The sequence below is a fragment of the Anoplophora glabripennis genome, unplaced genomic scaffold (genome assembly GCF_000390285.2).
Source record: "Anoplophora glabripennis isolate ALB-LARVAE unplaced genomic scaffold, Agla_2.0 scaffold16, whole genome shotgun sequence".
Lineage (NCBI taxonomy): Eukaryota > Metazoa > Arthropoda > Insecta > Coleoptera > Cerambycidae > Anoplophora > Anoplophora glabripennis.
The window spans coordinates 1,074,279-1,146,367 of record NW_019416253.1 but is presented as its reverse complement, the minus strand read 5'-3'; the positions used below and the strand labels follow the sequence as shown (position 1 = coordinate 1,146,367).

The 72,089-nt window shown below is 32.0% G+C and overlaps 2 protein-coding genes across 2 annotated transcripts; both read right to left on the bottom strand.

Annotated features, from left to right (window-relative positions):
• Nucleotides 1–38,534: 38,534 nt before the first annotated feature.
• On the bottom strand, nt 38,535–43,259 carry LOC108914040 (centromere protein S-like). Its single transcript, XM_018719739.1, has 4 exons — nt 43,086–43,259; nt 41,517–41,674; nt 38,815–38,881; nt 38,535–38,752 (listed from the first exon to the last, which is right to left on the bottom strand). The coding sequence occupies exons 1-4, from the start codon at nt 43,098–43,100 to the stop codon at nt 38,657–38,659; spliced, it is 336 nt and encodes a 111-aa protein (XP_018575255.1). The 5' UTR covers nt 43,101–43,259; the 3' UTR covers nt 38,535–38,656.
• Nucleotides 43,260–44,827: 1,568 nt separating this feature from the next.
• On the bottom strand, nt 44,828–47,559 carry LOC108913893 (protein deadpan-like). Its single transcript, XM_018719550.1, has 3 exons — nt 47,500–47,559; nt 46,065–46,273; nt 44,828–46,000 (listed from the first exon to the last, which is right to left on the bottom strand). The coding sequence occupies exons 2-3, from the start codon at nt 46,239–46,241 to the stop codon at nt 44,828–44,830; spliced, it is 1,350 nt and encodes a 449-aa protein (XP_018575066.1). The 5' UTR covers nt 46,242–46,273; nt 47,500–47,559.
• Nucleotides 47,560–72,089: the final 24,530 nt, after the last annotated feature.

Genomic DNA, 72,089 nt, shown 5'->3' with positions numbered 1-72,089 from the left:
TTTTGTTGGTAGTTATTATTACATACTAACCTATACATTTTTTGTGAAGCGTTTTGTGTAGAAAAACAGACTCTGTCCCTTTTTATTTCATATTCATACCATTATGCAAATACTTAGAGATCTTTTAATATCTCATGAGCCGCGAAATGCGCGAAAGGCGTGGCGTATTCCCATAATTCTTCTAATAAGCACGTTGTGAAAACATTGACTCAGACCTAGACCATGTGCATCATTACAAGTAGACATGAACTAAGGCGCTCGGGCATCAATAAAGTCAACTGGCGAACGTTCGTTATATATATATATATATATATTTATTGTTTAAATTAAAATAATAAAGAATAGGGCATTTTATTATATTTGTAATCGGATCAAAGGCTTGTTTACGCTAGAGCTCGAGAGAGACTGTGAATAATAGGTGTAATGTTTTTAGGACGTAGAATAATTTAGGCGACGGTCGGAATTATGTTTCTACGCATATGAAGGTCAAAGCTCATAAGATTTTAAAACATCTCTACATACGTATTTTTATAATGTAGAGACTGCAGTTACAAGAAGGCATTGGTTGTGTCACTTTTTGTTTGGATACAGCCCCTGTACCACATTATAGCCTAAGATTTCCGATTAATATCTCTTTGGCCTAGTTTAAAAAATATTTAAAATTGTATTTAATAACCAGCACACAAAGTTAGATTCATAAAAATTAAATTATGATTGTTAGATTTGGTTGTTGTTTTGTATATTTTTTAAAATGTTTTGTTTTACTGTTTCTATTATTGGTGTAAATGTAAGAATTTATATTACTCTTTAGGCCTTTGAGAAAGATCAAACGCCCTTTTGACCACACTAATTAGAAATCATTACTTATTTTGTAGTGGGGTTATAATTTGTGATTTGGGGGGTCGATAAATCTTATTATTATTATTACTAATAGAATATATGATTTTTAAAAAGAAATAATTTTTATAAATAATTTGTATAATAAATTTTTTTCGAATTTAACCTCAGTGTGCTGCCACTGTTAGTATAATAGGATCTACGTTTTAATTTAAGGATAAAGCAAAAGGAAGGTGAACACCACGTGTTGAAATGTAATCGCCGGAAAACTGGCACGATTGTAGACACGTGTAAATGACGAATTTGATCATTTCCTAATAGAACCATGTGCTGAGCACAGACTAATGCATCCACCCATTGATCACGTTATTATCAGATAATTATAATCTACTTAAAAATAATTTCGCTTACGACAGAGTGTATTTTTACCTGGATTATAATGATAATTTTGTTCATTACATTAGAACTAATTAAATCTCATTTTTTATATTAAGTTTTCGTTATTTGCTTACGTCATTCTTGTACTGACAGAACTCGTGTTTCGTCAAGTTTTATCGCTCGTAAGACCGCATATACACTGAGAGAAATGGGCTTATTAAACTGTTTTATCTAGAATAATGTGTATAGCGCATATTAAAACTTTTATAACCAATATACAACTTTTATTAAAAAAAAGCAATCATCTCCATACTCATTATTCAATCAGATTAACTGGAAGGTGCTTAATACACCTTATGCATCTATGAAATAAAGGTTATAATGAATTACTTATACATTATTAGGTGTTATAGACTTTATATTCCAGTTGTATAGTAGGGAAGATTTGTTGTATAAAGACCAGTATCCGAATTTGTATATAACAATTGTATTAACAGAATTATTCGTTCTTATACTGAATATGTTTCCGTTTTTAACGTGTAAAACGCATCTTATAATGGTTAAGTGATCGTCACCTCTCGGTGCATAATCGGTTATGATCGTTGTTAAGTTATATTCATAGTCTTGTAATAATAATCATATGTCAGACCCGAGAGCGAAGTGCGCCGACTCAATAAGAAACCTGGCTATTCCAGCCGCTGATTTAGGGTTCGCCGCACGAGCTCATCCCTTCTAAGATTTCAGTAGCATGCTATGCATGAAGCAGAACGGTACTCAACTATCTTATACAGTCCACTTTTATTGTCCATACATGTTCAATCATTGTCAAAATAAACACACAAAACCACAACGTCTTTATTATCTTTACTCAAGAAGAGAAAATACAACAATCGTAAAATTTCCGACAGTCCGCTGTGCATCGACTTACACACGTCTAGTTTGATGAAAATGGACAGTATATGCACATGTTTTGTGGGATACATGATCATATCGCGTTGTGTGAAATGGAAAATTATTATGTAAGTATCTAACTGTTTTATGGCTTGTAATTGTTTTGTTTTTTCAAATGTAAATCTTGTCTAAATCTTAAAAATTATTATTTTGTAGGTCCTATTAGAAATCGCTGATGTTAAGTTTTACATAAGATGGAGGAACAGAAGGTTAACGGTGACAAAGAAGAGCATGGGTATAAAGTCAATCAACCAGAGGAAATAAAATTATATGGAAAGAAGCTCAACCTTTCTGGGGATGCTTCATTCTTAAGGTGGAAGAGTTATAGTGCAAATTCTCATGTAATACAAGAAAATACGGGTGCATCGTTGCTAAGAAAATAAACTGGACAGTTTTGGGAGCGATTTGTCATCATTTTTAATGCTTAAAAGTATGTTTTATGTATGTTTACATTAGAACCTTAGCTTGTAATTACAGTTATCCAATAAAATTTCTGAAAACTTAATGACATATGTTTTTAACTCATACAGAGTATACAACAGTTTAATACATTTATTATTATAAAACTTATAACCAGTACTAGATGTTCTAATAACGATATGGAACACTTTAATAACAGTTATTGCTATTATTTCGTAAAGGGTATAAAAAACGTTGTATATTAGTTATACAATAATTTAATAAAGAATAAGGTTTATAGTCACTATACAACTGTGCTAGCAGTACGCGTTTTATATCCAATATTCACCTGTTTAACTGTCACATATAGTATACAATGGTCTTATAAGGGCATATAGAATTCTAATAAAGAATACAGCGCATTTCTTTCAGTTCTATTTGGATAATAACCATCAATTCGAAAGCTTAAAAGTTTAAGAAAACGACGTTGAACTTTTTCAAGCTTGTTAGTATGTATCTGGTAGTAAGGGTACCATATAAGGCTGCAGTATTCTAATTTAAGACGAACTAATGAGTAAAACAGACATTTCAATGCAGTAACGTTATTAAAAGAACTTGAATTTCTGACTATAAAACTCAAAGCTCTATTAGCCGCATTTATAATTGCATTGGTATGATCAGTGAAGTATGTTGTCATATATTACACCTAAATCCTTAACATTATCGCAACGTGCTAGTAACGCATTGTCAAGGGTGTAGTTAAATATTAACGGTTCTTTTTTGGATGTAAATGAGCAGACCTTACACTTCTCTATGTTAATAGGTAATTGATTATTCTCACACCATTTACTTACAAGATTCAGTATTAAACAATCTTCCAAATTAGATACACTGAGAAATCGGCAAAAAATAGATGATTAGATTTTAAAGACAGAGATAAATCATTTATAAATAACTAATAATAGAAGTGGCCCTAAATTTGACCCTTGGGGTACTCCAGATGTCGCTATAATATTAATATCAAATCCGTTGTATGAAACATGTAGTTCACGTTGAGAAAGATAGAATTTAATGAGAAGAATCGGATTATCGTTTAAGCCAAATAAACTTAACTTATTAAGAAGTATGCCATAATTAACTTTGTCAAAGGCTTTCGAGAAATCTGTATACACCACATCACCCAAAATTTAGTGAGAATCACTTGTTTTTCTTAATTTCTTCATGTACGATATTTATATTACACTTTTGTCTGTCAAATCAACAAGATTTTCATATTTCGCTAATTGTTAGTAGTTTTTTCAGTAGTTTATAATTATTTTGTTACAGAATGTAATCGTCTCGGTTATTGTGCACTTGGCAGTAACATTTCCAATCACAATAATAGTTCCACACCGACGACAGTAACAGAAAACTAAACAGGTATTAATACCCTTATAGCGTCCCATCTAATTTTCGCAATGTCATGTGAGAAAAACGTAGACATCGCCAATTGCCAATAAAGACTATATTAATATGCAATCCAGTGTAGGAAGTGGTTGGAATAAGTAACCTTAAATGAGTTTCACTCACACACGATGCTAGGTTGCCGCAGTACACTGCGTAACACTGAAAATGTACGTGGAAAAGAGGCTGCGATATATCTTTAAGATCGTCATTCATTTCTTCAAGTGTTCTAGATCTAGAAGAGAGAAGAAACAAATTTTAGTCTAGTTTTTTGTTGTAACAATGTATACACCTCTATACCTTTGGTGTTTTTATCGCACGAAGAAGGAATGTTCAAGATATTATGAATTTGTTTAAATAACAGTCATAATATTCTGATTTGAAAGATGTACCATTGCTGTTGCGAGAATATTGTGTTGATTGGAAGTTAATCCTTTCTCATTGCGACCAACCAAAAAATTTGAAATTCATTCATAATAATTAATAAAATGTAATGTTTATCAAATATTTCTATTTATTAGCTCATAAAATATGCATTTGAAAATCGAAATCGCTTTTTTCCCTAGGGAGGTAAGTTACCTCACTTACCTCCCATTGTCCATAGCAACTTCCACTTCTACGATAAACTCCACTTACCCCCTTAAAAACAATGTATTAATAGTCTATTTAGTATACTGGGAGCAGATAAAATTTTTGTCCATCAAAACTTTATAAGCGCTTGTCGCGTTTTGCGTTGAGCAGTGTATAATCGAGTCTCCGTCGACGGAGGCCAAACGGCAGCCCCGGCAAAGGAGGCAAGAGGCAGTTCTCCGCAACTGCCGGTCACTCCCTTACATTATCTTATGATAATTGCGGGGCCTATAAACTTCAATTAATGGCCGCAAATATACATAAAGCAGATCAAAGTTTCTCTGGTTGAGTTATAAGGCCGGTATAGCAGTTCGCAATTAAACCCACGGCCCAGACTGATGTACGACGACGCGTCGATCGGCATTTCTTCGCTTGATTCATGTTATTACTGATAGCAGCCAGCACATACCAATTGTACGTCATGTAAAAATGCGATGCTTCGTTCCTTCCAAAACAATTTTGACCTTGCACCGTGCTTTGAACTAAATCTACCTCCTAATTATGCTTTTCCATTCTCTTTGTTGTGACGCTAATTCAAATAAGTTGTGTTGTAGAACTTAGATCACAGGATCTCAAGCAATGTTCTTCGATACCAAAAATCTAGGTATGTCCACAGACAAGACTCCTAAATGCTGATATTGCGGGAGGTTATAGGGTTATATGTCGCAACTAATTTTGAATTACACCACGCGTATACCTAATAAACAGGTAGTAATAATTAATTAATAATTATCCAAAATAAAAACTAGATATTACATATATCTAAATATAATTATTACAAAAGTACATACCTGTTATAATGGAACTGTTAAATAATGCAATCATTCAAAGATATATCCTGTATTCTTGCTGCCCTATTATCAGACTTGACAAATCTTAATCACGTAAAAAAAGTAGTTGCCACAAAGAAATATTTTTGTTTTCACATCTTCCTTTCTGGCAGACAATAATTAAAAATATTAACAGAAAAAAAACATATAAGTTTTAGGTAAAATGTAATATTCTTTTCTTCTTCAAATTGTGAAAAATTGGTTTTGTTTAGAAAATGAGGCTTCACAAAAAATCAAATTTTATATATGTACCAGGGTGGATCCGTTTTGAGGGGGATGTGAGAGGGGGCAAGCAAATTTTTTTCTGGATTACCTGGATTAAAAAATTTAAAAAAATCTAGTTTTTTACTTATATCTTGGAACCTATGCATATTGGAAGAATATTGAAGAGGTGAATTTTGCCCAATATAACAGCAAATTAAAAATGTTTAAATTTATTGCTGTTGCAAAATAGCAATAATTGATGAAAAAAATGCAAAATAAGCAAGTTTCCTGGATAATTGTTTTAAATAGTTTAATTGCTCCGAGGGCATTCTAATTTTGGTAAAAAAAACTTTAGAGTATAATAAAACATCACACGAAATTTCATTAAAATCGGATCTATAGTTTTCGCAAAATAATGTTTTGGATAAAATTTTGAAAAAATATTTTCGAATTCTCAAAATGTTGCACAACCTCAAATAAAGCATCTAGATATTTGAAAATTTTTTCACATAGAAAAGACCGCCCAATCTTTCAAATGGTATTTGAAAAATTGTAATCGGTTAATTAGAACAGTAAATTCTTAAAGTTAACACTCTTTTTTTTATTTTTAAACAATTATATTACATTTATCAATTTCAAAAATTATAATTTTTTTTTTCGTTGAAAAAATGCAATAGCATAGGGTAAAATATACAGTATATTTAATGCATAAATAATAAACTTTGTTTATGATAAATATGTGCAAATTAGACAGTTGGCATTACTATATTTGAATTCCTGAGACATCGGATTAAAAAGAAGTTTCGAAGCGAAAGCCCCCTCCACCACTTTTCGTGTTTTGAGTCACTTTTCGCGCGTGCGAGTGGCAGCTTTTCCCCTGATTTATCTATGTTGCCGATAACTTATAGATATGAAATTTTTTTCTAGCTTAGAACTCAGAAAAACGAAGCCGCTGGATCAAAGATTATTGCTAAATAGTTAATAAATTAATGGTAAATGCCGATAAACTTTGACCGCTTATATTTCGAGAACCAATAAACGGAATTTAACTTTTTTTTTAAAGAAGCGTCTTTACATTTTACATTTTACATTTTGATTGATTCGTGTTATTACACAAAGTGTTTATACACGAAATTATAATTTACTTTAATTTAATTTAATTTATAGTACTTTAAATTGTAATTTAAAAAAAAACTGAATTGCAAGGATAAATGTAATCTAATTATTTAAAAATAAAAAAAAAGTGTTAACTTTAAAAATTTATTGTGGCCGTCCTAATCAACCGATTTCAATTTTTCAGAAACCATTTGAAAGGTTGAGCGGTCTATTCTATGTAAAAAAATCAAGTGTCTAGATGCTTTATTTGAGGCTGTGCAACATTTTGAAAATTCGAATTTTTTTTTCAAAAAATTATTTTGCGAAAACTATTGAACCGTATTTAATGAAATTTTATGTGTTGTTTTATTATACTGTAAATTTGTTTTACCAAAATTAGAATGCCCTCGGAGCAATTCAAATATTTTAAAAACATTATCCAAACAACTTGATTATTTTGCCTTTTTTTCATCAATTATTATTATTTTGCAACATCGGTAATAAATTTAGACATTTTTAACTTACAGTATATTGTGCAAAATTCAATTCTAAAATTTTCTCCTCTTCAATATTCTTCCAAAATACATAGGTTCCAAAATATAAGTAAAATACTCAGATAAAATAGGTGTTTTTTAATATTTTAAACATTTTCGAAATTTTGAAAATGTTCCGGACTTCGCCGAGATCTAGGGATCTATAGTTTTATTATGTGGGTTGTAGTGAAGGTATTCCAACAAAAATTAGCTTGCCCCCTCTTACATCCAAGTGGGATATTTCGACAGATCCGCCTTGGCCTAATAATTATTTTTTTTTATCTTATTATATTGTAGCTTTCTCCTAGATCCTAGTAGCAAACAAAAAAGCATCACTACCTTGTAGATGGTCGTTGCACATTTATATTTGATGATTTATGTTTGTCAATCGCAACAACTTATATAAATATGTGGAAAGATTTATAATATACAACACACAAAATATTAAGGTAATTTAATCTTTCCTAGATTTCTAAACAACTAACATTTTACTCCTGCCTCAGTATCGTTTAAGGTTTTACATAGAAATTGTACTTTCTTAAATATGAAGAGAAGATATTAAATGTGTAGGCGTAACTTAAAATTCTCGTTTGTTTTTGTTTATTTTAAAGACATAAAATATATTTAACTACGTAAAAAGGCACGTTGACACAGTTAACATAATTTATTTTTAATGTTTATTATATGAAATACCAAGTAAGTAAAAAATGTGTTTTAGAAATTTATTTTATATTCCTTGGATTGACCTTAACAATACGTTAATGAAAGAATCCTAAATTATAAAACTGCTTTTAAAACCACAACAGATTTGATAGATCAGTCAAAAATAAAAGGCAAATATGCTTAATACCCAAGAAATACGTGTTATTTTTATCTTATTAAATGAATAAGAATAAAATTGTTTGTTTTGAATTTTGTTTGAATTATACACGTTTAAAAAAAGAATACAAACATGTGAGAGCTAATTATAGAATATATATATTTTTGAAAGAAATAAAAATTTGTTTTAGTTAGAAATTATTCTACATTTATTTAAATTAAAAGTTTGTAATAATAAAAAGTCATTAATTGTTTTAACTTTACTAAAAATATTTAAATCATCTGCATAAAGGAGACATTCTGAAGAAATTAATGGTAGGAGATCATTTATATTCATAGATTAAAAATAGCTAGGGGCCAAGATTGGATGCCTGTGGTACACCTGATCTTGCCGAAATAAAATGCGACTCAAAACCACAATAATTTACGTACTAATTTCTTTGTTGAGGGCTGGAAATAAATGTAATGTTCGATTACTTGTTCGCAAAATTTCTCTATTTTGTTAGGAATAAGCTCATTGTTCATTAAAAATTGTTCAAACTTTGTCTTCAGTCTTTGAATCCATCAACTTGAAAGTTCGTGAAGCTTACTCAGGCCTACAGCCAAAATCACATACTTTCCCTCTCTTTATCTCTAAAACTGTTCATAGGATTACTTTGGATCAAAAAACCAAAAACTATAACATACTGCAATTTCAGCAAAATCGACTGGGACCCTTCCAAGACATCAAAACCTACGCTATCATGTGTGTTCCTTGAAAACGAAATCGACGTGTCTCAGGTTTTTTTGTTTTTTTTTAATTCTGTCATTTGCCAGGTTGGGAGTTTTAACTGGAACACGCTGTATCTAGGTACATGTTTTTAATGCAGTCCAAATACTCTCGACGAGTATATTTTTTATGTTACGTAAACACCTGACATTTTTTTTAAACGAATCTGACGTATCATTTCATTGTGTCCTCGGTTTCCTTGTGGACCCGCCACAAAAAAAAAATTGAAAAAAAAATCAATTAAACTCGGTACCCGTACATATTGTATTTGGCGATTTTTAATTTCCAATATGGACTTTGTTATTCGTTTGTGCGGTTTTCTAGTTGAATTTTCATTTACATTTGTCCAATTTTAATGCGTTTTTGTGGTCGAAGGTGAATATGAGTGTTTCATTAAAAGTGCGGTTACTCCTAAATTACAAAACTTTGATTGACTAGCATAAAAATATTTGATAACGATATGGCGGCTTTTTTCATGAACTCTGGGTTTTCCTTTGATGGGAAAATAAATTTTTCCCCCGATACGTGGCGGCTCCTCGCTCGCTGATTGATTTTATCAATCTGTGTTCTTCACGGATGTGAATTAGGTTTGTTCACTGTTTGATTCCGTAAAAATAATATAATCTTTGCAGAGGGACGGGGAAGATTTAAAATTGTTAAAATCGAAGCGGATGAAGTTCTCATAGACAACCATATTATAATGTAATTTGTTGATTGGTAGCGGTGTATTTATTATTTTGATATTTATTTATTTATTTTTATTATATTATAATTATTATTTAATTTGGTGATTCATTTTGTTTCTGGTGTGTAAATTTTGTGTGTGTATAAGAATTAATTATCCGTTTGGGCGCCTTTTTTATGTAAAATGTCATTTGGGTGTATTTATATCTAATTTTCCATTGAGTGTAGGTTCTGATAAGAAATTTTAATAATAACAATGACAAACATAGACGAACTAGACTTTCTTACCTTATCATTGCTAACATCGCCTCCGGCAGCTTTACTTTGTATAAATAATGTTCACAGTGTAGACAGGATTTTATTAGTGTAGATAGGAATGTTCATTTTCTACACTGTCCCTCAAGAAAAAACACTTTATTTTATCAATAGCATGAGTCCTTACCTCATAGGGGCGGTTCTATGCTCTTTTAATTAACCTTTACTATTTAATTTTGGGTAAGAAACATTGAATAAAAGCAAAATTGGAAATATTTACACAAGATGACATTTATTACTTATTTATCTTTCAATTTCGAACAATATTTTTATGAACACAGAAACTAGAATATTTTTTTATATACTTTTACATGAATAATTGTCTGAGAAATGCCTTATTCTACCTATCATAATTGAGAATATGTTTGGTTAACCAATTATATCATTATTTTAAACGTTTTTCAAAACAAATCAACTTATACTACGAACATTTGAAATTAAACTAATACTTAAATTATAGAATGTTCAAAAATGTCAATTTAAATTTTAATCACTGACATTGTTTATAGTTTGAAACGGGTTTTGTATTTCACAAATAGCTTTTATAGTTCGAATTTGCAACACTTTATGGCATGGAGAAAACTCTTATGCAACTGGACTTACTTGGTTTCGTTCTGCCTGGCAATTTGCGGTCGTCTCTATAACCTCACTTTATTGTTGTCGTTTGTCTGCTATTCTCGGGCGTTGAGGATGGCTGTTGGGTCTGTGTAGAGTGCTTCCTGGTGTTTTTGATGTTGTTTGGGGAGCCACAGGACAACATGCACCCCTCACCAGTCTCTAGAATCCCCTTCCGCCACTCCCTCAGCTTGTTGACTTCTCCCGATGTTTTTTTGTTTTTCCGGTACCAGGTAAATTCACTGATTTGGCCTATTGCCATTGGTTGCTCGTATCCCTGTTATCATTTTCTAACTGCGCAATTTCTCCAGCATATTGCGATTAATTTGATTTTAATTAACTTACGGCGTAATTTATATTTTATAACTGCGTAGTAGATTTTATACATCTTAAAACTAATTTACAAGAAATTTTATAGGATATTCTGCATGACAAATTTTTTATAAGAAACTTCTAGCCTATGTGTTTCTGATGTTATAATATTTGAACTTTCTTTTGTACTAGATTATTTAACAATTTACTCATAACATCTCTAAATTGGCCCTTCTTGTGGCATTTTCTTTTCCTTTAATGCTTCTACTTCGTACCCAAAATTTATTTTCTTGTCATGCTTATCATTAAAACGTATTATTTAAAATTTTGACTGATAATGTTTTAGTTTATATATAAAATAACTATGAAATGAGCTTTTTATTTTACTTTAAAAGTATTTTATGTCTTTATTTTATTCTGCATTATAATTTCATGAAATTTTTCCATGCTATTTCTCGGTGTTGTGTCTTGAGATACAGTGTGTTCATTTCATATCGTTCTTATTTAAGTAAAAAGTATTAAAAATTATCCTCTGTAAAGACTATTTACGATTAAGTTTGCGATGACGTCACAGCGCTGAACGGTTGTAAATTTTTCCAGCATTTTTAAGAAAATTAATTGTTGGTACTTATACAGGGTGTGGTGTCTTTAATGCAGAAAATTGAAATCCTAGACTCTTGACAATAAATGAAGTAAAATAATATATGCTACCATAAGGCGATTATGAGATTTGAGTATCAAAAATATTTACCAAAAAATTACAAGAAGTGACAAAATGTTAATGCCGGTCCTGTTTAACATAGCGCAAAAAACATTGACCTAGTCCGCACTCCGCACGGCACCTGTGGAGTGTCAGCCAGCAGCCAGTGTCAGTACGCTTTTGACTTGCAGGCGAATTGCTGCTAAATTGTGTCAAAAAGATCGCGCTTCTGCTGCTTAGACGTTAAAGGCGCCATATTCTTTAACTATTGTTTTCCGCAAAGACAAATAATTTCAAACATTTAATAACTGAATAATCTAAAGCTTATCAAATAATGGGAATGTTATGTCATGCCACCTGAATATTTTCAAAGACGCCGCAGTCAAACGAATAAACAGGTGCAAAAAACGATCAAACCATAAAGGTTTTAGGTACTGAAATTTACGAAAATACTAACGTTTTTATATATAACTCCACATGTAAATATTCTTATAACATTTACTTGCTTAGACCTACATATAAAATTGTTTACTTTTATTTATAAGTATGTGAAAATAATTCTTAAAATGTGGGATTAGGATAACAGCAAACGCATGTTTTATAAACGCTTTTTTAGTTATTATTTTATTTGAGTAAATTTAAATGGTAACTATGAATAAACAGAACATCAAGGATTTTACTTTTGTGCTTACTTTTGTCCTACACGTTTTACATTTCAAGATTTCAGTACCTAAAAACGCCAGAAATTTGAGTATTTCTCGGCCAGGGATATGGTCACCTTAAGTGTTTATTAAAGATGTTTTTTATTTTTTATTTTTTAAGTTATTGTTTTAACTAAATCGGCAATGGATAACAAGGACAACAATAATACGTTTACTACTATCGAACGATGGCGGTAAGTTTGCAACTTTTTTGTTTGTCGTGATCCAACCTGTCACTTGCTAAAATAATAGTAGTCTTTTCTGTAACATCATGTAGTTTGTTTCTACAAACTTCTTGTCTGGAATTGCACATTACCATTTACAGTAAAATAACTAATTGAATTTTATGTTTATTTTTCCTTTTAATTCAAACGAGAGGATTGTATTAAACTGGCCAAAATGATTTATTGTGGCATTAAAACATTTTGTCTTTTGTGTGTATTTCATACATTTTAATTTGGCAACACTGATTTGCGCAAAGGCTCGACTCTCTGTTAAGTTCGGTTCGGCAAGCGTGTGCTGATGTTAATCGAACGGCATGACATTTTTTGACCAGGACCGTACTAAGAATTATTTTTTCGCTACAAATTGAAGTTCAATTTTCTTGACAAAACGTGGATATATGAATTTCTTATATAAGGCTTTTTTATTGCATATATTCCTAGAAATATGCATTTTATTTTTTCTTCACTAAAGACGCCACACCCTGTATACAGGGTGATCCATAAATGGTGACCAAAAATGAAACCTCGTATTCTTTGGCGAATTTTAAGGGAAGTCTTTCCTATACAGTTTTTATCTAGGATGGTTCGTTACAAAGATACAGGGTGTTAAACTTTAAAAGTCAAAATTTGTTACATTTCTAAACGGTTCTGTAAATTCTAAAGCATATTACAAGAAAAGGTATACCTGCCGAAATTCGGTAGCATGTACCTTTTTCGAGAAAAATGAAGCATTTTTTTGCTCATATAAAGCGGCACAAGTACATTAACAAAATAATAAACTGAAAGAAGACTACCATTGAATGAGCTGAAGACATTTAGCTACCAACATTATTTGCATTTAAGACTATAATTTTAATTTTTAACGTATCACATGAAACAGTTAAATTGTGAAACATTTTATTAACTAACAAAAAATTAAAATGTATTTTAAGTTTTAGCTTGTTGTAAACTAACATTTAAAGAGTGAATCAAAATAAACGGATTATGGTAATTAATTGTCTATTAAGAACTAATTTTAGATTTTGTAAACTACTACACTACCATTACTAAAATAAACAATTGTTAACACACAATTAAATAAATCAGCAAAACTCGAAATACTACAGTAGATGCTGAAATTGTCTCCTATTTTCTTCTATGCAACTTCATTTTTCCCGAAAATGGTACATGCGACCGAAATTCAACAAGTATACCTTTTTTTTGTAGTATGCTTTAGAGTTTAGAACAGAAAAAACTTAACATAAACTACCCCTATTATTTTTCCATGAGGAACTTGCACAGAAGTTTTTTTGAAACATGAACGGGACACTCTGTATAAGGCACTTATTTCAGAAACACTGTATAAATGAATTTTTAGGAGGATTTGTCATTAATTTTTAAAATTTTGTTCATAAATTATTCAACAAATAAAGAAAAAGACAATTATTTACATTTTCTGTTTTTTTTTATAACATTCCGATTGTTTAATGCTTACAGATAAGTAAAAAGCGCTGTATACCGTGCACATCTAGCCATACGAAAATGTAAATCCGTGTTGGAAGTCGTTCAGTAAACTGTAGTCGATTTTTGACTGACTAGGAAAGGGCATGCGACCGCTGGCGCTGGTAGATAACAGAACTGGAAAAGTGGTAATTGCATACGTTTATCGGAAATATAATAAAGAACGCCAAACAGAAAGTTTACTTATATTAATGTATGTAATCAAAGCAATAACTTTCAATCTAAATGTACGTTAATTTCTATTAGCTGTCCATAGTAATTGAATTTAAGTTCATTTATATGGAATACGCACCCGAGATCACATACTTAGGCGCACAGTTCTGAGCCACAATAATATAAATTAACCGATCGCGATTATAAGTATTAAGACAGATATACAGACCGACCGCGGAATATCTCCGTGGCTTTTAGCATGTCATGTATGTCGACAATTTATTACTAAACATATTAACGGGTAAAAATTATACCGGTTGCGACTTACACAATATAATTATTAGCCGACTTTAAATAATGAGCTTTTTGCCTCCGTATAATTATCTCCTTAATGCAGGGCTTGGTATGGGCCGTTTACTACCTGGCCTTTGATGCGGCGTCAAACCTACCGGTCTTTTAGTTCTTGCAAGGATTTGGCCCAGATTTTTTCAATTAAATTTTATTTGTTTTATTCACATTAAAAATATTCGAAATTCATACCCGTGTAAAAATTCGAAATTCACAGGATACATGTGCGCAGAATTTGTTTGGCGAGTAATGTTTTCCACACTGAGAAAAATCCTCCAATTAAACTGTGTAGTATAACAACCCCGGGTTCGATAAAAAAAATATAAACGTAGTGGCCAAAAATATGTGATCGTCATAAGGAATACCTACGTTGTATATATCTATTTTTTTAATTGACCGGAAGGCGCTGGCTACTAACTTTAAACAGGGGAAGTATAGTTTAATTTTATAAAACAAAAGCAAGGTAAATACACCTAACTTTATTATTCACGCACAACAGTCTTCAAATCAAACATATGACAAATAGAAAGAACAACAAAAACATTAACAACCATTTAACATAGAATGAGAGTGCCAGGCTCACTTAGAGCTCCTGAGGGGAAAGAGCATGGCAGAGAAACCCACGATCGTTGCTCTAACTACCCAAACATAAATACAAAACAACCGATAACAAAAGGCATAAATTAAGATCCTTTGTTAATGATAATTAACACCCGACTTATTTAATTTCTCACTAAATATCACCTCACTCGAATTAGACATACACACTTCCAAGTAAAACTGAAGAGGTTTGGTGTTAGTTAGCCAGCAGGGCCGGAAGGTACTGGAGTCCCATACGGGAGGCAATCCATCTATGAGTTGAGATTTCGGAAGATCTGTTTTAGAAATTCTTTTTTTGTATTTAACTATTCTTTTTACAGATTCATTCCTGACGGGCGAAAATGTTAGTAAATTCAACAAGGCTCTTACATGCGTATGACATAAAGTGAGCACAACAAACGCTTTATTATTTGTTTTTCGAACAATGTAATCATGACAAAGCAAGTTAAATGTGAAACAAAGGAGTTGTTATTGCAATATCTGGACAGTCACGACAATATATGTATATTTTAACATGTAATAAATAATGAGCAATCTTTAATAATAATTGTAACAATTTTACCTTAGAAAAATATATGCCCTTGAGCATAAGCAATGGCGGCTAAACATACAAAGAATTATTATCATTAAACATTTATAACCATCACAATCATAAGATTACATAGAACAATTAACAACAAAGTACTTAAAGAATAATTACCTGCTAATTATAATACGGGTTAAACACTTTGATTTTTCACTATTTTGCCACACTGCCCGTCGATCGTCTTACTCCCATCTCCACACTTCAACTGTCTACGCTGCCTTCCAGAATTCCCCACCTAAGCGTTTGTTTTTTGCGCTTCCTTCTACCAACTGTCAATATTACGTTTTCATTATTGTACAACACCCACGTAACAGGTGACGTCGAAGTTGATACGATAAGTATGGTTTTGCACAACTGTACTGCTAAAAAAATATTTTTTTAGTTGTTGCAGATATCTCGAATATTACGCATAATTAAAATAATATTCATACACAATATGTATACTTCTAATAAATGTCAATCGTTTGTGGTTGCTAAAGTATTTTGTTGAATTTCATTCACTTCCAGGTAATTGTAGTTCGTAAAAAAGATTATTGAAACATATTATTGTCACAAATAAACGTATTACTCTACGCAATGGAACGTATAGCCACCACAAACAAACGTATTGGTGTGATAAGTGAATTCGCTTTTTTACCCCGCTAATTTGTGTCACGAACAAAGGCGAGGAGCTGCGATGGTGCACATCGTAAGCATAACTTTAAATCGGCGCCATAACTCATCGTGTTCGTGTGGTGCACACTTTGTGCTGTATTTTTTATGTGTACTTCTGATTATTATGGAATACCATGAAAATGAGATTATAAAACATATATTTTAAATTTGTCGCATACTGTGATTTTGTGACTTTTATAGAGTATAAGGTTAATTATGCAAACAGTTATGTCGAATTACGTTTTATTTGAAGATAATGGACTATAATGTAAATAAGGAAAATAATTTCTTCATCGTAAAGCGAAGCGAAGAAAAAAAGCACATGTTCTTTTAATTTTAAAGGAGTGATATATGTTGTCTAGTTTAAAAAATATCACATCGCAATTTATGACAAAATACGTTTCACCAATAAATAATAGGTCATTGTTACTCAAAAATTAATTCGTTATTTTTACAAGAAAGTAAGAAATAGTTAATATCCAAGGCCAACTATCTTCTTCTCAAGAATACATAATTTTTCTTCCAAAGCATTGAAAAACAATTAAACATATACAACTGCATAATAATGATAAAGTAAGAAATAAATAAATTAAAGAAATATTTAATAGTCCAAATGTTATTAAAACAAGCCTATAAATTTTATTTCCTTTTATAGTACTTTACCTATTTTCTTACAATATGAACACAATGTCTACTACTAAGTAGATATTTTTTAGTATTTCCTATCATATAAATAATATGTAATAACGATAAAAATAATACCTATTTGTAAACACAATACGCGCAATATAATTTATTAGACTTTGTCCCACTTCTATGGAATAAAAATAACTGCAAGAAGAAATTAATTGGAACAGACATTAATTTTAAGTACTACCAAAGGCTAAAATTAGATCATGGTAGGATATAGGTGCGCCACATTTTTAAAATGACTTGGTATGTGTATTGTAGTAATAGCAATTTATATTTAGTTTATCAGAATATAATAAGTGAAATGTTTTCAAATAATTTCAGGGGACTTACGTATTTTTCAACATTACCAATTTTTTAATTTAAATTACAGACTGTTAAAGTTGACAGTGTTGTAAGTTGACTATTGTTAAACAAATTAGGTTGGTAGCGGCAAAAAAAATTCATAACCGCCAACCCGAGTACTTTCCCAGATAAAAATATTTTATTTGTGGAAATTGTCAAAAGTCAGTGGGTCGCTTGAATTTCGGCAAGCCGTAGCGCGGCGGAAGGGTGGGGGAAGCGAACGATAGCGAGTCCGAAGAAAATGACGATAATATTCATAGTCCTGTCATTAAATAAGCGAAATTCGCTTGAAAATAATATATTTGACAGTCTGTAACTTCGTTGTTAAAGCTCTTTTCATAAGCTTTCCGAATATGTAATAATATATAACTATATCACACTCTTGCGTCGTATATTTCATTTTGCAACTAAGACTAATAAATACAAAAAATTCCAGGTTGCAAAGTTGAAATTAAACATCATAAATAAAATTCTCCTGTTTATAACTTTTGATCTAATCAATATTTTTTGACGCTCGAAGGCTAGTTTTGTAGGCCTTTTGAAGACGAAAGAAAAGTACTTTTTTACTGTTTTCTCGTGGAAGTGAACGGAAAAATGTTATAAGGGAAAAACGTGAATTTACGTAAAAATTATACAATTAACCAGCTCCCCATTTTTATGACTGTGGAAACTGATTGTACATAATATTTAGCATCAATAGCGATAAATTCAGCTTGCCGAAACAAAAAGTCGCGTCCAACTCTATATTTCCTGGCCTATATAAGAACATTTCGTACATTCTTTCAGCCAAAGTACGGCAAGCCCATATTATTGGCCGATCAAGTTCCTACCATATTACGTTAGCCTAAGTAAGCACATGGTTTACGGCATCCGCCCACGAAAGACTCAGGATCGGTATAAAAAGGCATTATAATATTTATTACTTACCCGGTTAGTTAGCCGACGAAAAGTAGAGATTTAAAGCAACGCACACGAGAAAAAAGTGGGACAATTATGAACGGAACAAACAGAACAATAAATAATTGTTTTAAAAATGGACGTCTGGCTAAACAAGGTATGTTGCATTTTATTATTGGAGGGAATACCATAAATATGTTTGATTCGAGAGATAATTTACAATACGGGTGCTCTGGAAGATCATTAGCAGTTGCGAACAGAAGTGGGCAAGTACGTCGGGCTCTCTCACGCGGCCCCCTATCTAAATCACAAGATCCTCATTAAAATATGTAAATGCTACCCAGAAACTAAATCATAAAGAACGTGAGGAACTTTGCGTTTACTTGCTTTATTGTTATTAATATATTTCGTCAATTTATTGCGGTTTTCTAGCCCTGCCGCGATATTTTGTAATTACGAGGGATTTACGGGAAAACAATGCCTCAGAAAACCGTCGATGTATCTATTTTATCGTCATCGCTAGGGAAAAAGGCACATCTTATTATTTTTATTAATATAAATCTAACATTTAACATTCGCCTGCATTTAGAAACTCACTTTGTACTAATTATTTGAGGTATGTAAATACAGCAGTAATCGTTACATAAAGAAAAGTGAGTACAGGGTGTCCCAAACTCGATAATATGGGCCTACTGTGGGGATCCAAAAAATTTAAATAAAATTTGGGACACGTGGTGTTAAATGGGATGAGAATAGTTGTGTTCAAGTGGTTATAAAATTTCGTAGAGTTCAGCTATTTATCTCTAACAAAATGGAATCAACTCATAAATGTACGTAGATTATGAATATACTAAATATTTTTACAAAAAATAGTAATTGGCTACCAATCTTATGTGAATTATTTTTCGCATCTCCGTTCTTCTATGATTCATGTTGGTAGGTCTCACTTATACATGAATCATAGAAGAACTACGATGCTCAAATAATTGAGATTGATCTTCCTTACAGGTAAGTAGATCGAATCTTACAATTTTACGTTATAAAATGAAATAATAATTTAGTTTTGAAGAAAAAAGTTTAATAATCCTGCAGAATTCTGTCATTTAACTTATTGGACAAAAAAGACAAAACGGTTATCTGTAAACAAAAAAAAATCAACAGCCTATAAGTGCCTAACAACTTTTTGTATAGGTTTTTGTAAAATGTAGAGTAAAATGAATTTCGCCTTCTCTGAACGATGTAAGACATGGAAAGATTGCAGATAAAGATGAAATTGTCTCAACTTCAGAAGATTCGATGGATGCTACAAATGAAGATTTTTCATCTGATGATGATTCTTTTCTTTTATGAAAAAACTGGAATTTTATATTACAACTTTGGCACGGGATTCAAATAAATTACTCCCGATAATTATTTAACGAAATATATGAATAGTCTAATATGTTTTTTGTCATTTTTACATCTTCATGCGTGATAAATGTGACATTTAGTATTTCATAATCTTTTAATTCTTAATCTACTCGGAAAACCCCTATTTACAAAATATTTCTACTTCTGATATGGCTATATTAAATCCTCCACATTGAATTTTGTAATTCTGACTCCAAATTGGTTATCAGCGACGCCAAAAACCTTCGAATAACAAATTTCAGATCGATTTTTAAAGAATTTGACATGTGGCCAGCTTTCTGGGATTCTGCCCCACTGTGGGACGGGGCTCCACCCCACAAGGCCAGGAATGTGCAGCAATATTTAGATAACACTTTCCCAGAAAACTGGATTGAGCTTAATGGACCTATTCAGTGGCCCGGAAAGTCACCAGAACTAACACCCCTCGATTTTTTTATGAGGGTTTTAAAAAATAAGGTTTACAAAACGCCTTCGCGAGATATTAATCATTTGAAAGAAAAAACCACAAACGCTTGTAATGAGTTAAACGGCGAAATGTTAATAAACGCAGCCCACAAAGAAGTCAGGCGAAAATTAGATATGTGTATTGAAATGAGAGGACGTCATATAGAGAATAGATTGTAATACGCATGTAGTATGAAAGCGTTTGCCTCATTTTTTAAGTTTAGTTATTGTTATCATCACCTTCTGTTTTAACTGTATTAAAGAATTATCGAGTTGAATTGTTTTATTTATTCTTAATGACATTTATACACTTTAAGCAACAAACATTCAATTATTTTCCAACGACTACTTGATCTTTCCACCGCTAATATGATTTTTAGATAGTATTTCTTTTGAGACTCTTTAGTGCGATATAACTTTTAAACGGGAATTAATACAGAAAATTTCTCTAACGCATGTTTATTAGAAGCAGGAAAAAAATTTGGGTATGTTTCTGGAAAAATATTATTGATGACGTCATTCGTCGTTTCTGTTAAATCCCAAAGATAATACTTTCGATTGAAAATGGAGCTTACCTTATCCCATTTAACACCACGTGTTCCAGATTTTATTTAATTTTTTTTTGCAAATCGTTAGTATGTCTTGAAAATTCCTGTATAGTACATTTGAGGATCCTGCACCTATTCTATGCCAAACCATTAGACTAAAAATAGTAAAACTACTAAAACAACTCTTTTATGCAAGTTGCTGAATCCTGAAGACTCCAAGAGCCTTCATGATTACAAGCCGTGTGATCAATAATTTTGTTTAAAATACAACATTTTCTTTCACCGACTGGTGATTGGTGTAATTTTTCACGACATGCGTAGATGCAACTGCTTGCTACTATTCAGTGTAAACGAACCATTATGACTGATGACGCTAAATTGATATTTGTTCATCTTTCAGTAGCATCTCTCGCTAATTAGGAGAAAAGTTGCTTTTAATATGTTAAATACGTTCTTTCAAATTTTAATATATATTTCTAGGGCATCCTGTATACCAACCGAGCTGGTACTCGCCATAGTTATTAATTCTAGTATAATACAAAGAACAAAACTTTAAAAAGTTTGAAGGAAAGAAGAGGGGATACTTTTCATTAGTTACTTTCAGTTAATACTTTTCAATTCAGTGTTTTACGGTTTGAAACAAAAATATTGCATTAGGGTATTACAAGAGTAAAAAAATAGTGATGCGGTTACTTACTTGAGAAAAATATTGACGTAAAAATTCACAAGATTGCAGCACATATTTGTCCAGCTATGCGTTTTGTGTCAAATTTTGACAACAATGTTTAAAAATGTGAGAACATCTACAAATTTAATATTTTCATACAACTTATTAATAACTTGAAAATTTTGAATAACTGCACTAATTATTAGATATAAATCGATTTGAACTGTGACTTACAACCTACAGAAAATGTATAGTCAAAAACTGAGATCGATTGCTGGAAATGCCGAGCTGAGCTAACAAAAAAACCTTAACTTCGCTACTAAATTTTCATTAAATATGTTAATCAGAGTTTAAATCATAATGTAAAAGGAATTACCTAATATCTTCGTAAAATATTCTCTAACGCGTCATAACATTATTTTTTAATTAGTATATTCGTGTATAGGTTTAAGTGTTATTTAGCTATAAACGATAAGTAATACATTACACCTACACTGAAAAAAGGATTTATTTGGACTAAATAAATATCGTTTGCCATGAACTAATCCTAATTTTGGATATTGCCTAGCATATATATTGTGAAAAGTAACTAATAATAAGTTCATAGTTTTGTAATAAATCTTATTTGAATGTTAATTTATTTTTAGTGTATTATCACATTTCACCTCTTTATTATTAATCTACATATTTTAAGATGTAGATGACATAAGATTATTAGAAATATATCTTAGCTTAATGTGAACTAACAGTTTTTCAGTGAAAATAGGTTATTTTAATATTAATAAATGAATGGTTTATAAAAAGTGAATTGTTTTTTTCTCTAAAACTGGACGCATTTCTTTCTTGATTAGTCTCAAAATTATGTACTTTCTCAAATTTAATTAAACTGATAATTAGATAACTTATCTAACTAAGTTTATAATTTTTGAAATGGTACATAAAGTTGAGATCTACTAATAGAGAAGCAGATGCGAGTATATACGATACTTTTATTCGAACATTTCATTTTTGCTAAAAATTAATTTTAAGATATGTATTTTCCGAACTTATATACATACATATATCGATCAAAACTACTTGTCATAGTTGTTGACAGTTTAATGATTAAAAATAATTGGCGGATTGTTAAATTGGGTTTTATTTTAAATTTATGAAACTACAACAGCAACACTATGTCCTTATTTAAAACTGACTTTTTGACGATTATTACTTGTTTGACCCTAACTTTCACAGTTTCTGCATCCATTTTAATGATGAGTAAACGGAACACAGCACACAGCACTCTGTAACTATATGCACATGTTATATTATGAATATGATCTAAGAACAACAAGAAACACTACCTTTTGATATACTCGTAGTCCATACCGAGGTCCATACTAGCCTATTGAACTAAACAATACACTACAGGCAGCTTGCATACATAGTCGCCATGATGGCGAAGATACGACTGTCAGGGGAGAACACAACTTGGTCACGTGATTGGAATAATTTTTAAATAATATATTTTACTATTGAACTGATAATAGTTTTAAACTATATAAAAATTTAACTTTTATAAACAGCTGGTTCACATTTAAGAAATTATATATTTGGAATAATTTCCTTTAAAGTTTAATTGTAACGTTAGATAGGCCAATATAAAATAATATTTGTTAAATAAAAACGAATATAAATTTGTATTAAAAATTTATTCTTTTAATTCGCCTAACAAATATTCTAAAATCATAAATAGTTATATTAAATCTAATTTGTTAATTATAGACAAATCTGTTGCAAACTGTTTCTTTTTTTAATTCAAACAAATCAAATGACTTGTAATGAATGTAACTGGTTTATCTCAATGTAACTAGCATAAATGCAAACTAACTGCATTCAAAACAACCGATTCCTTTAATAGAAAGTAATTGTTTTTTCAGTGTACAGGAAAGGTAAATTACACGAAATGAGGCATTTAATCAAAAATTGCAAACATCGAGTACCTGCAATCTGTAAGAAAATTGCATGGATGACAAGTCAACATTAAAGTAAGAAGGTAGTACTGTCACTTTTACCAATTTTCAACCACCAATTTTCCATCCAAGGAAAATATAGCTGTTCTTTACAAGAAGAGACATCCGTAACTTGTGCAAATTCTTCACAAACTTCGACAGATGTTATGCGTTCCGAAAATGATGGCAACAATGGCAACGGGTTGTTATTAACGGAAAGGAAGTTAAATGTGATACAACAAAAAAACCAAATGTCAGTTATTAAGAATGTAAATGTTAATATTAATAAGTAAATAAATTAAATTTGATTTAAATGGTTCATATGTGTGGATAAAAGTCCGATTGTAAGGTGATTGTGGATACAATAATTTTAATCAATAACTATACTTAAGCTTAAGTATATTTGCTACGAACTTATTAGTGAAAAGTTTTTGCTAACTTTTTATTAATTGTTGTAATCCCATCCGCTTACTCCGGTAGCTATAGCACAATTTTTACCTTAGCAGTTATTAAGATGTCATCATAGGATGATAATACAATATCAGCATATATCTTTTTTTTGTACTTCAAATAACTTAATAAACACTAATAACTAATTTTTTGTAATGACTTTGTACAATTGTTTTATTTATTTAAACTTCCCATATTTTCCTCAGTGTTTAAATATATATATTTATAGTTTTTGTTAAAAATTCTTGATTTTCCCATAAAGATTCTCTAAGCCGCAGAAACATTATTTTGAATCTACGATTAGTAATGCGCGTAAAATCTTAAGAAAATCATTAGAACAGTTTGATAATGCAGAAAACTCAAATTATTTGAAACTATGATGACAGCAGAAATCAGTAGCCTATTGTGTGTGTGTCGAAAAATACATCTTAGAAGATTTTTTTCAAACTCAAATACTGTATCTATTTCTGGTGGTATTAAATGTACAATAAAATAGACTTTTAGAATGTGTAAACGAAACAAAACAAACAGAGGGTGTGGAGAGCTACTAAAGACCTAGCGTAGCTATTCTAAACTCACTCGGTATTACAGTAAAACTCATTGTCGTGTTTTTGCTCTAGAGTTTCGATTTCAATCCATCATATTTATAAATCAATGTAGGCTTAGTGTGGATTACGAATGAAAATATTAATATATTTACAGACAATATGTTTTGAAAAATTGTTAAATTTTAATTGTATATCCTAAATGTCAGAAAGACAGTTAATTAAAGTGAATATAGCTATTACTACCATTAAGTTTAATTTAGTTTCTACGTACTTATTATGAAAATTTATTTATTTCAATTAAACAAATTTTGCAATTAAATCTAATCAATTGCCAGTATTTTCCTTGTTAGAATTACAAATTGGGGCTTCCAATTTTACACTTATAAGTTTAGCCCATAGAAACTTCAACCACTTTCCAAGGTGTTGCATTTGAATCATTCAGCCCACGAAGACTTTCAACTTTTCTATGTCGTTTGATGGAGGTAATGTCCTAGAATCTTCGCCTGAAACAATAGTCTTAGTGACCAGTTTGTTGGCAAATATCTGATAAAAAATCTACAAATTTTAGTCAACTTACGATGGAAAGCAGTATTTTCCATTTAATGTAATCTGAAGTGACAAATGCCTTCTGAGTAAGAGAACCACATAACTTTTATCTTCTATATATTGTCATATTTAGTACCTACTTCTCTTCTATGACCTCCCTGCATATTCATTATTAAAATAACCTAAAAATCAAAAACCAATTAGGGAAACTAATATGTCCTCATAGAATAATGTGAATTAGCTTCATTAATAAATAATTGTGTATCAAGAGCTTCCTATACTTTCTAAATATTCACAGAATATCTCAATCTCTCTTTTCAATTTTATTCATTTTGTAAACATCATAAATTTTACTCCCTTTTTCGCCGATTTTAACAATATTTCAAAGCAGTTTTCGAAAAAAATTTGTTGCGTAAAATGACTTTTACATTCTCAATTTCTCAAATGTAGTTTTACTCGTTGGCACTAGCAAAAAACGATTGCAACTTAAATAGTAGGTAACTGTTTTCTACCACCAAAATCAAAAACATGGGTTCGGGAGTTAAACGAGCGTCATTTTTAAAAGCTGTGCAAAGTAATGTCTATATTCCTCTTGACAAATTGATTTTATCATCGCATACCAAGTTAGATCATATTGTTAACTCCAAATATTTCAATGCAAGAACTGGTTCCGCCACTTGAAGGCTACTTTGTGCTAGCACCAACTAACAAAAACCTACATAATATCTGAAGAATCCTGTAACCACGTTCGCCAGTCATATTTATGATCATTACACTGAATATCTCCGCAAATCGGTATCACCAACTTCTGTTGCTGAAGAAGTAATAGCGATTGAAGGATATCAACCGCATAAACAATTACGAACAAACCTGAATATACAAGTAATTATTATAATATTATAATTAATATTATTAATTTTTCGATGACTATGACTATACCTGAAGCATATGTTGTTGCGGAGCTTGACTAATGGATGATCAAGAGGTGCAACTTATTTTTTCCAGCAAGAAGCTGTCGTTCGGAGTACGACTGTTGGTTTTCTAAAGTTTTCGGAGACTAGTCCGGGATAAAACATTGTTCAGCCGTAGGTATTCGCAAGTATACCATATTACAATAATTAGCTGTAACTTTAAATTAATTGTTTCGCATAGTTGCAGTAAGTTAGTTCTGGCGAATGCTGAAATTACAAGTAACCAGCAGAACTTAATTATATAATTATATGCAGTAGTATACATCAACCTATGTTAGGAATTTGCATATATATTAGCAATCTGGCGAACAAAATATATGAATTACTAGAAAACGAGAATAATATAATTAATCACAATAGTCCCAGACTTAATTATGTTGTAATTGCATAGGGAATTTAACATAAAATTTATTTAGGTAATTTTGCTCAACAACCGAGAAGATTATTATTTTAATTATTAGTTGCGTAATTAAAAATAATCTGTTTTATTTCGAAGTTTGAATTTATTACATTATAATTAATATCAATCCGGGCAAGTGGATATTGCAGCCCCGAGGCTTATAATTTTCAGCAGAGGTGTGGTCTCATATACATAACTTACAAACATAATAAATTTATAAGAATAACAAAAAGGGTATTCCTTGAAAACATATCATTATTAATTTATAAGTATATGTTATCATACCGTTGCTTTTCAGAACGGAATATTAATTAATATTTAAAATTTAATAAGTAATTATACAAGATTTTTGCCTGACCCACGTTCAAACTCGGATAGACTAACGACTTGTCTGGAGGGGAATTTAAAAGGCACCGTCAAATTTTATTTTGCCAAGTGAAATATGTATGCAATTTACGTTAATTAATTTAAGATATGCATAAAAGTACGGTTATAATTATCTCGGTATTGCGTTTCACACGAACGGATTTATGTTGGGCATCTTCAACGTGTAAGGTTTATAAAAAGAAGTGCAAGGAAATAGTTGCCACTCTCTTAAAAGGCATCTAAAAGAAAATAAAAAAACAGGAACGTAAATACGAACATAAACAAATATTAATATTGGACTCGAGAATTGTCATGTTAATTTCTAGCCAAAATGTAGTGGAATTTAATGGAAATGGAATAAAAAAGTAAGCTTTTAATTTAGTCCATTGAAATGAAGGCTGAACCTCCATTTTTTCCTCTGTCGATCAAACCTGGGCGCAAATATGTTTTCGACCCTCAGGAATCCGAATCCGCAAAAATTTTTGACCTAGGTGGTCAGGAAAGGGGTCAAAAGGTCAAAAAACCGTAAAAAATAAGGTTTTTCGCAAATATCTCGTAAACTACGGCAAGTAGCAAAAAAATAATTGCACCATCGTGTTCCCAGGGAAATTTTACATCGATTTTATGCTATTGCTTATTAAAATTAAATAAATTTATGTCATGTTTTGGACAATTACTAAGCAAGAGAGGGGAAGTGTATATCTCCGGCGGTGAAACGTATTTGGGGAGTAGTAGAGCGCGCACGCTACATGTATCGGCTGACTCGCAGTTGACAGCTCTAGCAGGTGTGCCTCTTTGGAATATAATGCGATTTCAAATATAATTAGCCTGCAGTTGTAGTGGATTTTTTTTTGCTACTTTAATTTTTAAATGAAAAACCAAAAATATTACTAATGATTAATGAATGAACAGAAAAAAATTTTTAGAATGAAATACTTATTGCAAAAATGAAATATACAGGGTGTCCCGAAATTAGGGGGTAATATTTCTACAGGGTGTTCTGTGTCGAAAAAGATTACTTTTTCTTTATATAAACGTGGGTCCAAAAATTCTTCCTAAATTTACCATAACTTTTTTGTGCGTTGACTTTTTTTAACTTTTGAAAAGTATGAAATTTCATAGTTTTTTATTAAAAAAAGGTACTCTTGGTTCATATTGGTAGAATGTTCCATTTTTGTGTAAAATCCGTTTAAAAATAATGTTATATGTGTTAATCATCGGGAATTGAAATTGTCAATATCGCAGATTTTGAATAACAAATATGCGTTTGACGTTATTTGCATTGACAGTTCAGTTATTTAGTTTTTGTGAATTGTTATCTTCATAAAAATTCTCGAATCTTTAGTAAATGATTATTTGACAAAGTAAAAAAAAAACAAATTATTTGCAGCCAAATAAATGAATCCTCTGTTGTAATTCTTCCAAATGATTTATTTCTGTAGCATAAACTACAGCCTTCAACCTACCCCACAGAAAGTAATCTAGAGGATATAGGTCTAGAGACCGAGGTGGCCATGGAATGGGACCACCTCTACCTATCCACTTGAAAGGAAAATTATCGTTTAACCAATTTATGACATTATGGGTAAAGAGAGGTTGTTGATAGTGTAATGTTAAGCGTACGTTTAACGGTGTATCATCCAATAGTTCTCTTACATCATTTTGCAGAAAGTTTAAGTATCCTTCTGTATTCAGACAAACGGGAAACTGGATTGGTCCAAGTAGCTAGGTCCCCTAAAATTCCTGTTCACAAATTTATTGCAAATCTATTTTGAAAATTTGTGCGCTGTATTGCCTGTATTTAATGGATTTTACACAAAAATGGAACATTCTACCAATATGAACCAAGAGTACCTTTTTTTAATAAAAAATCATGAAATTTCATACTTTTCAAAAGTTAAAAAAAGTCAACGCACAAAAAAGTTATGGTAAATTTAGGAAGAATTTTTGGACCCACGTTTATATAAAGAAAAAGTAATCTTTTTCGACACAGAACACCCTGTAGAAATATTACCCCCTAATTTCGGGACACCCTGTATATTTCATTTTTGCAATAAGTATTTCATTCTAAAAATTTTTTTCTGTTCATTCATTAATCATTAGTAATATTTTTGGTTTTTCATTTAAAAATTAAAGTAGCAAAAAAAAATCCACTACAACTGCAGGCTAATTATATTTGAAATCGCATTATATTCCAAAGAGGCACACCTGCTAGAGCTGTCAACTGCGAGTCAGCCGATACATGTAGCGTGCGCGCTCTACTAGTCCCCAAATAGGTTTCACCGCCGGAGATATACACTTCCCCTCTCTTCCTTAGTAATTGTCCAAAACATGACATAAATTTATTTAATTTTAATAAGCAATAGCATAAAATCGATGTAAAATTTCCCTGGGAACACGATGGTGCAATTATTTTTTTGCTACTTGCCGTAGTTTACGATATTTGCGAAAAACCTTATTTTTACGGGTTTTTGACCTTTTGACCCCTTGCCTGATCACCTAGGTCAAAAATTTTTGCGGATTCGGATTCCTGAGGGTCGAAAACATATTTGCGCCCAGGTTTGATCGACAGAGGAAAAAATGGAGGTTCAGCCTTCATTTCAATGGACTAAATTAACACTATCTTGGTTAGTCTAATTCTTGACATTAATCACAATTTTGGGGAACCACAGGCTAGACGGCAGCACGATCGACGCCCTCAGCTTTCAGAACACGTACCACAAAAAGAGGCGATTTGTTAATTGCACTGTTAAAATAAGGTAATAAAAGTAACAAATGCAATGAATAGATGCTTATTTTTGACAGATTTAGCCAGTGTTACCATAGTCATAGACATATCTACAGATTCATAAAACCAAGCCTCATGAAGAATGTTGCTTAAACATTGGTTTAGTCAATGTAGCGACATCCGTAAAACTGTTCCTTAAGCCGTAAAAACTGAGATTGTGAGATTGAGACAAAGTGACAATTAATAATTTTGATTCAATCCTTTGATAGTTATTTATATACCAAGTCAGTAAAGTGATTCTCTATTGAACGAGCCTGAGTCCTACAAAATTTGATTGCCAACCTTAAAAATTTATAACTTAAAAAATGGAGATATTATAACAGACAAAGTAAACAGAAATATGACAGCAAACACAAAACAAATCTACTTATTTTTTGTTAAATAGGTATTAAGCGTGAACATACACCCCTAACACATTATAAAAATTATTAATTCCTGAAGTTCAAGGAGTTTCAATTGAAAATGTTTGAGGATTATTAGAAATTTGAAGACGAAATTTTGATTTTCAAGGCCTACTACTACTAAAAATAGCAAAAATTTGTTAGCGATTTTTTTATAAAAAATCTGACCACACCATTGGATTTAGGAACCCCTCAAATGCATTTGTACCGATTTCTGCGAAAAAAAGTTTGCCCCTAAAAAAGTTATGACAATATCGGCATCACCAGTGTTTGTCATTGTCGGTGCACCTATTCTTTTATAAAAACCGAATACGCTGCATTAGTGATGACGTAGCGCCAGCCATTTTGTTCTGGTAGGTCACGGTTCGTTATCCAAACAAAGCGCGGTTAGCAAGGCAAATTTACAGAAAAGTGTTATTTTGACGTTATTTGAATATTTTAAGAGAAAAAAACATCCAAATTGGTAAGAGTGTAGTTAATTTAGCTTATAAATGCATTCATGCAAGACAAATGGGTAGTAATAACTGAAATATTAATACTATCTAAATTTGACATAACCTAGCTTTTGCATGCGTGTCCTTTATAATTATTAAAATAAATTATTCCAATTATCTGAATTATTTTTTGTTTTTTTTTAGATTTTGATATAATGGGATCCAAACACGTGGTTTCGATGACGATGATCCATAATTTTTGCATCGATCACCCTAAGCAACTTGAACGAGGTGAGAATGCATATGCTAGTGGCCACGTCGTCGAAGTGCGGTTTGATAGCGATTTCAAGCCAGCTGTGCTAACAGGAAAGGTTATGGCTAGCATGAAAAATAAAAGTTATAATGTGGAGGTAAATTGTAGTTCAATGTAGTTGAAAAATTCAATATTTATAAGGTTATCTTCTAGATTTGCATCGATTTGGATGGAGGGATAGTGGATGCCACTTGCCAGTGTCCAAGGGGACAAGTGATTTGCCACCACATGGCAGCTTTGTGTATACATGCATACCATAATGTAAGCGTTACCGATAAGGCATGTCAGTGGAACATTCCAAAGCGGGCCGGAGGAGCAGACGTTAAGGCCTTGAAGGACATCTTTCCTCCAAAGAAAGCTGACTTTTGTGCTGTCAAACGAGTGGCAACTGCAGAAGAAATAAATAATTTCCAAGTCAATCTGTATGGAAACATTGTAGGCTTTTCTTGGCTACTACAACCCGAACCTCAACCGGAAGCTTTCATCATGCCAGAAATTGACTGCATAATTTATTCAGTTGACTTTATTGAAGCAGAAGACAAAGCGCTGTTTGTATGTAATAGACTCGCCATTACTGAAGAGGTCAGGAATTCTATTACGCAGTCAACAATTGGGCAATCAAAGAATCCCGATTGGATTGTGGCTCGCAAGTACCGCTTAACAGCCAGCCACTTCGGGGAAGTTTTGGCTGCCTGTAAGAGGGACCGATATCCTCCTTCACTATTCAAGAATCTTCTGGGTGATTACGATGTGACTGGAGTACAGGCAGTCCAGTGGGGGCTGCAGCACGAAGAATTAGGACTTGACGCTTTTACCTTAGCCATGGGTCTTCAAGTGGTACCAACAGGTTTGTGGATGGATATGTGCGGATTTTTGGGTGCTTCACCTGATGGCTTAGTTGGAGATAATGCAATTATAGAAGTGAAGTGCCCATTCAAGTATCGCAATATGTCTCTGAGCTCAGCCTTATGTGAAGATCACACATATATAATTTACAAGGACGAAAACAATGAAACTCAGATCAACAAAAACCACATATACTACCATCAAATCCAAGGGCAGCTGTACATTACCAGAAGAGAGCTATGTTATCTGGTAATCTGGACACCCGAGGAAGTGGAAATAATAGAAATATATAAGGAGCAGGATTGGGAAGAAAATTTAGAAATTTTAAAAAGTTTTTATTTAACTAAATTTATTTTTCATCTCTGTGGAAATCAATAATGTTAAAATATTTTATTTATGTACTGTATATATTATTCTGTTACATATTGTTTTATAATTACATGGAATCTTACATTATCGTATTAAATAAAAAGAAGGTTAATATAATATTCTGGTTTATAAATGTTTTTATTACTCGTCATCGGGTGCATAAAATTTTTCAACTTCTCTAATTACTGGAAATTGTAAATTTGTTAAGGCACCTATAACTTGCACTACAGCATCTGCATGTGGAATCAATGAGAATGGAAGAAATTTCAAGATTTTGTAGCATTTCATTCGAGGAATTGCACGTTCGACATGAATTCGTGCTCTTGCAATAGATTCTGTTTGTTGCACTTGAGTGGGAGTGAACGGGGGGTTGTTAGGAAAGGTGGCACATTTATGTGTACTCCAGGAGGTAAAATGTCTTTGAGCAAAAAACCTTTATCAGCCAAAATTAAGTCACCCTCTTTCAACTCATTTAAAACATTACTTTCCACTACAATCTTTTTGTCTGATGTCGAACCTGGATAGAGGTTGCTGACAAAAGTAATGACTCCATTGGGTGCAACCCCTATCAATGCTTTCCATGTATTACAGTGCTTATAACTGCTATAAGTCGCTCTTTGGGTTTCCATTGAAGATCTAGATGTAACTGTTGACATTTCCGTACAATCCAATATAATTCGACAGTTTGTGAAAGTACTGAAACAGGTAGGCAAGCATGTTTTGTTTTTGTTCCTGCTAGGTATCGAGCACATCAATTGTTTGAACAAAATTTCATGCAAGACATGAATCCAGGTCGTAATAACATTACTTACTGTAGCCTCTGAAATTTGAAATCTATGAGCAATATCACCATGTGGGAAGTTCTGTCTCAGTTTCATCAAACACATCAGTAATTGATCAATTCTATTAATTTTTTCAACTTTCCAGTTCATGTAGTAATTGATTTCAATATTTTCTATTAAATGATATAAGGCCATAAATATTGTTGTATTTGGCAGTCCTGTATATAATAATATCAAACTATCGTTACCCTTGATGTGATTAAATGAAAACCGAACTTTAAGATGTTCCAGCTCATGTTCCAAATCTTCGATTTTCTTTTTTAATAAGTAGTTTTCGGCTTCAACTACAACCGATGAGGAGGGATATACAGCTGCACTATCCTTGGAACATGACGGTTGTGGTTCTACTAAGGAGCCTGGTTGGGAAGGTCCTGGAAGATAGCTCGAGACACTGGTTCCGGTACTGCTGCTGGGATCATCCACAGCAATGCTGAAAGAAAATTTGTTATTATATTTGAAAATAAAACACGTTGAAATGTTAATAAAAGGGGCGATCAAAAACTCGATTTAATTACAGTCACACACAAACTTGATGAACCAAGTTTATTCACTTTGACAAATTTGTATAACGTTTGACATAAATAACACTCACATTTCCATTTCGGATGGTGCAGATGTCATATCTGGTTGAAAAAGACCTTCAAGTCGACGTTTTGCTGGTAGACCTTCCGGATGTTCCTCAAATACCACTTGGTGCTCTCTTCTTTTTCTCTTTTCAGGACTTGTATAAGTGAATTTCTTTGTCACATTGTGTAAGAAGATTTCAGGCCCATTTTCTCTCTTAGCGTCACGGAAATGACAACTGCATAAGAATGCACCAGGTCCAGGTTCCACATTACGCCTATCATATTATACAATAGATTTGTATAGAAAATTTAAACAGTTATTCAAAATTAAAAGGTATATTTCATACCTACCTCACAAGTTTTTTCCATCGGTTTCGTTCCTTAGGGTCCTTCGGAAATTTAAAAAACTTACAAGTTTCTCGTTCATTGTAGTGCTTGCAATCCGGAGCCCAACACATAACCATGATGAATGCAGGATTAGTACTATTAACATCATTAAATAAAATTACTTTTATAATAAACTATATAAAGTGAGGTTATGTTAAATTTAGATAATATTAATATTTCAGTTATTACTACCAATTTGTCTTGCATGAATGCATTTATAGGCTAAATTAACTACACTCTTACCGTTTTCGATGTTTTTATCCTTTAAAATCTTCAAATGAGGTCAAAACAACACCTTCCTGTAAATTTGCCGTGTTAATCGCGCTTTGTTTGGATAACGAACCGCGACCTACCAGAACAAAATGGCTGGCGCTACGTCACACTAATGCAGCGTATAGGACCCAAAGGGAAACAAAATTAAATAACAAATACTGGTTTAATAATTATTAATAAGAATCATAAAACGTTTTTTTTTATATTTTTTACATTTCGTAATTGATGCGCGTTAGTTAATCTCCTCACACACTTCCCTTACTCTAGTGCACAATACCTTCCGGTTATTTGGGCGTGTCTTATAAACTTTGACTTAAAAAAGCCCCATAGAAAAAAATCAAGTGGGGTAAGATCCGGAGATCGGGGTGGCCAATGAATTAATGGACTGCTTCGACCTATCCAATGATTGGAGAAATTCTCGTTAAGCCACTCCCTGACTTGCCTCGCATTGTATATTGGACATCTATCCAACTGAAAATGTAGATTTACTCTTTCTTGTAATGGAAGATTATCGACTGTATTAAAAAATTCGTTCTGAAGGAAATGTAGAAATTGTTGGCCATTCGTATTCCCTTCAAAGAAGAACGGAACAATGACTCTCTCGTTAAGTATGCCACAGCAAACGTTAACTCTCTGACTATATTGTCTTCGGTAATTAATTATCCACTCTGGATTTTCTAAAACCCAACACCGCGAGTTCTGTAATGATACAATTACAGTCGTCGTGAATGAATGTGGCCTCATCGCTGAATAAGATATTTTTTGAAAAAATCGGTAAGTAATTGAAATATTGTCCCTGTGCCCAGAGACAAAACTCCATTCGTTTCTCATTATTGCCTGGTTCCAGAGTGTGAAGAAACTTAGGTTTATAAGGTTTTATGTTACTTTTTTTTAGGCAGCGTCGGATACTTTCTATGTAAATTTAAATCTAAACTAGCAATCCTGAAGCTATTCTGAGGATTGTTTGTAAAATAATTTAAAATTCCCTGCTCGTGAATACGTCTTCTCTGTTGATTGTCCCTTTTTAAAATGCATTTTGATACAGCACCATATTCCATAAAAGTATTGTTTATTTTAAAAACTGTGCTATGCGTAATATTAGGTCTATCTGGATGTCTGTTGTTAAATATTATACACACCTCTATCGCCATCCGATCATTTTCTCCAGAAAGGCGTAATATTTCAATTTTCTCATGTAAAGTTAATAGTCCACAGTACAGGCCCCCTCTGGAAAGTTGATTACCACATATTTTATAACTCCTGAGGCGCTTTGTTTTGACGAGTCTACCACATTTTTCCTCTGCGACTTTTCTCGATTCCTCCGCTTTTCCACTCGGAAAAGTCCAAAAACATGGCAATTTCCCGGGGTCTTGAAAACTCAAGACCACATCTTTTATTTTTAGCTTAAGTAACTGGAAATTTTGTTGCAAATGCCGATTTAAATTTGTCCGACAGAAATTCCTCCGACATTGACGTGTCTACCGGTCGAAACATGCCAAAATAACAGGGTATTGAAAATCAATTACCACATAGGTAATTTTTAGTAAAATTAATTGTAAATAATTAATTCAGTCAAAAAGTATTGTTGTCCGACAAATTTCAAGCCGCGTTTTTTCAGTCCGACAGCTGGAAATCGGAATTTTCACGGGGTATGAAAAATCGATTACCACATGTCGGACAAAAATAACACACGATAGAAAAGTGTTTTTTATAAGCAAAAATTGTAATGTCCGACAAAAATATATCCGCAAATCGTCAGTCCGACAAAAAATGATGAAAAAAATTTCGTAAAAAATGTGCACATGTATTTATAATTTCTAATAAGGTATTTTCATGTATTAAGCAAAATTCCATATAAATATACAATACAGGGTGTTTCAGAAAGACCTCCCGTAAATACAGGGGGTGAGGACGACAAAAAATAAGAATTTTTTGTCATATGAACTATATGTCTATCTCCTCTTCTCAAAGCTCAAGCTTACTTTGAGAAAAGTCACTTATTTTATAGTGTAATATTGTAAGAGTTTAATTAAAAGCCTTTTTTCTCGAAAATCGTCCACATTAGGAAGTTCTAACAAGAGTGCATTATTTTTAGAAAATAAAATTGTACAATAGAAATTAGAGCCCGACTGGTAAAAAACCTAACCTTAAAAAAAATATAACTTAAATTGTAATAAGAATGTAGCATAACTAGCGCTTTCTATGAAATATACAAAAAATAATTAGACTAGCGTATTTGGCACCCTTAAAAACCTCGGGCTACCAAATTTCATAAAAATATTTCGCACTATTTGGAAATTTTCATAAAAATGTTATTTAAAAAATTTTATTTTGTCTCTCTGTATCTCGAAAACAAGAGGAGATAGACATAGAGTTCATAAGACAAAAAATTCTCATTTTTTATCATACTATCACCCCCTTTATTTACGGGAGGTCTTTCTGAAACACCCTGTATATATTTTTCGTTTTATTCTTGTAATTGTAAATCTCTATATGCTCAATTTAGCCAAATAAATATCGAGAAAAGAATTAAACGATTTCAAAAAAGTATGTATGGTGTAAAAAAATTATGCACAAAAGTTTTGGGATTTTCTTTTAGAAAAATAGGAAAATTTTTGTAAAGAAAAATAACAAACGCGAATGAAAACTTGAAAGAGAAAAAAGGATTTTTATATCAAGTATAATATTAATTTATTTAGAAATAATGCATTATGCACTAAGATCGTATTAATCGCCTCAAAAATAACTTCATTTGTTTATAACTTTTAAATTTTTAAGCATAAAATAAGCAATATTATAATTATTTATTTGAAACAAATAATAATTTACATAATAATAATTAATAACCATTTATAAATATGAAATTTTTGGAGTGAAAAAATTAAATTTCATCACGTTTATTGATTTATTGATTTTTTAATAATTTGCGGACATTAAATCGTCGGACACTTATATCACTATTTTGTACAGTAAATTTAAAAGTGGAAAAAATGAAAATTAGATATGTGGTAATCGATTTTTCATACCCCGTGAAAATTCCGATTTCCAGCTGTCGGACTGAAAAAACGCGGCTTGAAATTTGTCGGACAACAATACTTTTTGACTGAATTAATTATTTACAATTAATTTTACTAAAAATTACCTATGTGGTAATTGATTTTCAATACCCTGTTATTTTGGCATGTTTCGACCGGTAGACACGTCAATGTCGGAGGAATTTCTGTCGGACAAATTTAAATCGGCATTTGCAACAAAATTTCCAGTTACTTAAGCTAAAAATAAAAGATGTGGTCTTGAGTTTTCAAGACCCCGGGAAATTGCCATGTTTTTGGACTTTTCTGAGTGGAAAAGCGGAGGAATCGAGAAAAGTCACGGAGGAAAAATGTGGTAGACTCGTCAAAACGAAGCTCCTCAGGAGTTATAAAGTATGTGGTAATCAACTTTCCAGGGGGGGCCCGTACTGTGGACTATAAACTTTGAGCCATCGCAAAGAATTATGGAACTTATTTAACCATGCACAAATAATATTACAATGTGCCACTACTTGTGAAGTTTGACATTTGTTGTCTAAACTTCAATTTTTCACAGCCTACCAAATTTTGTTCATATTATTTTTAAGCACGTTATTTTCTGGAATATCTCGTAATATTTTTTTCAGAAAATTCTTCACAAAGAATTGAATTATAGTTGTAGAATCCAGTGGCTTTTTGAATAAAAAAATTATAAATGTAATTATTTTTGTCTAAGAAGGTAATATTTGTAAGTTATTTTATATATACTAGTTTTTATGTTTCTTATTAATAATTATTAAACCAGTGTTTGTTATTTAATTTTGTTTCCCTTTGGGTTCTATTCGGTTTTTATAAAAGAATAGGATACCGATATTGTCAGAACTTTTTTAGAGGCAAACTTTTTTTCGCAAAAATTGGTACAAATGCACTTGAGGGGTTCCTAAATCCAGTGGTGTAGTCAAATTTTTTATAAAAAAAATCGCTAACAAAATTTTGCTATTTTTCACTTAAAAAAGAATTCGTAGTACTTAGGCCTTGAAAACCAAAATTTCGTCTTCAAATTTTGCATCAAGATAGAGCTTTTGGAGATCTATCTTTAAAAAAAAAAAACGGTCAAATCGGTCCATAAACAACTTTTGTACGCGAGTGTTTCCATTCTTAATGGGTCACCCTGTATAAGTTTTCAGCCACGAAAATTGAATAATTTCAAATATTTCGAATTTTCACCACCAAGAACTGCAGTGACAACATTTGTAACAGTAAGGCTATGTTTCGCATTGTATTAGCTATGTCCTGTCCAAATTTGGTTAGTGCAACCTTCTCGGCTTAGAAAATACAATACCTATGTATGTTTCCTGCGACGAAAACATAATTTTTCTGGGAAGTATACACTTGTCATTTTGTAATTATTGCAATTAAGGCAAATATTTCAAATAAACCTCGAATTATAATTGAAAATAACGCGCAGAAACGTGCTATCATACGCATTCGATTTATCATTTAGATTTACTAAGGCATATATTCACTTTGTGGATGGGTGCATTAGTAAATATCACATTCATGGAACCCCTGAGCCCTTTCTGTCACGTTTTGTATCGAATCCCATTAATCTTGATTTATCGAGATTTAAAAACAGAACATACTTTTGAAAAATCATACCCATCCAGAAACGGTGATTTCAATACACGTTTTACAAAATAATTTTATTAGACAAAAAAGTATGCCTAACCTAAAACAGTGTAAGTATTAAAGTATAAGGCATAAAATTGGTCCCTGAGGTACTCCTCTGGATAGCTTAAGACTATTTAAATACATGTTGTAAAAATATCACTTTATCGATGAAAATACGACTTTAACGATTCTTAAGCTAGCCTCAAGTTGCTTTCCGTTTCCGTTTGGCGCCCGTGGTGTTGTCTGGGGTAGGTTTCAGGCTACCAGCAGCTTGAAGTTTCGAATCGACCATTTGCTTCTGAAAACGAATAGTGTTATTCCTGATTCATATCAATTTTATAACGTAATAATTTAATATACCAGTGACTCATTTCTTCTAACTAACAACTTAACATCGTCCGCTGTTATGGTTGACCTTTTGGCATGTCTGGAATTTAAGAGGAAATATTATGTGTCAGTGCAATAATTATTGTAATAATGTGAAATGTCAACAAAACGCGTGAACTACTTATTTGACGTAAGCTTTTCTCTATTATACGGAGAACGCAGGCACCACGACCTTGAAGAGGGCGCTACAATCGTCTTTCGTCTGAAATGAGTAATCACTTAATTTTCATTTGATAGAGTTCAAAATAATTCAAATATTAACTATTAGTTAAAAGTATTATTAAGTTTTAAGTATTACTCAAAACTACATTTATTTATTTTCTGATTTCGCCAGTCTGTGAATGGAAGACAGTACAAAGGCATTTACTACGTTAATCAATAATTATATTTTTATATTAGGATACAACTCTCTAGCATTCCAATTGAATAAAAATGATGTCTGCTAACGTCATATTTAATATATATTTAAATAAAGATACATATTCCTTAAAAAGAAACTGCTAAAAATATACGTTCGTCGTCAACGTGATTTTTTATTGTTATGTTCAACGTTTGAGAATATAAAGCTAACTCAATTCTAAGATTAAAAAACACAAAAATAATAGGTCGACCTTTGTTTCGAAGTTACATTCCAATAAAGTCAATCAATCTAACAATACCAAGCCTGAATATTAATTTTAATTTATTTTCAAGCATTCCAGTATATTGTGTTAAAATAAAGATCGACATGTCACTTTATGTTTTCTAGTATCATGATTAAATTGACATTATGCTCGCAATATGTGGACATAACAATATGGAAACACATCATACACATTGCATTTATTTTGCAGATAATTTAGAAATAACATTTTTTCTTGCTGAAAAATTGTAATTCAGGTTTGCAGAAAGAGTAACTCACGTGTATTCCTGTGACGCTCCTACATCGCCCACTTATTAATTAACTTGACTTGATAACTGCAAATATATTATAACGAGGACAAAGAGAGGATTTCAAGTATACAAACATTCAATTGTCTTTATAACGAGCGTTCAAATAAAAACGTGGTCAAGTTGGTTCTGAAAATTTGGACGTAGGGCGTAGCGTAGAGCAAATGAACTTAAACGTCATCTGTCAAAGCGCTATATCGCCGCTATCAATTTGAATATTTTCGTTTTAAAAAGCGTTTAAAATGGTGTTTTCTCAAGAACAAAAAGTGTTTATCATAGAGTCCTACTTTAGAAATGGACGCAAGATTGATGGAATATGGAAGTATTCTATTGAGGAATGTTTCATAGAATTTCAAAATCAATTTCCCGGCGTTGTTGAGTACAAAATTTTTCAAAGTGCAGTTCAGCGTTGTGTTAATGTTTTTCGTGAAACGGGCAGTGTAACAAGAAAAGAAGGAAGCGGCCGACCTAAAAAGCGGACTGAAGAATTAAAAGAAAATGTCCAACAAATAATGGAAAATGCGCCAAGAACTTCTGTACGTGTTTTATCACAAATGGTGGGAGTATCAGTCGGTACCTGCCACACAGTGTTAAAAAAAGATTTGCGTTTGTTCTCCTATCGTTTAACTTGTCAGCAAGAACTTCATGAAGTTGATTTTCCGCGACGGGCTGTATTTTGTGAATGGTTTTTAAACAACTACGGTGAACTTCATAATATCACCTTTTTTTCTGATGAAGCCTGGTTTCATTTAAGTGGTTACGTAAACTCACAGAATATGAGAATGTGGTCTTCTGAAAAACCAGATAACTTTTTTGTCGAGGGCCCTCTACACGCTCAAAAAATTGGAGTTTGGTGTGCTCTCAATCGAAGGAGGATTTATGGACCTATTTTTTTTAATGGTACTCTTACTGCGCAAAGGTATAGAGAAGAAATTATCGCTCCTTTTGTTAACCAGCTGGAAGAAAACGAAATTACAAACTTTTACTTTCAACAAGATGGCGCAAGGGCACATACGGCAGGCGAGACGATGAATATGTTGAGGGAAGTTTTCCAAAATCGACTAATAAGTCTCAATGCTGAACATGAATTTCCACCGAGGTCATGTGATATTACGCCGTGTGATTTCTTTTTGTGGCCTTACCTTAAAAACACTATTTTTGAACTGCCTATTCCTGATTTAAACCATCTGCAGGCTCGACTTATAGACAAGATTCGTGAAATTAACAATACCCCGAGCATCTTAGAAAATGTCTTTAATTCTTTGAGGAACAGGTGTGAAAAGTGCTTGGAACAAGGAGGGGGACACTTTCAGCAGCTGCTTTAATTTATTGTTATAACAAGGAGGGGGACACTTTCCGCAGCTCCTTTAATTGTTTGTTATTGTTATCACGATTATTCTTTAAAATAAAGTTATATAGTCATTAACGTTATTGAAACTGACAGCTGCTATACAGCTCGTTGAGAAATGAGGTTAAGTTGGTCGCTATAAGCTACTCCCTACGTCCAATGTGTCAGAGCCAACTTCAACCACGTTTTTATTTGAACGCTCGTTATATTTCTTAAGAGTACAAGAGAATCTCCCAAAACTTTTGGTGATTATCTTATTATTTAGATATAAATATTATATATTAATTGTATGTAAAATTAGGCATATTATATTTAACATTTTAAGGGAGACTTAATTGAAAAAAGTGAGGGCGCCTCCTCCCCCATTGTACGTCCCACTGGCCACACAGGTACTTACTTCTGAAAAGCATCCAAGTCTATTCCATACCCAAGCAATTTCTGATACGTCATTTCTGCTATGAGATCTATGCCATCTGAGGCAATCTCCATATTGTGACTAGCAGCTACCTCTTTGGCAAGTTTGGTAGATGTGTTGTGTATTGTCTGCTTGATTTTCTGAAAAAAGTTGTGTCTCTTTTACTCTTACTCAAATTGAAGTAATACAATGTCAAGCTTTCGAAATCATGATCAGCATTAATCCACTAGATCTTATAACAATATTTGTTTTTTCTTTTTGTTTACTTGTTATATTTAAAAAGTCATACGTACAACACATTCTGGTGTACATGAATATAACACTAGGCACTGTGGAGCTCTTATTAATCTTCTCTAGGATCAATATAACTAGAAATAATAAACCCCAAATAGATTTATATAATAAATTGGTTCAATGTCTCTCAAATAATTTTATAATTTCATTAAAAATTTTTTTATGACGAAATGCTATTTTAGTACTGATGAGTTTATTTCTGATATGTGTTCTATTACTTGAAATGTACTGTTATGTATGTAAAAAAGTCAATAAAGTTTATTTATTTATTTTATTTTATTATTTTTATTTAAATATTTTACAGACCATTTCTTAAAGCGGCATATTAATGTATTGCAAAAATGAGAATAATGTATAATTTATATATTTTATTGAATAATAACTTAAAATTGATACCTATTTTGTACACATGTAAATTAAATTCAATAAATTCTTTCTAGGCATAAATATTGATGTAAATTATTTGTACAACTTGGATTAATATCAAAATAATGAAAACGTTGAATATAGAAGAAATAAGCGTTCATTATAGTTAAAAAATACTGATTATAAAAATTGTATATGCTTCATAAATAAGGCGTTCTTTTGCAACACTTGCAAAATTTCTAGATTTATCATAGTCCAGATGGTATGCCATTCGAGGCGTTTGTATTTGAAATGCATCTATTTTGTTGTACAGAAAAATCTCAAATATTATGTAGAATAAGACATACAGATAAAAAGAACGAAAAATTACCCGTTTTTCGACATATTTTTCCCTGTAACATTGAAAGTAAGCCCTAAATCAAGAAATTTCATTTTTTATTATTTTTTGACGACTTTCTTATTCTACATAATATTTGGGATTTTTCTGTACAACAAAGCCTACTTTTACTGCTCTAACGCCTGGACTATTCAACACTTACCAGCATTTAGTACAGCTATGTAAGAATTAAAATGGATTGTTTTTTTTTTTCATTATGATTTATAATGACCTTTTACACCCCTAGCTTTTAAGTACCCATTACAAATTTATTTATTATTAAACTATTAAACTGACAAAATTGCATTAAATACATTTCTGGCCATTGCTCCCATCTAGAAGGATATAATAGAACTAAAAACGTATGAGTGATTAGTTATTTGTTTTTGTTTTGTTTGCTTTCTGAATTTGAAATTTAAAATAATAAAAACGAATATTTTTATAGCAATTATTATAACCGAAAGATTTACATACTCTTTGAACGACGTAGGTAGTATTGAATTAGGTTTACTTACTTGCTCTGTCGACATGTTTATGGATATTTCCAAGAATTATGTCCAGTTTTGGTATAACAGGTCGAATACGTACAATATGGCAGTTGAAAAATTTAAAAGTATAACGAAATTACACAGAGTATCTCCAGACACGTACTTTGTATAACATAAAATAATAATTAACATTAACAAGTTACTGTTTGCTTCAGTTTAGGTTATGTTTTTCGGAACGCAGAAAGAAAACTCTATTAAATTCTTGATTTATTTAACTGAGTAGATCTACATTTACCTACAATTTTAAAATAGCTTAAGTCGCTTGCGTGTAGAGGGCAGCCTATGTAGTCAAATCCAACAAATTAGGTGTTGATTATTATTATTGTTTATTACATTTAGGTTTGTGATTACTTTTGTTACATTATTATAATGTTTCAAGTCACAAATTCCTGTTGCTTGTACCTTGTCGTTAAATCTGATGATATTGATTGTAGCGCCCTCTAGACAGCGATAGCCCAAGTTCACTTAAAACTGCAGAAATGATGTTTATACAAAGAAGGCTCTCTCTAAGATCGAACGCTTTAATTGAATTTTTCACCTAAGGTGTCCCGGAAAACAAATGCAGAAATGATGTTCATAGAAAGAAGGCACTCTCTAAGATCGAACGCTTTAGTTGGATTTTTCACCTACAGGTGTCGCGGTGAACAAATCAACTTTGAAGGACTAATAATAATTATGAAATTATTGACTGATGTTTGCATATTTGATCTAATTTCTCTATTTTTGAGAGCGAAGATGTAGTTTTGGTTGCATACGATGAAGACGAGTTTTGGTAAATAATATTAGTCGTATTTTTACAATAGAATTTGTAAGTATGGAATGAAAATGGAATGTAAAATATTTAATCATATATTTGTGAATAGTCTAAGATTCTCGGTAGCTTAATAAATTAATTTACATATTTAATAAACCTGAATATTTAACATATTGTTTTATTAGGTGTTTTTTATTGCAATATTTTCTATGTTATGTAGGTAATTGGTTTATATGCCACTTTTGTTGGTCAAAAAGAACATTAGTAGACTAAATTTTGAAATATTTAGAATTAACAACAGTTTATTGAGGAAATGTAATAAGATTTAATTTAATGTAAAAGGTTTTGCTAAAACCATTTTCATCGGCATTTAAATGATAGAAATTAAGTGAACATTTTTCTTTAAAAATTAAGGATTTACTATCTAACATATTTTATGAAGGAAAGGGAGACAAAAATAAAAGTTAGTATAAATTTTTTTATTAAAACTAACTGCAAATACAGAAACTTCAGTTCTTAACTTTTCTTCTTGAATATGACATGATGAGATTAAAATAACCATCCTCAATCAGTTTAGTTCAGTATAAAATTATTAATTAAACAAAAATAATTGACTAAGCCATAACATGTTTCACTTGATAGGTAGAAATAGGCAATTATTGGAATTTAACTACGATAGTTTCCACAGGAAAGCAACTGATAGTGGTTTAATAGATAATAAAATAAATGTAGGTAAGTACAAACTTTCTTTGAGCTTGAAGAAAATAGTACACGTTATAACAACAACATTTATTTATAAGATCGAATTAATATAATTACTATGGATCAGCATCACTCGAAATATAATCTGTCACACTAAGGGATTACCACATACGCAGCATATTTGTACTGTATATTACATTAAAGCTTGAGCTTGAGCTTGTCGATACAAAAATAATCACAGGACGCTCTGATATCACCAGGGTCTCCACATATCACTAGTACTTTCAGCATTGTTATCCTTTGAACCGGAAGGTTGATCCTCGTTCTTTTTCTCGTCACTGGGAACGCTATCTGAAGGATGCGTTGGTCTAGGAAAGTGAAAACTTGAAGACGAACTAGCATCACCTTCTCTCACAACACTTTTGGAAGGCTGATTGTAAAATTCGTTTTGTGTCACTGTTAGAAGGCCTAGTTGGTGAGACACTTCTTGAAATTTTCGTTTTATGCCACGTTGAACGATATTTTCCTCGTAGTTGGCAGAGTCTTCTTTCATTTGCGCCTGTTTGTACCTTTCGGATTGGTTGGTGATAATGCACAACGGTTCTACAATTTTTTTTGGAGAATCGCTTCGTTTCTCCTTGTCTGAGTACTTGTGTATGGGATACTTTAGAGTTTTCACTTCAACTGGCTGAGGAAACTGTTGCTTTTCCGAAGATACAGTGGAAGATATCTGAGGAACTTGATGATCTTCACTGTAACTCCTTTGACTGGCTGGGAGAACTGGCCGGAATCCGTGAGGGGATGGGTTTCTTGCTCGCACTTCTTCTTGGCTCACCGGACTTAGAGGAGGACTAAGCGGTTTAGGCACTAAACTTTCACTCGCTGCGGATTGTGGTATGACCGCGGCAAAAGCGCTTGGTCTTTGTTGAACGTTCTGAGTAACAGCTGTGGGGAAATAAGGCAGGTTACTCGAATTCGGTACTAACAAAGCTAGTTCCCCACTTGGTAACCTGCTGGGAATAAGCTGGATGCCCTGAGGGATCTGTATCCTAGGATTATTGTTCTGGTCCCCTGCTGTGCTCGACGATTCCACTTGCGCCTGGTTGGAAGAAAAAAGGCTGCTTCCGGAAATAATCGGGAGATTACTGAAACCCGGGAAGTTAAATTGAGCGACTTGTTCTATCCCCCCGATGCATTTCTGGAGGTGACTGGTGACCCTCTGTCTCATGGCGGTGTCTACCCCATCTGACTGGCTCATGTATCTGTCTATTTCAGTAGCGCATTCGTCGAATCCGTTTTTGAATTTTCTAAGGATAGATGGATCTGTAGCCATCGCGAGAGCTAAATGTTGACGCTGAACGTTTTGGAGGTGCTTCACTGCCATTTCCAGGATGTCTGCTTTTTCTAGCTTTGTGTGACGGGCGGGCTGGAAAACGGAAAAAAAATAAAACATCTACGCTAATAATAAAGAAAGACCTGCGTATACGTACATCCTTATTCATGGCTTCCAAAATCAGCGTCTTAATCTCGTTCAGGCAATGGTTGATCCTGGCTCTTCTCCTTTTTTCCATTATTGGTTTGTGGGTTTTCCTCAGTTCAGCTTTGGACATGTTTGATTGAGGTTCCTGGGATCTGTTATAGTCAAATTCGTCCTCACTAATTGGCATGTTCGTATTTTGCACCAGCAGGGTATCAAAACCTGAAACAAAAAATGCGTTCGAATACTGTTTCTTTTTTTTTTGGTGGACTATTTATTAATAACTTTTTAAATTTTAAGAAATATCAATATTCTATTTTATTTTGTAACGGTTCGCTACAATTACCTGCCCCAATAAATATAAATTATACTTTGAATTATCCGAGATCGTCCCAAATAAATGTATTTAGCAAATGAGATTAGAATAAGTAGGCTGTAAACATAAATTAGTTGTTGTCTATTAGGGTACATAAGCACAAACCGAGTAGGTAATGACCCGGATAAGTGTTAATTAGGATAGGATAATAAAAGTAGGTACCTGGGGACGAGGATAAAACCGAAAACATTTCAAGACACGAAGGAGAAATCTTGAAGCCTAGTTCCTGCTCGGTTGTGTCTCGTGTTACCAGCGAATAAAGTTTTCCATGTTACTTAGAGTTTTTCTCCTTACTTGAAGACCAAACCACTATAATTTGTATTAGCTAGATTATTATTAAAAAAACAAAAGTTTGGCCTATATTTCCCAATTGTTTCTTTATGTTTCTTTGAAACGGCAAGAAAATTTTTTAAAACTTTGGTCCTAGACAGAAAGGCAAAAAAGATAAGAGGTGTAAATTGTTGTGTGTAAAGAAACGTATAGGGAAAGTGTACAAGGATAAGTGTGTATTGTGTGCACTTTCCTGTAAGCTATACACTTATTTATTCTATAATAAATTAATACGATTTGATTCCAAATATTTGCCAGCATATAGCAACAAAATTAAAAAAGTTGTCCACATTGTAAAACAGCAAACCAAGTACAAAATTCTCTACACTAAATAAGCGTTTGGGGAAAGTGTATAAGGGTACACCTTTCCATAAGTTGATACACTTATCTAATGGATCATATAATTAATACAACACAATTACCATATCTCAAAATATTAATCCAAAATTCGCAAAACAGTGACCCAAAATTAAATTGTTAAAGCCAAATGTCTAATGGGAGAAAAACTATCTGATGTAGTAGGGATTAATAGAACAGTTTTATACAAAAGAGTTGTCCCTAATTTCTTGAAGCATGCAGTGTTCATATTTATTCGTCGAAAATATACGCATCCTCATGCCAAAATTTTACAAATAAAATTTCTCATATGCGTGGTAAACTTGAGCGTTTTGATTTAAATTTGCTTTCGTTAAATTTTACACTAAGTGTATTTAAAAAGTTTTATGGTTTCGCTATCACTTACCTTTTTGGCGTATCCTTTGATTGAAATCCAAAAAGATTTTCACTGACACTGTAAAGTAGAGTCGCACTTTACGTTTTCGCGCACTTCAGTTGAACTAATCAAGTCTATGAGATCTGTGCTTTCCGAAGTTGATCCAACTACTGATCTATATTTTTTCCTAAGTTCATTGCTACCTTGTCGTGGGTCAGTTGACAACCACCGAATGATTGGTGTTTTTAAAAACCGGGAGTATACATTCCGATGGATCGTGGGAATTTAGACTGCGTCCCCACCACTCCTCGGGCGCCGCATGGTCAGGGTGTCCTTCTCTGGCCACAGTGGGGTAAACCGTACCATGTGAAATATCTTCACAGGCAGTCGACGTTCCCACGGACTGAGCTGAGGTGTATTATAGTGAGACATGGGAAATAACTGTTAATATGTTCTTCAGGTTATAGGCCATGGGCGTCCCGAGTATCCCCCTGCAAGCTTATGAGGTGATGGTGTTGGGTGATCGATTGTTTTGGTTCAAAATATAAGTAACGAGAATCGTTGCAGAGTAGGAATTAATTGATTTGCGGTGGTTATCTTTAGAGTGAGTGGAAATTACAGGTCTCGTGAAGAAGAAATATTTACTGTAAATTTTTTAAATAGTAAATGTTCTAAAAGTTTGAAGACATCCATAAAAACTGGAAGCATTTTCTCTTAAAGTTTTAAAAATTGGGATAAGATTTAGATAATTGATAAGATGGGAACTGTAATTTCCTTGAAATTAATGAAAATGTTGAATACAAAAATTGAAAATTTAATCAAATAGTGTCAGTTTTTATTAAAACAATTCTATTTAACCAAAAATCTCACATCGAAGAAAGCAGACAAATAAAAAATATACATCCTTATACAGGGTGTTTCAGAAAGACCTCCCGTAAATACAGGGGGTGACAGAATATGAATTTTTTGTCTTATGAACCATATGACTATCTCCTCTTGTTTTCGAGATATTGAGCGACAAAATAAAATTTTTACGAAAATTTCTAAACGGTGCGAAATATTTTTATGAAATTTGGTATTCCGGGGTTTTTAATGATACCAAATACATTGGTCTAATTATTTTTTGGCTATTTCATAGAGGGCACTAGTTATGCTATATTTTTATTACATTTTAAGTTCCATTTTTTTTTAAGATTAGGTTTTTTACCATTGGGGCTCTAATTTCTAATGTACCACTTTATTTTCTAATAATAGCCCAGTCATTATAGACATGAAAGAGCCTCTTTCGGGAAAAAAATACTATTAGAAGTTTCTCTGCGGAATATTGTTCGGAAACCTGTTATAAATAAAATATCAAAAAATCAACTCGAGGCTAGTTGGGAAACTTTGTTTTAACAGTGGCCAAAGTTATGGAAAAGTGGTTTTTTGACTCGCGTAAAAAACATTTATAGAGAAAAAAGATTTATACAAAAAAGGTAGGTATTAAATAAATCTGTAAAATAAGACAAGTCCGATTAAAATCCGATAATTTGTTTATGCGGAAGAGGTTAACAATGGTCAAAAATGTCCGCTTTTTTCAATTGCTAATAATTAATACAATTTTCATCGCAGTCACATATAATTCAGGATTTTGAGCCTTTTTGCACCCTTAATAAATGGTAAAAACTTCAGCCCGAAAGCTCCATTGGTTTGGCGTTGGCGGAATTTTTTTATCTAAGAAGATGCTATATTCAATTCGTTTTTCCCAATCTCACAGGCGTTGTAGGGTTTCGATCATTAGTTGTTTTTGTACTTACATAGTTGTATTGACATATGCATTTACTGAGAATTTAGTTTTTCAAATTTAATTTGTTTAAAAATGTCTGAAAATAAGTTAATATTTATTAAATTGTTAAGATAGGTAATTAATAAAGTAGTAACCTCTATAATTTAGTTTTCTTCGAATTAAAAAAAAATTGTTGTACATAAGTTGAATAGAAGCTGAGATAATTTTTTTTATTTAATCGCAGTGACCTTTATTATTAATATTAAGAGCCGAAATTTGGAGAGAGTATACATTAAGAGCTATATTTTCATGTCCTACATTAACATTAAGGTGAATTCAACTATTTAATTGCGAAAAAGAAGATAGCGGCGATGCGTTCTATTACTTGGTCTAGCAAACGAGTGGCGAGAGCGAGGCGGAGCATGCGCGCTTAACAATTTAATAAATATTAACATTTTTTCAAAGTCATTTTTAAACAAATTAAATTTGAAAAATTAAATTGTCAGTAAATGCATATTTAGGTACAAAAACAACTAATGATCGAAACCCTACAACACCTGTGAGCTTGGGAAAAATGAATTGAAAATAGCATCTTCTTAGATAACAAATTCGGCCAACGCCAAGCTAATGAAGCTTTTGGGTTGAAATTTTTACTACTTATTAAGGGTGCAAAAAGCCTCAAAAATTCTGAATTACAAGTATCTGCGATGAAAATTGTATTAATTTATTAGCAATTGAAAAAAGCGGACAATTTCGACCATTTTTGAGTTCTTGCGCATAAACAAATTATCGGAATTTATTCGGACTTGTCTTATTTTACAGATTTATTGAATACCTACCTTTTTTTGTATAAACCCTTTTTCTCTATGAATAGCAGTTATTTTACGCGAATCAAAAAACCACTTTTCCATAATTTTGACCATTGTTTTAACAAAGTTTCCCAACTAGTCTCGAGTTGATTTTTTGATATTTTGTTTATAACACGTTTCTGAACAACATGAATAACATGATTTTATAGTGCCTTTTTTATCTCCCGAATGCTTAAATATTGTTGTGATGATGAATGATGAACAGGTACCCGACCTAACTAACCCTTACTACTGTCTACCTTTGCGGGTACCGTACGCCTTTGCCTTTCATCTTCAGAGTCGTGTGGCACAGAACGGATACGGATTTTACTTTTATGCTTTTTTAAGAGAGAAAGAGACAGAAAACGCACTCGATCTTGAGAACTTGTGGGTGGATGTTTGTCCAGCGATTATAAGCGGATTGTTAACCACTTTCTTTTATGGGGTTTTGTGAATACTAAACAATAGACGACGGGCGTTGTTGCACTCTTCATATACAGATATAATGCTTGAATGTTTGTTTTACTAATTAGATATTGAATTCAATACAAGACTTTTACTATATTTTTAGCCATAAACAGAACATTGTTTAAGTACTACCACGATCGCGCTTCAACCAGTTACGGCAAAATAAATCAAAGCTAAGTAAGATAAATCTTGTTGTTCTTGTTATTGTATTATTGTTGCATTATGCTTCTAAACCGCGACCTGCCCTAAATTTTATGTATCCAGTTAAGCCAGACACATTTCAAATAGTTTAATTAGTCGAGATACACGACCGGTAGCTTTTATATGGGTCGTAAAAACCGGAGTCTGAATAAACTTGTAATTAATTGTTAAATTTATTATCTTTAAAGGCACTTAGGTTGCTAGACAAATAGCCCCACTTATTTGACTACATGTTAACTTGAGTGTTTGATAATAAAGCGCGAAGTAGATAAACATTTATTTTGGTAAATAAAAGCGTACGAACCCGATAAAAAGCGTGGGAAAGTCGGGTGGTTCGGCAGGAACGACGCGCGCGCGTCTCTGCGCTGGGGGGAGGTTGATCGAAGATTGTTGATGTAGTCAGACTGTATTTTTATAATTATAGTGTATACGGGGTGTTTCATAAGTAAGTAATTTGTTAAATCAACGTTGTTTTCTATGGCCGTCGTTTTTTAGCTTTGATGTGTCCAAAATTGAGATACTTTTAACACATCTGGTATATACTTTAGTACAGGGGTCGGCAAGTAATTTTAGGTGGGGTCCGGATACTTTTAAAAATTTTTAACGAGGTCCAAAAAAAAATTCATATTTCTTACAAATTTTCATTTGCACTCAAATTTAATCTGCTTACCAACCATTAAGAACTCAAAACACTCACACAATTGTAAAATACTAGAAAAAATGATAAGGTTGGCACTCAAACGTAAAAAAAACATTTTTTAAATAATTTATTTGAGTATTTATACTTTCAAAAAATTTTTGGCGGTCCANTTCTAATCAAATGAATTCAAACCAATTTCTGCGATACTAGGAATATGGGTATGAAAAAGATATCTAGCCCCACAGACAACTGCTGATATTGCGGAGACAACTGCAATATGGATAAGATGCAACGACTAGCACTGAATTGCGTCAATAATATCTAGTAGACAGCTAGTAGTAAATAATTATGCAAAATGGAAACTAAAAGATGTATCTAAGTGTAATTAATACAAGAACACTTACCTGATATCTTCAAATTGTTAAAACATGCAATCGTTCAAAGAAACATTTTGTATTCTTGCTGTCCTATTGTCATCCGTGACAAAGACTGATCACATGAAAAATAGCTACTAAAAACAGTTTGAAGTCATCACATACAAGTGAGAATTTGTTACAAGATTGTCACAAATATCATTAATGAACATATTGAATATCAGCGGGTCTAGAATTGAACCATGAGGTACTCCCGAAGTAGCAACAATTTCAGTCGATATAAAACGTCGACATTGAACTTTCGACATGCCAAAATTTGATGAAAGTGGTTTTAATAAAATTTTTATCACCTTTCTTAAATATAGGGCAAATCTTAGCTTTAATCTAAATACATATTATAATAGTCCAAGCATTATAGAGAAGTGTTTACAGTTATTACGTGGAAAAAAAATATGACCGTATAGGAAATTAAATTTTAAATTGAGTTTCATGCTCTTTAAACTCGATCTAAAATGTTGAACATGATCAAAAAGGTTCTCAAAGTTGTAAAAAACGGTTTTTGTAAAATAACTAAAAAAATATAGCTCCTATCGAAATATTTTAACTGAGAAAGTTGTTGGTTTTCAAAAGATTTATCGAAGTATCGATTGTTTTGTTACATTTCGAAATATATCGAAAAAACCGATAAAAATCTTATCTTTTGTCTTCTTCAGAAGGTCATAGAAAAACATTTTTTTTTTATTCGTGAAAAAATGTCAACAATTTCTTTCTATAAAAGTTGTTGTCATAAAGTAAAAATTCAAATAGTTACCTATTTGAAAAATTACATACCCAAAAAAGGTGCAATTTTTTATCCTTAAAATTAATAAAATTTTTTAATAGCGTGGTATTACAACTCTTTACAAAGAAAATAAATTAAATATCGTTACTGTAGAGCCATCCGCTGAGAACATTTAGCCAATTTGTGAGAACCCCTTTTTTAAAAAAATCGATATATTTCCAAAAATAATTAATATTTTTAAATTTTTCAAAAATTGACTTTTTTGGCTTGCCACAGGCTATGCTTACAGCAAAATAATGCGTATGGAAACGTAAAAATTGATGTCTGATGTGTCATATTAAAAATAATTGCCAAGGAACATAATGATGTATAGTACTAGTACTAATTTTCGATGCAATCAGTTATTTACTTAAAATTTTTTTTTTCGGTGTAATAGAATTACCCAATTATATAAGAACAGCAATTCGTTATTTTAAATATAAAATTGTATATCTTTTAAAATAACATAATCAGTTTTGTAATATTTATTTGTATATGCATGATAGTAAAGATCATAACATATTCTGTGACTTTAAGACTTGTTTTAGTATTATTTTAGATAATATTTACATAATATATACATGGGCGTTTATTTTCGGATTTTGAATATTATCTACCATCTACATATCTAAAAAAGAAACGAATATGCCTATATTATCAACTTCTGCTTCTTTAAATTTGTTGAATTGAAAACTTTCTTCTATCCTTTTTGATACATTTTTTGTTGTTTTTGATCCGGATGAATTTTCAAGAAGAATCTTTGGAGTAGTTCCAATGTTGTTTCCAGATTTTTTTGGATATTTCATCTGCCAAAAATAATAAAACTGCAAACCTTAAAACAATGGCTGAATGCTTTATAGATGCCTGCATTAATGTGATATTTTTAAGGTACACAAAAAACTATGCCTGGAAAACAAAACATAATACAAGTATGTAAGATAATTTGTAACTTATATGTATATGTATGATTTCAGTAACATATAACAACAAAATTTTCCATCTTTCCAATATCGACGTAAACATTTATTGATGGTTTTTATATTTTTCAATTGTACAATATTTAAATTTGCAAATAGAACATATTTACATATTGTTTTAAGTACTTTTTCTTTATTGAAACAAACGACAGACACTATAAAATTGCACAATCACATTAACATTTTTCATAGGTACATTTACATATTCTTTATAAAAACACATTATATTTTATTATATGTATAATACATTATGGAATATAACAATTTTACAATGTAAATTTATGTAATTTACGTGTAAACACATTTTAGAATCAATGAACACTAGATATTATGGAACAGAAGAAATTACTTAGGAAATTCAGAAAAAAAATACGTATTATTATTATTATTATGTGATATTACCCCATTTTTTTCAGTGTAGAATGGGTACTCCAAGCAAATATATCATTGACGACCTTTTCACTTTCACTTGCCATATGTCTCAAAGAAAATAATTAAGTACTTTTCCCTTTCCCGTTCCTACAAATTTCACTTTATCTCCGCTACACTCTCAACTCCAACATCCGCCTGATTATATTCCATGGGAACATTTTTTCGAATCCTGGCCATCCCCCTACAAAAAAAAAAAACATAATTAATCCGCCGCCTTAATTAAAACAGATTTTTCCCGAATCACGATAGCGCTATTGTTAAATTCGATTCAACGCGTCGTCTCCACTACGCGTCGGAAACGCACCTGTTGGATTTTGTGGCCAATGTGGGCCATAAAAAAAAGGTTATTAATCACCGTGATATCCTCAAGGACTCTAGGGTCTTGTTATGGGGATCATTAGGGCGTGTAACGGTACATCACTTTTAAAGGAAACCGCCCTTCGCCCCTCGCTCAGTCGCATAAAAGGACCTGCCGTTCGTCTTGGGGTTTTTAGAAATCTTGAGGAGGTTACCAAGGGTGTCGGTCAAGGGTGGATATGAATAGTGCTTTGCTGGTAGACAAGGGAAAAAGGAATAAATTCAACAAAGCGGTTTAATGCAGGGTGTCCCAAAAAGACGCGAAATCTCGATAAAAAATTGTGGGATATCAAGAAACTTACATGTTCGCGACCTGAGATTTGACCTTGAGCCAAGGTCAAACTAAAGTCAACGTAACATCAAATGAAATACGCGATTTTTTACGCCAGCAACCGATTTGATATCACAGGATTTTTCAAGGATAGAATTTAAACAGCATTTTTCTCTCTGAAAGTCTAGAGATCAGGATTTTTCAAAATCTAAATATGGAGTAAAAAGAATCCATATTTGGAAGAAAGTTTATATACACCTTTTTTAGGGTACCTACTATCAGCTCTATAAATAATTTTCCATCCATTTTAATGCATACTCATATCTTAAATTATACATGCACAGTAATGGCTGATGCTGTACTACTTTTCATGCTCCGTTGACTATTCGTGGTTGCGCAGTAATTGGTGTAGTAATATTTAATTCGTTTCAATAATTAATTACTTGGTACTGTTTAATTTAATTTGTTGTTTAATTGAATTGTTTTAATATGAAATATTCAGTTTCTTCCAATAATACTTGTACAACTCTGGGATAAGCACTATAAGTAATTATTTAATTTAAGAAAATAATGGCAGTTATTCAGGTTTCATAACTTGAGCATATAAATGTGAAGAAAAGAAGAAAAAACTAAACAATTTCAGTAATAAATATTTACTTAAAAAGAAAGAATTGAATTTCTGATAACAAACGCTTTAAAAGCCTTCTAACGAGCGTTCAAATAAAAACATTGTTGGCTCTGACACATTGGACGTAGGGAGTAGCTTATAGCGACCAACTTAACCTCATTTCTCAGCGAGCTGTATAACAGCTGTCAGTTTCAATAACGTTAATGACCATATAACTTTATTTTAAAGAATAATCGTGATAACAATAACAAACAATTAAAGGAGCTGCGGAAAGTGTCCCCCTCCTTGTTATAACAATAAATTAAAGCAGCTGCTGAAAGTGTCCCCCTCCTTGTTCCAAGCACTTTTCACACCTGTTCCTCAAAGAATTAAAGACATTTTCTAAGATGCTCGGGGTATTGTTAATTTCACGAATCTTGTCTATAAGTCGAGCCTGCAGATGGTTTAAATCAGGAATAGGCAGTTCAAAAATAGTGTTTTTAAGGTAAGGCCACAAAAAGAAATCACACGGCGTAATATCACATGACCTCGGTGGAAATTCATGTTCAGCATTGAGACTTATTAGTCGATTTTGGAAAACTTCCCTCAACATATTCATCGTCTCGCCTGCCGTATGTGCCCTTGCGCCATCTTGTTGAAAGTAAAAGTTTGTAATTTCGTTTTCTTCCAGCTGGTTAACAAAAGGAGCGATAATTTCTTCTCTATACCTTTGCGCAGTAAGAGTACCATTAAAAAAAATAGGTCCATAAATCCTCCTTCGATTGAGAGCACACCAAACTCCAATTTTTTGAGCGTGTAGAGGGCCCTCGACAAAAAAGTTATCTGGTTTTTCAGAAGACCACATTCTCATATTCTGTGAGTTTACGTAACCACTTAAATGAAACCAGGCTTCATCAGAAAAAAAGGTGATATTATGAAGTTCACCGTAGTTGTTTAAAAACCATTCACAAAATACAGCCCGTCGCGGAAAATCAACTTCATGAAGTTCTTGCTGACAAGTTAAACGATAGGAGAACAAACGCAAATCTTTTTTTAACACTGTGTGGCAGGTACCGACTGATACTCCCACCATTTGTGATAAAACACGTACAGAAGTTCTTGGCGCATTTTCCATTATTTGTTGGACATTTTCTTTTAATTCTTCAGTCCGCTTTTTAGGTCGGCCGCTTCCTTCTTTTCTTGTTACACTGCCCGTTTCACGAAAAACATTAACACAACGCTGAACTGCACTTTGAAAAATTTTGTACTCAACAACGCCGGGAAATTGATTTTGAAATTCTATGAAACATTCCTCAATAGAATACTTCCATATTCCATCAATCTTGCGTCCATTTCTAAAGTAGGACTCTATGATAAACACTTTTTGTTCTTGAGAAAACACCATTTTAAACGCTTTTTAAAACGAAAATATTCAAATTGATAGCGGCGATATAGCGCTTTGACAGATGACGTTTAAGTTCATTTGCTATACGCTACGCCCTACGTCCAAATTTTCAGAACCAACTTGACCACGTTTTTATTTGAACGCTCGTTATATATGTGGTTAAAGAGATCAAGATTTATCCTTGTTGTTTAAGTGTGTTAACAAATGAATATTTCTCTTATTAAGTGCTGACCCAATAAGTTCTTTGAAATTTTTTTGGCATTTCTCTTGAAACTACAACCCCTCGAATCCGCACCTATGCTTTGGCTCAACAAAAAGAGAAATGAATGGGGTAAGGACGAGATTTTCTCCTCAACTTAACTTTTAAGACCTTCTGGATTAAATTTTTTGTGACCTATAAACCCATTTATAAGGTCCTTTGTCGCCGCGCAGCAGATATTGAATTACCTACCCCGCTTTCAACATTTCCCCAATATTGTTATGTAGGTACATTTCTGGCGTTAATATATTTTCACGTCAGTCACCAATTCTTCAAAAAACCAATTTGAAAGTTGCTACAATTCTATTTCAATTTTTTTAAGTATACACTCAGCTATTCGGAGTACCTACTACCTGCTAGCTGGAAATGTACATTTTAAATTAATATTTCTACAGCGTGCCGCCTGAAAAGCCTGTAAACGAAAGTGCACAGGCAAACAGTTTATTACAGTTTGCTAGACTATAACCGTAATAAGTTTTGCTTTAACTTTATTAGGGTCGTAATTTTATAGAGTTTTTAAAATTACGCGTGCCGACGAACTTCATCACCAACGTGCTCCGAATAAAGTTACTAGGAGGGCGTTTGATCTTTAAAAGACCGAAATAAATATAGATAAGGCCCGGATAAATATTTTACACGATGTGTTAACTTTTATGTACCCATCTACCAATTATTTATTAGAATAATAAACCGCGTTCGTTCAGATTAAATAATAAACAAGTTATAAACAAATACATATTTTTTAATTTTAACTATTAAAAAATCGAAATACTAAATTACGGGTGCCTTTAGATCTCTAGAACAAATAATGTAAAAGTTATAAAAAGTTTTTTTATATTTTAAACTGTTGTTTTTAAAAAGATTTGAAATTTTCGCCCAACTTTTCAATGATCCAAACCTACGGCGAACTTCTCTGCAAGACTTCTGCGGACCCTCGACGAGTGTGACTTTGACTTGAAATTCAATTTGACCTTGATATGCGCAGAAACATATTCCGTCCGTAGCCTAAGTTATTCTACGTCCTAAAAACATTACATTTATTATTCACGAACTCTATACGATTACATCTATTATCTCGAACTCTCGTGGAGTAAACAAGCCTTTGCTCCAATTACAAATATAATAAAATGTTCTATTCTTTATTATTTTAATTTAAGCAATAAAAATATATATAACGAACGTTCGCCAGTTGACTTTATTGATGCCCGAGCGCCTTAGTTCATTTCTGGTTGTAATGAGGCACGTGGTCTAATTCTGAGTCGATGTTTTCACAACATGCTTATTAGAAGAATTATGTGGATACGCCACGCCTTTCGCGCATTTCGTGGCTCATAAGATTTTAACTACTCTACCGTAGTTAGGAAAGTTGTTAGTGAAATTGAAGATTAAAAAATTTTGCTGAATAGAATTTTGAAAAAAGAATACTCGTAGTCGCAAGCTAACTTAAAATAAATACCCTTACAATATTTTTCTCGACAAAGGAACGGGCGCAAATCCGGTATTTTACCTAAAAATGTTTTTTTGCAAAAACTACGCAACTTAAGTATAGAGAAAGCTATTAAAAAATTGTAGGGTCTACAGAAAGGCATCTAATGGTATGGTTTACAGATGGCTCCAAAATGACCAGAGGGACGGGTGCAGGAATATATGGACTCAGACCCAGATGGAGTGCAAGCTACAGTCTGGGGGAGTTCCCTACTGTATTCCAAGCAGAAATCTTCGCGATAATGGCGTGTCTGGCAGAGAATGTACGTAGAGGTTATAGACGTAAACTCATATATATATTCTCTGATAGTCAAGCTGCAATTAAAGCTTTAGCCGCACACAAGGTAAGTTCAAAACTGGTGTGGGACTGTTTACAAATGCTGACTGAACTGGCCACCAACAATACAGTCAGACTGTGTTGGGTGCCAGGGCACAAAGGCATTTGTGGAAATGAGAAAGCGGATGAACTTGCGAGGAAGGGATCCGAGACAGTGTTCATTGGCCCGGAGCCCTTCTGTGGCACATCTCCCAGTGTGGTCAGGCGGGCTCTGGGCAAATGGACAGAGACAGAACATAGGAAATACTGGACTTCAAGGCCAGGACATAGCCATTCCAAGGAGCTTATGGAGTATCCTTCGAATGGAAGAGCGAATGAGCTACTGAGCTTGAATAGAATCCGGCTCAGGAGAGTGACAGGACTCATAACGGGACACTGTCACTTTAGGAAACATCTACATAGACTAAAGCTTGTAGACAGTCCGGTCTGCCGAGGATGTGAATCGGCGGATGAAACTTCTCTGCATATCCTGGGCGAGTGCCCGGGATTTGCACGTAGCAGAATGGCGCTCCTTGGGAGACCCTATTTGGAACCCAAGGAGCTGAGAGAAGTGTCAGCAAGGAAGCTTTTGGACTTTGTAAAAAGGACTAATCTACTTGCTGAATAGGACTAGTAGTGGGACGCACAATAGGCCTAATTAGGCCGCAGTGCTATGGGACTTTTAAAGAACCAACCACTAGATGAACAAGAAGAAGAAGAAGGCATCTAATGAAATCATAAAACACAGGGTGTTCCATTTGAAAAAATCGAGATTTTTCAAATTTTAAAGTATGACGTTTGGCACGATTTTTTTTGCCCCCTGTATATCCCAGAGGTCAACTTTTGATACGTTTTTTGAAAGACTTCACTGTGCAGTTCCTGAAAAAAAAAAAAAAAATTCTAACTGTCATACAATCATAATTATGTCAACTACTAGAAGTGACGACACATTAGAAAAAAAATGAAAAGTCGATTATCTCGAAAACTATCAGTTTTAATAGAGATCAGAACACAAAGTCCCGTTAATTTTTCACGTAGAATTCGATAATGCCATAAAAAATATAGGTTTCCATTAAAAAAAGTTGGTACCTGCCCAGGAAAAACTGAACACCCTGTATATGCAAATATATTCTCATTTTGTACAGCTCGGGAAAGTAGGCATCTCTGTAGAAAAAAAAGTTATATCTTCTATTAACCTAGATATTAACTATTACCTAATAGCATTGCTATTTACTTTAAATTGAACGAAATATTTCTTTAAATTTTTGTATAAATTGAAACTGAGTTAAAAATTTCTCCTTAAAAATTTAACGTGTTCTAAGCTCTCCATAGCTTTCGCAATCTGTCCAATTCTGCAATGAAAAGCTTGAAGGTGGCTTTAGATTATTCAGTTATTAAATGTTTGAAATTATTCATCTTTGTGGAAAATACTATTTAAATAATATGGGGCCCTTTTAAAGCTTCCATGCCAGGCACTCCAAGGAGAAGCAAACCAAACCGCAATCCTCTACATCAAATAATAAAAAAAATTATACGCAAATACTTATTCACTTTTTGCAGTGTACTTAAATTCCCTACAATCGTCTGAAAAGATCCGTTATACCCCCCTGAATTAATTACTAGTAGGTACCTATAGGGCGAACGACAATGGTCTTTTTCTCATCATCCCCTCACACACGTACCCACCCAGCACCCAGTAAAGGTAATAATGCATGGTACGCGTGTCGAAGTGTGTGTGACAGTTGGATTCGGAAATTCCCATACTTCCCCGTAGAATAAAACCCGCCTGTGCGGTACAGGTGTATCGGCCCCCATTTTACTTCCTGCCCGTTATTCTTCGCCTCGTAGTCGCCTGCACAAAATATATTGATATGCAATTTTTATACCTATTAAAATGGCAGTCGACGTACATATTATTTTAAAACCATGGGAGTAACTGCAATGGTTGCATTATACACTAGGCACAGAAATTAAGGGATATTAAAAAAATTTCAAAATAATTAAATTGAAGCTTCAAGTGTCTACTTTTCTTATCTGTAGTTTAAAATTCTTTAGCGTCAGCAGTTTTTGAGTAATCATACGAAAATCAACGAAAAAAAAATTGTAAATTTTTGCTTTTCTTTAAAAATGCCTATGGACTTCAAATATTCCTTTTTGGTAATTTCACCATAAAGCTCTTTTAGATAATTTAATTCCCTTCAATTTGAGCGGTTCCGGAGCCTTGTACGATGATTTGTCGCTGATTTTTCTTCGGTCAAAGCAAAAAAATCATTTTTGACTTTGGAAATCAATTATTCGGGAAATAATGGTCGTACAGAAAGTCCAAGCAGGGTTTTGACATCTGCAAAGTATTCTCTACAAGTCTTAATTATTGGTTTTTGATATAAAAATTTGTTTCGAAGTGAAAATGTTGGTTAGAAAAAAGGTAAAAATTTCATAGTTAGGACTATTTGGATAACTTGGCATAAATTTGCAAATAACGAATAAACTAAGGATATTGACTGTAACTTTTCAACCTCAAGTGTTATAAAAAAGCCTGATAATTTCAAAACGCTGCGATTTTTTTTCTTAGTGCCCGAAAGGTTTAAATTTAAATTTATTAATTTAATTAATTTAAAGTTATCCCGAATTGAGTTCTATATATAAAAGTGCAAATAATAAACATTTAAAATTATTATCTACTAAGAGAAAACTTCACTATCAAAAACATATTTCTGATTCAAATAACGACACAAAAACACTATGGAATGTAGTCTCGGAATTGACCTGTAAAAATAAATGTATTGACAATATCTGCATAAAAACAAACAGCGGTATAGAAAATGATCCTGGAAAAATAGCCAATTACTTTAATGATTTTTTTGTATACGCGCCAGTAAATCTTATTAATCAAATACCTCCTACTCCTGTAAATTATGATCCCAATAATAAAAATAATTTTGTGAACACCAATAGTATGTTTCTGCACCCTTTCTTAGAAGATGAATTAGTCACCCTACTCAATACAAAAATAAAAAATAAGAGGTCATGTGGTGAAGATGATATTCCTGTATTTTTGATAAGAAGAGTATTAAATTTAGTCATAACTCCAGTAACATTTCTAATTAATTTTTCATTCAGTTCGGGCCTTTATCCTCAAAATTTTAAGTTAAATAAAGTAGTACCGTTATATAAAAAGAAAAATCCTTTATTATTAGAGAATTATAGACCTGTATCTATGCCTAACAGTCTATCAAAAATTCAGGAGACAGCCCAGTTGCAATACTATGTGATTTGAGCCGAGCCTTCGACTGCGTTAACCATAATAAAATGTTTAGCATTCTTGAAAACTATGGAGTTAGAGGAATTACTTTAAACTGGTTAAAATCATTTTTGTGTGACCGTCATCAATTTGTGTCTTTGCCTATAACAAAAAATAATCAGAAGTCGCATTTTAAATCAAGAACTTTAAATGTTGACATTGGAGTCCCACAAGGATCTATCCTGGGCCCAGTACTATTTGTCTTATATATTAATGAAATTAATTCTGCTGTAAAGGGATGTCATCTTACTGTCTACGCGGATGACGTAGCCATGGTAATTTCTGACAAGAATCATGACGTTTTGATGCGAAGATGTTCTGATGCTTTAAATAATATTGTGAGCTATCTTAATAGTTATAACCTCTTTTTTAATGCCGAGAAAACTAATTTATTACAAATTCATAATTATCAAAAAAAAAGTAGAGAATATTACGGTTAAAATTAATGATAGTTTTTTTGTCTCCTTCGCATGACGCAATACGATTTTTGGGTCTTTATATCGACGAAAATTTGCATTGGAGGCACCACTGCGATAAGTTAATTAGTAGCTTAAATAAATTAAATTTCTTTTTATAAATTTACGGACGGTATTAACACAAAATCAACTTTTAAATATATATTTTGCAAAAGTTGATTCAATTTTAAGGTACGGTATATGTTTCTGGGCTGGTTCGACTTCTAATCATACTGTGTTTATTTCACAAAAAAGAGTTATTAGAGCTATTGCCGGAATATCTTCTATGGAATCATGTAGACCTTTTTTTTAGGAAATATGGAATTTTGACGTTAACATCATTGTATATTTATGAATTATGTATTTATGTATTTAACAATGTGCGCTCATTTGTATTAAATGAAGATATTCATAGTTATAATACACGTCGTAAACATGACTTTTACATTTCATCAGTAAAGTTTAATGTAACCAAAAAATCTCCAAATTACATCGGACTACAAATATTTAATCGTCTTCCAGATCATTTAAAATCGGTACAAAATATTAAAAAGTTCAAAAAGAAATTAAAAATTTATCTGATAGATAAGTCTTTTTATTCACTGTCAGAATACATGTAATTTTATGGGTCTATGTGCATCAATGTCTGAAATGTTCTGATCTGTTAATATTTTATTATGTAGAAACCTACTTTATAAATAAGTTTGATTGTTTTTATTTTTATGTATATACATATTACAGTATATTTTTAATGCGCGTATGTTTGCTCTCTGAATACACTTAAACCTGTAATCTCTTTTAATTGACTATTCCTATACAATGTATATTGTCAAAATGGAAAATAAACTATTATTATTATTATTATTATTTGTCGTTTTTGCCGAAAATCGATGTAATAAGTAATTTTTCATTTTTTATTATTTTTTTTAAGTTAAAAATGTTTTTTTGTCAATAGTCCATATTTTCCTCTTCAAAAAGCGTTCATTATTCTAAAAAAAAAAAATGGAAAAAAATTTTATTCAAAATTTTTCAAAATTTTTCAAATTTTTTTTGACGTATCCACAAGCTTCACAAACGCCAAAAAAAATTTGGTTGATTTGACGTTGTAGATCACAATTTAATATCCCGTATTCCGTATTTAATATCCTGTAAGTTTGTGCATTCGTCAATTTAAAAGAAATATTTTTTGAAAAATAGTTTTTTTTTCATTTTTTTTTAGAATAATGAACGTTTTTTGATGAAGAAAATATGGATTATTGCTAAAAAACATTTTTAACTCAAATAAAATGAATAAAAAGTGAAAAATTACTTATTACGTTGATTTTCAGCAAAAACGACAAATTTAAACATTTCGGGCACTAAGAAAAAAAAATCACTGCGTTTTGAAATTATCAGGGTGTCTTTAGGACACTTTGAGGTTGAATAGTTACAGTCAATATCCTTAGTTTATTCATTATTTGCAAAGTTCTGCCAAGTTATCCAAATAGTCCTAACTATGAAATTTTTTACCTTTTTTTTAACCAACATTTTCACTTTGAAAATTTTTATCAAAAACCTATAATTACGACTTGTAGAGAATACTTTGCAGTTTTCAAAACCCTGCTTGGATTTTCTGTACGACTATTATTTACAGAGTAATTGGTTGCCAAAGTCAAATATGTTTTTTTTTCTTTGATTGAGACAATACCTCAGGGACAAATCATCGTAGAAGGAATTAAATTATCTAAAAGAGCTTGATAGTGGAATTACCAAAAAAAATTTTTGAAGTCCCTTTCAAAGAAAAGCAAAAATTTACAATTTTTTTTTTCGTTGATTTTCTTATGATTACTCAAAAACTGCTGACGCTAAAAAAATTTAAACTCTAGATCCGAAGACTAGACACTTGAAGCTTCAATTTTCTTTTTTTTTATTCTCTCTACGACCATTTCCCTCCAAGTTACAGCTCTTTAAAAATCACCCAAAATTTTGGAATTTTTTTAATATCCCTTAATTTCTGTGCCAAGTTGTTTTAATTTCGAATGCCCAAAATTTTTATACTTTTATCTTCGAATAATTCATAGACACTTTTCGACTGATAAATAATTTATCTCTAAGGTACTTTTTTTACTAAGTTTGACGAGAAATATTAAAGCGACATCGTTTAGTTTTTCTCTAAACGCCATTAACACAAGAAAATAACTTGTCTGCTACTATTATTCAACAAGTGGTTACGTCTAAATGGCTCCTTTGTTTTTATGCTCATTTTATTACCCAGAATTGCCCTTTGTAAGTAAAGCGCGACTGCATTTGCGTTTAGAACTTTATTTAAATTACACAGTAGAGTTAATTGCACTTTTCTTACATTAAAAAGAGTCAGCGGTAAGGGTAATGAATCGGCATACTCAAAATACAAAGAAGTTGTCTCTCACTTTAAAGGTTTCATAAAGTTTTACCCATCCCTTATGTGCCTTAATATTTATTATTCCACTTTTACTTCATATTCGGACTTGACAAAATAACAGCATATTTTATTCTAGGATTCAGGGAAAACAAAAGATTACAGGCGGTTGCCCAAAGTAAGTCGTAGAAGCCTGTTTAATTAATTATTATAATTCATGAATATGAAAAATCTGGGTAAAAAACTTGAGGATAAAAATTTACCTGCCAGGTATACGCTGTAGATGGTTTTGATGTAAATATTGATCTAGCCTCTAACAATAGGTACTCTAGTGAATACAATTATTTGTCTAATACGGAAGGCTTGCCTTGTCCTAATATTTAGATTGTAGACAACCCCTAGATATAACTCTAATCAGAACAAACGAAAAAAATTATATCCGCAAGGTTTTCTTATTACGGATATTCGTAACAAGAAATAATTTCCCGAAATAATTTAAGCACGTATGTCATTCGATCAGAAAAAATCACACTAAAATTGTGAATAAATCAATCGTGACATTTTGATGTCATTGAAAGCAAAATGTAAAGAAAACCATGCGAGACTTGCTAATTTGTTATTGCTATCACGTTGACGTAATTCTTTAGTCGAACTTTGGTAGAAATTATTGTGTAATGTTTTAAAATGTCCCGGTCAAGAAAATCAATCAGTAATTCGAAAAGTAGTTCAAAATTTAATACTTTATGTTAAAAAGATTTAAGGGGGCGTTTTTTTATTTTTTGTTTTGGATTTTAGAAAATTTAAGCAAGTTAGAACAATATCTCTTCACTGTATCACTTATATAAGTTTTCTTCAGGGTATAAGACAAGACATCTGACAATACATTAAAAATAAGGCAAAAAACATATTTTTACCTCGTCTGTTGAACCCACAAAAAAGTAAAAAAAAATCAAAAAATCTTATATTTTGCTTTTTTTAAATTGTTTATTAACGATTTTTGGCATACAATTTTTCTTTTAAATTTTTTAAATAAGCCGTTTCGATGGGAAATTCAATTCTCTACAAAATTTTTCCTATGAACTATACTGAAATTTTGCTTCGTTTTCGAGCTATATTTAAAAAACTGCTAAAGTTTATTTTCACCCCATCTTCAATTTCAACCCTCTAATTTAATAGCACCCCGCGTTTTTTTCATGTTTAATGACACTTGAACAAATCATGTGATGAAAATCCTTGAACGTCTTATTTCCTTCCTTTTTTGCAAAAAATGAGAATTAAAACGTATAAGGGTAAATGCAATGAAAATCGAAAAATTGGCTAATTGTAAGTTTGAGCGGCCATATATCAGTCAATTTTCATTCAAAAATACTTTACATCCTCTTATTTTGAAGGAAATTTTATCTACCTACTTTTTTTTCTATGAAGCAATGCCTATACTTATCTTTACTCAAAAAAAAAACTAGAGACAAAAAAGTAAACAAAATCAAAAAATCTAATTTTTTGCTTTTTTTTTCAAATTGTTTAAGTATTAACGATTTTTTGCATAAAATTTTCGTTTTAAATTTTTTAAATAAGCTATTTCGATGGGAAATTCAATTCTCTAAATAATTTTTCCTAAGAACTATAGCGAAATTTTGCTTCGTTTTCGAGTTACAATTAAAAAACTGAAAGGGGTGCATTTTCACCCCTATCTCCAATTTCCACCCTCTAATTTCATAGCACTCCGCGGTTTTTTCATCTAACGATTCATCCAATAAAATTGCTTGAATGTTATAGCTCCTTTTAACCCTGTTTTTTTTTTTGGGTATAATCAATGGCCTACATTGTCTTACTAAAAGTACGATTTCTTGTCTATAAAACTCCCGGGCTTAAGGAAACAAAGGAAAAAATAATATTGGTATTGTAAAAAATTGTTCCCAGGTGTAGTTTTTTTATCAGTTTTTAAACATCACTATACGTCAAAAACCTTCAGGGTTATTTGAGTAAATGTGACATATTTTCATATAATTTCAACGCGTTTATCTGGAAAACCAGTGACTTTAGACGTTTGGTTGACCCAAAGCATAAAATTATGCAAGATAACAATAATATACCCCTAAAGGATATTAAAACATTGTCTCTATTAACTTGTCCTTGTTTCACATATCGTGAAACTTTCTCCCGACATTTCAAATAATCAACACAATAGAAAAATAACATTTACCAATAAATCTGTTGCTTCGTAGCACGAGTAGCAACAATACACGAATTTGTAGACAAGTAGTGGTATTTGTTATAATGTCAACAAAGGAAATAAGGAAAAAATCGTACAGGCAAATGTAAAATATTAGTTAGTGTAAAATGGCAAAGAAAACTAAACTTCTTAATGTTATTAAGGAAAATGTCTACTACCGCCTTGAAATTTTGTTTGTTTTGTTTTTAATAATTCTTACTTATTAATTGTTTAAATATGTTTGCATTTAAAGAAAAACCTTTGAAACTAACTATAAAGTAGATATAGGGCATACAATTTAATTATCTCACGACATTTATACCTTTATTATACTTTAAGACCGCATAAAATGCACCATAAAATAAATTATCAGGTAGCGTGAACATATAGGTATGTCATAAACGCAAATTTAAGTAAATTTCTTCATTCGTGTAATAAGGGAAAGATTTATTACTTTGATATGATCAATACGTATAATTTTAACCGAGTTTACAGTTGACATGAATTTCTTCCCCTGTAGAATTAGAACAAAACGATAGTAACGTGTGAGGAAATATCGAATATTGGTACAAAAATTATTGAAAGTTCCACATAACACTAAGTAATTTTTTGTAAGATTAGCCACCGAAGGAAATAATCTGTCACCTGCAATCAATTCTTCGGAGTGGTCGATAAACATTAGTTTAATCGTGTATTAAATTTGATTATTCCGGGTTAAATAGATAAAATATTCCTTTTGATACAGGTAAGTTGACTTTAAATGATTCTATTCGGATTGTACTCCGTTGTCATCAATTTGGTGATATAGTATTACCATGTATTACAAAAAACTTCTTATTTCAGTAACTTCTCTCGGTTTCTATGTTAGTAAATAAAAAGGGAAGGATAGTGGTGTAAGATTTTAGTTGAACTTTCTGCTAACAGATGGCACAGTTAAAGCAGAGTCCAGTATGTCAATACTATCTATTAAATTGGATTACTTATATTTTTTTAATTGCAGGTAAAATAATGATTTCATAAAAAAAATCAGGCCAAGTTCTTTGCCACATTATTTCGTTTCCCTGCTACATATGGGACTGTTGGTACTTCGAAAACTTTCTGTTTCGTTTTCAATACTTTCATCAAAATATAGATATGTATACTGCAAGTATGTACTTTTTTTTTTTTGTTTTGAATGAGGCAGAAATGTCTATTTAAAATAAAAAATGTACCAAAAAATGCTACAGATAAATAATTGTAGACAATATATCAGCTAATATGAATTAAAAATTATGAAATCTATAACTAAAATGTTTACAGTTCAGAAAATTTCAAAAATTTTTTTTATTTCAAAAAATTTAAATACTCAATGTAAAATTGGAAAAAAGAGGACGCAAAAAAATGTTGAATTTTTTTTTTTCAAAATTGTTTTTTTTTTAATTTAGAATTTTTTTTTCTATATTTGATGAGTACTTAAAGCGAAAAAATTATAGCAAAAAAATTGTTTCATCTTAAACATTAATTAATGTTTAAGGACCAATAAACCTGCTCCTTTAAGTTTTTATAAAACTGACGAATCAGGAAGGGAAAACGGTTCAACCGATCGCTTTAAAAAATTTATAGGTTTCATGGGCATGTATTGAGCTAAAAAAAACTACAAACATTGGTACTAGTAGCTATATTTTCAAAGTAGTCGTTCATTTTCCAAAACAGCAAAAAAAAGTAATTTTTTTGCACTTTTTCAGATTAATGCTGAGTATATATATTTTTTCTCAAACATACCAAAAACCCTTTGAAGAGGATTGAATCAGGTTTGTAAAACCCACTTTCCGTTCGCTGTACGATCATTAGTTCACGAAATATCGATGATAAAAAAAAAGGTGAAATTTCAGCCGATATCTCAATGAGAAATAACCGTAAAGAAAATAAAAAAAGCCAAATTCAAGCTGATGAATTAGGCTAAATGACCATAGCATTGATTAAGCCAGACAAAAATTTCTGAGCCCATGTGCAGTCTTGAAAAACAAACTGTAAAATTTTTGCTATGCACTATTCCTTGTGATTGTGCCGAGAGTGACGCTCAAAAAAATTTTTCATCTCAAGATATCAAAACTAGAAACTTCAAGCTTCAAGATGCTTCTTTTTTTTTCTCGATACGATCATTATTCACGAAAATACAGCCTTTCAAAAATCACTAAAAAAATTTGGAAATTCTTTTGCTGAATGTAGATTAACAAAACATTCCTACGAACATATTAAAAGCCCTAAAGTTTACGAGTACATCATGTCTGTCACTGAATACTTCTATTGAAGTCATTATTGCCATATTCTCCAAAAACGTATTTTTATTACTTTACTTACTTTATACTGTTATTGGACTAATAAAATTTAATTTTGACCGAACGAAAGTAAAAGTTCCCCGGCACCTCCTAATAAAACCTCGCCATAATGCCCCTTAATGCAATTCCAAAATATTTAACAAACGCCCATCACAGCGTACAATAAAACCGATTCTGTTCGTGTGCCGTTCCCCGTCGCAGTTTACCTGACTTTCCAAAAGGCGCAGGACAGCCCGATCGAGTTACTTAAAGACCGTCGTCATGCCCGTTTCATTGTAACTTTTATTTTCTCAAGTTTGGCCCTTTCCCTTTCTCGGCTCGCCCGAATGACCTGACTGGATGGGCAAGCTCACAAAAGGGCCTTGATCACTCATTCGGGCGTAGTAATTGCCAGGCGGCTGTTATTAGCGGCAGTGCTTTGAATTTTTTATAGGACAGAACGCTTTATTTTTATTCCCACAATATAATAATAAAATGCATCGGGCATTTCGGGCGTATGGGCAGGTTTTATCATAGTTTTGTTGGAGATAGTGAACAATTTGTAGAATTAGATAAATGCCGGTTCTGTATAGCATTTGTTTGGTTTTGAAACGCAAATTAATGAAGTTGCATATAAATAAAAATAAATAATATAAACGTTTGTAACATACAGATCCAATAAAATATTATTTTCAATCAAGAAAACATTTATTTGCTTTTTAATGGACTTAATAAAAGAAGCCAATGGCTAAAATGTTACACATCGTTGTTTAAGTACCTTTTAAAATGAAATAAACATTTTGTTTCGATAGTACCATCTACCATTTGCGTTAAAATTAGTTGTTTTTAATTGGCATCGGTACGCAGCAATAAAATATGTTAAAATACATCGAAATGGCTCCAAAAAGCTTTAAAAAGTGTGATAGCTTCATTAAAATATAACAAAATACATCAAAGTTACTGAAAAGTTCACAAAAATTCTTCAAATGCATTGTGAAATACATTAAAATGTATCAAACACCTTCAAAATATGCTAAAAATGGACAAATATATCAAAATAACATTAGAAATATATGAACAAACAAACAACCTTTAAAAACTTCGAAATGCTTTAAAAATCACTAAAGACGTCGAAGTGTCTCGAAAACACAAAAGTATTTCGGAATACCTAGGAATACTTTTAAAAACTTCACTTCGAAATGTTTCAAAATATCAGAAAATCTTTCAACTGGGTGGAAATACTCCTGAATACAGTAATACCTATACGTTGAAAACTTTAAAATACTCGAAGTACATCGAAAAATCCCTTGAAAATGCCCTTAAATTCTTCAGAAGGATCTAAACACTCGAAAGGTCACAAAGGTCAGTGACCGGAAGTGAGAGGTCAGTAACCGAAAGTGTAAGGTCAGTGACCTTAGCGGTTAAAGTCAATAATCTCGTATTTTAATCACTGTCGACACCAGAAAAATTAACCATCTTTGATCTTGAAAGGTCACAAAGGTCAGTGACCGGAAGTGAGGTCAATGACCTTTAGCAGTTAAAGGCCAATAATCTCGTATCTCCAATCACTGTCGACACGAGAAAAATCAACGATCTTTGATCTCGAAAGGTCATGATTATCGATCCGGAAGATCAATGACCTTTGGCCCTGAAAGATTAATGTCCTTTGATACATACAGGCCATAACGTCTAACCTAAAAGGCCAATGAACTTTGAACTCGAAAGCTCAATCATCTTTGAACCCGAAAGGTCAATGACCTTTGGATATGAAAGGTCAATGACCTCAGTCAAAGATTTTCGGGATGTTTCGGTGTAATCAGAGACTTTTCAATTGTATAAAGTTTTTGAAATATTTTGCGGTATTTAATAGATTTCAATATATTAGATAATTTTTTCATATATCATGTTGTTTTTATTTTGAAAGTGTTTTGATATATTTTAATGTACTTTAGAGCAGACTTGAATAATTCTTATTCGTATTTAAATGTATTTCGTACATTCGAGATATTTAAACGGGTAAAAATATTTCGACGAAATTTGTATATGAAAGGTATGTTCACTGAACGTCACAAAAATGCATCAATCCAGAAAAAAGTGATTTCAATCGATGTATCATCACCTCTTTGCCGTTTTATTGGTTATATTTCATGATTTACCTCTTAATTGAAATCAAACATCAGCCTCTAATAAAGAATAAATAGTTAAAATTAATTAATATAACAGCAAAAAGGTTAATAAATAATTAAAAAGATAATAGTTCTACTTCATTTTTTTTTAACAAATTGTGACCAAAACAAAAAAAAAATCAGTAGGATTGCGTTCAAGAAACATTTTATGTACTGTTATAAACTGCCAATATTTTTGCCTTAGCAGTTTGTGTGTAACTATACGAGGAAAATACTCCTACTAAATTAATTTTAACAAATTGTTAATCTGATGATTTTTATTTTGTTCTTTTTTATTTTAATTTGGAGGGTAAGCTATCTACTTGAGTATTTATATTTACATACATCTAAAAAAACTCTTTTTCAGTAAAATACACAAGAATTAATTTCCTTAGATACACAGTTACATGGAAAACCTTGACAGCAGAAATAACAAAACGAGAAAATCAACAATGGGGTGGTGCCCTTTTTGGTGCCGTTTATATATCGAGGTCCTATCAAATAATAATAAATATTGATACAGATGAAATCTACTTCCTCCCCATACAACTACAACTTCCAGTTCAGTTCCCCTTTTTTATTAGTCCG

Coding starts and splice junctions, on each gene's coding strand:
- LOC108914040 (XM_018719739.1), bottom strand. Junction 38,882..41,516: donor GACTTGGATGCTTTTCAGAA/GTAAGTACCTGT, acceptor CTTAAATTCCAG/ACATGCCAAAAGGTCAACCA. Junction 38,753..38,814: donor TTAGAAGAAATGAGTCACTG/GTATATTAAATT, acceptor ATTCGTTTTCAG/AAGCAAATGGTCGATTCGAA.
- LOC108913893 (XM_018719550.1), bottom strand. CDS start 46,241: ATGCCAATTAGTGAGGACGAATTTGACTATAACAGATCCCAGGAACCT. Junction 46,001..46,064: donor TGGAAGCCATGAATAAGGAT/GTACGTATACGC, acceptor TCCGTTTTCCAG/CCCGCCCGTCACACAAAGCT.